Source organism: Elephas maximus, chromosome 4 (assembly GCF_024166365.1).
Source record: "Elephas maximus indicus isolate mEleMax1 chromosome 4, mEleMax1 primary haplotype, whole genome shotgun sequence".
NCBI lineage: Eukaryota > Metazoa > Chordata > Mammalia > Proboscidea > Elephantidae > Elephas > Elephas maximus.
In genome coordinates, this window is record NC_064822.1 from 181,060,020 (window position 1) to 181,124,460 (window position 64,441).

General features: G+C 50.1%; 2 protein-coding genes across 2 annotated transcripts in view; both read right to left on the minus strand.

Annotated features, from left to right (window-relative positions):
* Nucleotides 1–6,362, minus strand: part of SSTR3 (somatostatin receptor 3) — an 8,947-nt gene extending 2,585 nt beyond the window's left edge. Inside the window, exons 1-2 of the mRNA XM_049884366.1 lie at nucleotides 5,734–6,362; nucleotides 1–1,079 (exon numbers count right to left, since the gene is read on the minus strand). The exon at nucleotides 1–1,079 is cut by the window's left edge and continues 2,585 nt beyond it. Coding sequence (XP_049740323.1) covers nucleotides 1–1,043 — 1,043 coding nt within the window. The 5' untranslated portion in view covers nucleotides 1,044–1,079; nucleotides 5,734–6,362. The remainder of the gene's footprint in view (nucleotides 1,080–5,733) is intronic.
* A 9,978-nt stretch (nucleotides 6,363–16,340) lies between these two features.
* On the minus strand, nucleotides 16,341–36,615 carry RAC2 (Rac family small GTPase 2). The gene is made up of 7 exons (XM_049884367.1): nucleotides 36,444–36,615; nucleotides 33,958–34,029; nucleotides 23,911–24,028; nucleotides 22,947–23,009; nucleotides 22,268–22,427; nucleotides 17,773–17,905; nucleotides 16,341–17,118 (listed from the first exon to the last, which is right to left on the minus strand). Exons 1-6 carry the CDS (start codon nucleotides 36,476–36,478, stop codon nucleotides 17,775–17,777), a joined length of 579 nt encoding a protein of 192 aa, XP_049740324.1. The 5' UTR covers nucleotides 36,479–36,615; the 3' UTR covers nucleotides 16,341–17,118; nucleotides 17,773–17,774.
* Nucleotides 36,616–64,441: the final 27,826 nt, after the last annotated feature.

The following is a 64,441-nucleotide window of genomic DNA, read 5'->3' on the forward strand; positions in this document are numbered from 1 at the left end:
TTCTCCGGAGGCCCTGCTGCAGGCTCCTGGCTGCGCACGCGGCGGGAAGGCCGCAGCAAGACCCTGCGGAAGCCCTGCTTGAAGCGGTAGGAGAGGAAGCCATACAGGATGGGGTTGGCACAGCTGTTGGCATAGGGCAGTGCCACCACCAGGAAGTAGAGGCCGAAGAAGGCGGGCTCCTCAGGCAGTGGGCACACCACGTTGACAATGTTGAGCACGTAGAAGGGCATCCAGCAAAGGACAAAGAGCGCCACCACGGCCACCACCATGCGTGTGACCCTACGCTCAGAGCGCCGCCGCCGCTGGCACGAGGGCGCCTGCACCCGCCGCCCAGCCGAGCGCACCTTCACCACGATAAGCAGGTAGCAGAGGCAGATGACCAGCAGCGGCCCGAAGAAGCCCAGGGCGGCTGTGTAAATGATGAAGGCAGCCCGCCAGGCCGCCGCAGGCTCAGGCCACTGCATGTGGCAGGTGCTCATGCCACGGGGCACACCCGAGAAGACCACCACGGGCAGCACCACCACGGCTGAGGCCACCCAGACGGCCACGCTGACCGTGCGGGCCACTGGCGCCGTTCGCCAGCGGGCCGAGCGGGTAGGGTGCACCACCGCCAGGTAGCGGTCCACACTCATGACAGTGAGGCAGAAGATGCTGGTGAACTGGTTGATGCCATCCACGGCCATGACCAGGCGGCACATGAGGGAGCCAAAGGGCCAGTATGACAGGGCATTCTGAGCAGCCAGGAAGGGCAGCCCCAACATGAAGAGCTCATCGGCCAGCGCCAGGTTGAGGATGTAGACGTTGGTGACTGATGGGCTGGCCGTGTGCCGCAGGACTACGTAGATGACCAGCGAGTTGCCTAGCAGGCCCACCACGCACACCACCAGGTAGACCAAGGGGATCAGAATGCCGCTGACAGCCAGCCCTGCTGGGCTTGGGCCCCCCGAGCTATTTCCCAGGGTAGCATCCAGGAGCCAAGCCAAGGAGGTGTTCCCGGGTTCCAAGGTTGTGGGCACTGGTGGAGAGTAGCCAGAGGTGTCCATAGCCAAAGGGAGGGCAGTCAGCAGTCAGCTACTGGCCTGGAAGAAGGGAGACACAGCCAGTCATGGCAGCGGATGGGTTCTCTCTGCTGCCCCCTCCCCCAAGACACTGGACTCGGAGGCCTACTGTGCAGCAGATCACAGCTTGACAGGCACCATTTTATCTACTCTGCCCAGCCCAGAGAGGGAGGTAGTGCTACCCCCATTTCTCAGATGAGGAATCTAAGTCTTAGAGAGGTGAAATGACCCACCTTCTATCACACAGGCAGGCTGTGGAGTGAAACGTGGGCTTGTCTGGCTCCAAAGGGCCGGGGACAACGCTAGCCTGTCCCCCACTATGTCCCTTTTCTGTGCACATAAGTGTTCCATTGACAGTAAATAAAGGAATGAGCAATAATGAAGTCATATTGTTTCATAAAACAATACTCAGCCTTTCTACTTGGGATGCCCCAGCCAGCAGAGAGCATTAAAGTGGATGGCATTGCCCGCCAATGGGTCTCATCCTCCAGTCTGAAAACCACTGCTTCATATCACAGGTCCTTAATCTTGAACTTGGGTCTCTGAATAACTTCAGAGGCTGCGATAACCCCTGACACTGTAGGCGAAAGTTAATGCGTCCGTGTCTTTTCTGGGCAGAGCTCAGAGCTTTCATCAGATTCCTCAGATTCTGAACAGAGTTAAGAGCCACAGGCTCAGGGATGTCCCCTTTCCTGGGAGTCAGAGCCCTTGGGAACTCCCTTGCCCCAGCCCATGCCATCGTCCCCCCTTCCATGAGACACAGAGGCTCTGTCCAGGGACAGTTGACTGGGGACCTGGGAGGTGGGCAGCTGAGGCCTCTTCTCCCCAGAATCTGACTTGTGGTGGAAGGGTTAACAGTACCCTTGACAGGTACTGCTGAAGGGGTATGCAGAAGAATAGGGGATGGTTTCAGATGGGAAGAAGGCGTTTCAGATGGGTCTTGAAGCATGTATGGGGGCTTGCCCTGGGGACACAGTGGTGCCCAGTGTCCCTGTTTACTTTCTTTCCTTTCCTAGCATCTTTCTTATCACATCTCCTGTATATTGTAAGTAGCTAGGACTCTTCCTAGCTCACCCACTGAATTTCAAGCTCCTTCAGTATGGAGACTCTCTCTTATTCAGCTTCAAACCTATTCTCCCCACTCTCACCCACCAGTTGCTTTCTCGCACAGCACAAGCTCTGCATAAATGTTTGTGGCATCAGATGGATCAAAGGGGAACCCGGACTGGACTAACCTAAAGAAATGAATTGTTAATAGTGGAATTTCAAGAAAGGCCACCAGAATTTGCTCACCTCCCTTAATAAGAGTTCTGATTCGGGAGGTCCAATTAGAGGCCAAGGCTGAAAGCTAGAGCCTCCTCTGGGCCTCGACCTTTTCTCCTACCCCTTCTTTTCTCATTAACCCTACTCCCCAGTCCCTTGACACCCAGCACCTAGTGACCTTAAAAACCAAAACCAAACCAAACCCACTGCTGTCAAGTTGATTCCGACTCATAGCGACCCTATAGGGCAGAGTAGAACTGTCCCATAGAGTTTCCAAGGAGCGCCTGGAGGATTCGAACTGCTGACCTCTTGGTTAGCAGTTGTAGCACTTAACCACTATGCCACTGGGGTTTCCTGGTGACCTTATTGATCAGAAAACCCTGAGCAAGAAACTCTTTGGGAGGAGAAGTCTTCCCTCCAATATCTCCCGCTGACCCCACCCTGAGCCTGAAAGTCCACCAGCAGGAAGGGGTAGTCCTTATTGCCCTCTCAGTATGCCACTTTTAAGGTGCAGAGCTCCTGGGAAGGGGAGATGCCCCAACTCCAAGCACGCACCTGGGGTGACTGGGCTTGCCAGGCTGCTATGCCCTGGGGACCTTGGGCTGCTCAGGGCCCAGCGGGCCTGACCTGATAAGGCTGAGGGTGGCAAAGAGTGCCCTTGGCTGATTCTTTCTGGCTGGCTGGACTCAGAACACCCCCTCCCTGCCCTGAGGCTGGGAGAGAAAACAGTGCTGCAAGACTGGGGGAGCCCTCAACCCATCCTTCACCCCAGGCCTCCTCAGCAGTCCTAAGCCTGGGGCAGCGGCAATAAGAGGAGGATACCCCCAGGTGGTACAAATGGTAAATACACTCTGCTGCTAACTGAAAGGTTGGTGGTTCAAATCCACCTAAAATCATCTTGGAAGAAAGGCCTGGAGATCTACTACTGGAAAATCAACCATTGAAAACCCTAAGGAGCCCAGTTCTAGTCTGACGCACGCGGAGTCGCCATGGATCAGAGTCAACTCGCCAACAAATGCTTTTTTTTAATCTGGATAGAGGACTCATAGGATTCTAATAGTGTGTTGGCTCCAGTTCACTGTGCCCCAATTGTGCCAGGCACGAAGCTAGGCTGCTGACGTGTCCTATGGGGAGGGACTCTTGTTGTCCCCACTAAACAGATGGGAAATGCACGTGAGGCCATGTGCCCCAGCCAGGCAGCTAGGAAGGGGCAAAGCTGAAAGGACCCTTGTGACCATTTCATGATTCCCCCCCTCCCCCGCCCCAACACCACTTTCATTTCACAGGTCATCAGACTGAGGCCCGGCCAGGGAAGGCACTGGCCTAAATGTCACAGTTGGTCAGGGCAGCTCTCAGGGGCTCTTCCAATTAGCCTTATAGAATCATGAACTCAAAAACCCCTAGGCTTCTAAACCAGTTGCCATCCAGTCGACTCCAACTCATGGTGACCTCCTGTTACTGTGCTCCATAGGGTTTTCAGTGGCTGGTTTTCCGAAAGTAGATCCTTAGACCTTTCTCCCAAGGCACCTCTGGATGGACTCGAACCCAAACTTTTGGTTAGTAATGCATCACCCAGGGTCTCCCCTAGACTCCTAGAGGCCTAGAATAGAATTTTAGATTCTTGGAACAATGAAACAGCAAGCATTAGAATCCCAGAATGCTGGAATCAGACCTTCTTAAACCCAGAACTATAGAATCTGGGACCCTCATTGTCCTGGTTTCCTCAGCTGGGAGGGCCCTACATCATCCATCCACCTTGCCACCCTGTATACTGGTCCTTATACCCCAACTGTCAGCCAATCGCAACCCAGGACTGGAGGAGGGAGGGGCACACAGTCTCCCAAGAGAGGAACAGTGAGCCACACAAATCTAATTTCCAGGCTTCAGGGACAGATGCCCCCGGGGAGGCCTGGGGGTGAGCTCCGAGGACAGCCCCCGCTCTGCCTGGGACACACATGTGCACCTGCAAACACAAGCACACAGTCCAGCAGGAACACAGTGCACCCAGCAAGACCCTCTCTTTGTACTGGGACGTGAAATAGCCTCTCCCACAGCCCCTGGCCCCTCTCAAGGCTCCCTGCCTCCACCCCTATCTGGGCCAATCTTCCCTGTCAAAGTTTAGCAGGCCGGGTGCCAGAAGCAGAAAAATTATAGCTTTCCACATGTGTAAGTCAGACCTGTAATTTCGGTGCCGCCTTTTCTTGAGGAGCTGGAATCCTGTGTGTAATCTAGTTCATCCTTGGGGAGGAGGGACTTTTCCTCCCCATCTGGTTTATCTTTGGCACAAGCTTGCCTGAAAGCTGGGGGCGGACTCTCCCAGGGACAACCTGGGAGGAGACGGAGGCCCAGAGAGGATGAGCAGTGGTCCTGAGCCCCACAGCAATCAGGGCGATCCCTCAGGAAAGATGGATATCCTCAATCTATCTCCCTCTCCCCAGAGAGCACAGAATTTGGGGTACAGGGACCCTGGATGATATCTTTATTTAACCCCCAGCACACAGCACGGCACCCGGAACATCACAAACGAAACAACCAAAGGGTTCAGCAAGTGGAGTTCTGAGGTGGGTGGAGGCCAGAAACTCACCCCGAAATCCTCACGAAGCTGGTGGTTAGGGGTGAGGGGTGAGGATGGACTTTTAGAGAAGAGGAGGTTGAGGCTCAGGGAGGTTAAGTCACTTGTGCAAGGTCACCCAGCTAGTGAGTGGGAAGCCAGCATTCGAACCCAAGTCTGTCTACTCCTAAACCATCGGTACAGCCTCCCCATGCTGGTGTCTCTAACAGCCTCGGGCTGGGAGGAATCAAGGGCTGGAGAGCCCCTGGCAGTCCTGCATTCTGCTTGCCCTTCAACCCTGGACCTTCCCCAGAGGCCCAGATTGTGCTGGCCAGTGCAAACTGGCTCACTCCCACCCCAGAACACAATACACAAGCCCTGGGTTGGGGCTTGGGCTCTGCCACTGAGTGCCTGCCAAATTGCTGTGTGACCTTGGGCAAGTCACTTCCCCTCTCTGAACCTCAGTTTCCTCGTTAAAATTAAGACATGCCGTACCCACCTCCCGGGTTGCTGTAGGGTTAAATGGAGTGTGCTGAGCAGTGCCCAGCATGGAGGGGGAGCTCAGGAGAGCTGGCACATGAGGCAAGGAGGTGGGACAGCATGATGTTTCTAGTTTCCTTCCGCTTGGACACTATGCTGTTCTGTGATTCCAAGATTCTAGAATCGTGGCGAGAAATTCTGAGGTTAATGTTCTGACCCCTGCAGCCCACTGAGAGGTCACGGGGAGGCCACTTTCCTTCCTCCATGGGCCTCCCCACCCTCTCCCAGCCCTCAGTCATAGCCTCCCAAGTTCATCGTGGGCAGAGGCTGAGCTCCAGCCCCCCACTCTCCGGGACCCCATCCAGGCCCCAGTCTCCTTACCTGCCCACGGGGTGAGGGCTCCCCTCCTTGCCGCCAGGCTGATGATCGTCCTGCTGCTCCCTCTCTCTGCCCAGGCCCCAGGTGCCCCCACAGCACCCCTTGGCAGGGGTCCCCACACGGCGACCACTTCTAGACTGCTTGTATGTCCTCCTAGGCCCGCAGCGGTCACGTCTGCCCACAGAGCCTCTCCCATCTGGTCTCTGGCCCTGACTTCCCGCAGGCACCTAGTAGCACTTCACTCCCCATCTCCGGGACACATCCTGAGGGGGGCAGGGGTACAGGTGGGGTCTGCAGGCAGGGGCTGGTGGAAGGAGAAGCTTCCCAAGGTGAAGGAGAGAAAAGGGGAACAGGGCACTGTAGGAAGCCAATAGAAATATAGGAAAAGGGGGGTCGGAGGTGGAGAGAGAGAGAGAGAGAAGACAGTGAGTGGGTGGAAAGCCAGAATGAGGGGGAGTGATGAGGGATGTGTGACAGGGAGAAGAAAAGGAGGAGGAAAGAGGAGAACGAGAGAAGGAGAGCGGGAGAGGCAGAGAGAGGCAGGAACAGAGCCCAAGGAAGGAGAACGAGGGGGTGGCAGGAAGAATGACAGAGAAGGATTGTGCCACAGATGGTGACATGGAGCGCCAGCGAAGGAGGGAGCAGGAGTGGGGTGCGGGAGGGGCGGGGAGGAGGGGCTGAGGGCTGGAGAGCAGGTGCCGGTTGAGGGGTGAGGGAGGAGGGATGGCAGGTTAGGAGAGGAGGCAGAAGGAGGGGGAGGGGGCGGACCCTGTTACCGGGGAGATTCCAGCCACCCACGTTGGCCTTGGCTCCTGCGGGGAGTTGCAGAGGAGAGTGGGGCTCAGGGGAGGTGGGACTGAAAGCCAGGGGACAACTGTGTCCCAAGGCAAGGCCAGGTGTGGGTTTGGGAAAGCTTGGGAGGAGGGCCGTGAGCGTGGGAGAGAGCACTGGGCTGGGAGGCTGCAGTCCTGAGGGCCAGGCTGTCCTGTGGTCACAGGCATGGGTGAGGGGAGAAGAGAGGAGGAGTCCTGAGCCATGAGATCCCGTGGGCTGAATGTGCTGAGCCCCAGGCAGAGTGAGGAGCAGAAAGACAGGGTAAAGAAGAGATATTTTAGGCTTTGAAGGCCAAAAGGCAAAATCACGGACATCATGAGGAGAGAAAATCAATTTTCACAATTTTTTATTAACGAAATTCAAACTGTAATAATAATAATGGAGGACAATTTTTTGTAATACTGGTCTACTCACAGGTAAAATGGAGTTCTTTGGGGGGATAACATTTGGCTTAACTGGAGCTCAAAGTTGGGACTTCCTACCATCAAATCGATTGCAAGTAATCATCTGTTGACGTCATCTGTACAGAAACAGGCAGTGGGCAGGATCTGGCCCACGGACCACAGTCTGCTGCTGGCTCCCGTCTAAGATTCTCTGCCCTGGGGCCTGAACACAGGCCTGGCCACCTTGGACACAGTGCTCCAGCTCCTACTGACCAACCGTGTGACAGCGGGCCAGTCATGCCTTCTCTGGGCCTCAGTTTCCTCATTGGGCTGTGGGGAGGTTGGGCTAGATCCTCCCCAAACTCCTCCTGCAGCATGTGCATTTTAAACACCTAAGCATCCATCGGGGAGCTCTGGTGGCACAGTGGTTAAATGTTTGGCTGCTAACCAAAAGGTCGGCGGTTCGAACCCACCGGCCACTCCTCAGGAGAAAGATGTGGCAGTCTGCTTCCATAAAGATTACAGCTTTAGAAATCCTATGGGGCAGTTCTACTCTGTCCTATAGGGTCACTATAAGTCAGACTCGACTCTGTGGCAATGGGTTTGGTTTCCTTATCTCTAAGGATCCATTAAGGAGGCGTGGTGATACAACGGTTGGCTATTCCCCCATCGGCTCCATAGAAGACCTGGTGATCAGCTTTCGTAAAGATCACAGCCAAGAAAACCCTGTGGAACAATTCCACTCTGCACACATGGGGTCACTATGAGCCAAAAAATCATCTCGACAGCACCCAACAACAACAAAGATGGGCCGCTAACCTAGAGGCTGCTGGTTCGAACCCACCCAGTGGCTCCATGGAGGAAAAGCCTGACGATCTGCTTCTGTTAAGATTACAGCCAAGAAAACCCTGGGGAATAGGATAGGGTTGCCATGAGTCAGAATCGACTCAATGATAACTAACAACAACAAGGCTCCATTAGTAAAGACACCTGTTTGTCATTAGCCATCGCCATGAGTCGCTGCTTCCCATACGTTACCATTTCACAGATGAGGAAGCTGGGCTCAGAGAAGCGAAGGAGTTGACCCCATCGCACAGTCCTGGAGTGGAGAAGCTGAACAGCTTCGTGCTCTTAACTCCCAGCCTGGGTGGCCTGTTCCCTGCCTCAGGAGGGCAAGGGGAGTAATAGAGAAGGAAATCAGTCTTTGTTGAGCACCTACTATGTGCTAGGCGCCGTCTCAGCCCCTTTTCATAGTGGACCATTTCTAGGACCAGGATGGGCCTACTTGTCCCCAGGTCCCAGGGCTGGCACACGGTAGGACCTCAGAGAACTGGGAATCAAATTCTAACAGAGGTGCTACCCTGGCAGCTGCAGCACACAGTAGGACCCACGCTTTTGCCTAAAGCCCACCGACACCCTTGGTCCTCTCCCTCCACTGGCCACGTGGTCCAACAAGACCCTTCCTCCTGTCTGTCTCCTGTCTGTTGTTCAAAGACATGAGGTCAAAGTTGGCCTCAAGACAGCCTAAACACACGGGGCTCCTGGAAGCTGGTCCTCAGGGTTGGGGAGTGATCTTGTGGCAGCCCTCCACCCCCAAGATCCTCCCAGGCCTTCTCATCCCTCTTCTTGGATGGAACATGCCTCACCTTCCGGCCTACTCTGAGGGTTCTTGTGAAAGGTAAATGAAGGCAATAGCTGTCCGCTTTTTCCTTCCAGCACCAACTCTTATTGCTTCTCCTCTCTCACCTGTCCTCTGCTCTCCATCCTCGCAGCCTCCCTTCTGGACCAAGTCTCTTCTGCTCTCACCCCCTACCTAGCAGTGAGAGTTAAAGATATGTCATGCCAGTCACCTGCTTGAAACACTCCAATGGCCGACTGTTGCCCATAGAATAAAATCCACAGTCCCTACCATGACCTAGGAACCCTGGTGGTGTAGTGGTTAACAGCTTGGCTGCTAACCAAAAGGTTGGCAGTTCAAGTCCACCAGCTGCTGCTTGGAAACCCTATGGGCCAGTTCTACTCTGTCCTATAGGGTCACTATGAGTTGGGATCAACTAGATGGCAACTGCTTTGATTTTTTTTTTTTTTTGAACCATGGCCTAAGTGCCCCACATAACCTGCATTCTGCCTGCTTCTCTTCCACACACCCCCTCCCCCTTGTCCTAAATCATCATGACCTCATCCTGAACCTTACACATGCCCCAGGCCCTTTGCACAAGCTATTTCCCTTGTCCCTCTATTCACCCTTCAACAGGTCTAAACACCACGCACTGTGAGAAGCCTCCTAGTCTCTAGCACTCCCACCTCTGGGCTTCCTTTTTATCTGTAATGTAATTAATTTTAATTTGCTTTTATTTTTATCCGAGTACTGTTTGCAAGTAAATCTAAAAAGCCAATAGTACTAAAAAAAAAGGCTTGTAACAGGAAAAAAAAAAAAAAAAAAAGCTGCAGTCCCAATGGCCCTGGCCCACCTCTTGTCCCAGAGACAATTCTACCCTCCTTATATGTGTATCTCCATCTATCTAAATACCACGTTTATCCTTCTATCTTGATTCCCCAGTTTTCCCACATTTTCTATTAACTTCCTGTTATGGTAGAGGATTTTAGATTTTTTTTATACACTCTCATCCCTTCTCTCCATCCTCTCAACATAATTTTCAATTAAATGCATATTCAGTGTTTTCATCACTGATGCCATGTAAATATTATTTCCTGCTCAGCCAAGAGTTAGTAATTATCTTGTTCTTTCCTTTGCTTAGTTTTCTTTGAATATCTTAGTTTTCTTCGACTAAATGTTCTCACACGTTCCTACAGGTTGGTAAAAACCTCACGGTAGAATTTCAGAGTCCAACTGCAGGACGACTTTTTGTTGGAAACTCCTGTATTCCTTTGATCTGGACCAACTGACATTCTGGGGTGCTTTCTTCATTGTTGTATTGAATATTTCCTTTAGCTTTTTCCTGTGTTGGATCCTGTTTCTTGAACCCCATACCTTCCTCTTTGATGGTTTACTCTCTCGTTTTGGTGGAGCACATCCTCTAGTAGCTTCCCGAGAAAGCACACATGTTTTAAAATGGTTACGTAATTCTCCTCTCATACTTGATAGCCTGGCTGGGTATAGAATTCTAGCTTGAAAATGACTTTGATGGTAGAAGGTATCTGTCCATGTTTCTAACTTCCAGTACTTTTGTTGAGAGGTCCAATGCTATTTTTATTCCCAATCCATTGTGTGTAGCTTTAGGTAACTGTTTTTTCTTTATTCTGGAAACTTTTAGGATCTTTGCTCTATCCCTGTATTTCTGAAATTTCACAGCGATGTCCCTTGCCTGGGTCTTTTTTGTTCATTGTTTCGGGCATTCAGAGGATTCTTTTAATCTGGAAATTTGTGTTCTTCACTTCTGGGCAATATTTTTCTATTATTTCCTTCTGGAACTTCTATTAGTTGAATATTGGGCCTCCTGGATCAATCAATCCTTTAGTTTTCTTGTGGTCTGCCTTTACCTTTTATGTTCTACCTCCTGGAAGGTTTACATGTATTTTTTTTTTTTACTATCCTTTTATCTTCAAACACTTCTATTATTTTTTATTAACTTATTTTTAACTTTCAATACCTCTTATCTATTTTGTGATTTCTCCTTTACCTTGGCATCCCATACTTATTTGTGGATATAATATGTTTCCTTATCTCTCCGAGGATAGCAATGATTGTTTCTTTAAGGTTTTCTTCTGCTTAGTGCATTGTCTCTTTTTTGCAACTCCTTTTTGTTTGTTTGTTTGATCAGGTCACTTTCATGTTAGAACTTTCCTCATCTGTCCAATCATGCTTTGTTACCGACTCCTATTTCAGAATGAGGCATTAAAGTCTGACCGGAAGCTCCATGTTGGAGACCGGGGCTTGCACAACGGTGACATCTCTGTAGGAACAGCTGTATCTTTTGTTAAGGAAACCACATATCACCATCTATAAGCCTTTTCTCTGAGGTGGTCAGATCCTCTATTTTCCTGTCGGGGGCAAGTATATGCCTGAGTGCTAGCACTCCCGAACAGGGCCAGAACTTTTGCATAACTCCCCTCTATCAGTCACATAGAGCTGTGTAACAAACAACTACAAAAGTCTATGTAGCACACAACAGTAAGCATTGATTTCACTCACACATCTTTGGTTCAACTGGTATCTTAGTTATCTAGTGCTGCTATAACAGAAATAACCACAAATCGGTGGCTTGAACAAACAGAAACCTATTTTCTCACAGTTTAGGAGACCAGAAATCCAAATTCACAGAGCTGGCTCTAGAGCAAGACTTTCTCTCTCTGTTGGCACTGGAGGAAGGTCCTTGTCCCACCTCCTGGGCAATCTTCATGTGGCTTGGCATCTCTCTTCCTCCATCTCTGCTCACTTGCTTGTGCTTGTTGAATCTCTTTTATATCTCAAAAGCCATCTTCTTGAGGTACACCCTATATTAATCCTGCCACATTAACAAAATAAAGACAGCTCCCTCCCAAATGGGATAACTACAGGCATAGTGTTAGGATTACAACACGTATTTTGCTGGGCCATAATTCAGTCCATAACAGCTGGGATGGGTTGACAGAAGCTGGGCTGGGCCAAGCAGATCTGCTTGAAGCTGCAGGTCTGTGGGTCAGCTGGACAGCTCTGTTCAATGTGCCTCCTATTTGTGGAACTAACAAGCTTTCCAGGGCCTGTTCTTCGGGAAGCACAACACAGCAAGCACATTCAAGTGTTTCCTTGTGGTGCATATGCTAACATCCTATTGGCCAAAGCTAGTCACATGGCCAAGCCCAACATTATCCGAGTCGGGAAGTGCCCTCCTCTCGGGGAGGTGGGGTGGAGGGCATTTTTGCTAAATGTAATCAAATCTACCACATTCCCAATAATAAGTCTGGTGCCTGGCCCCACTCTACCTGGTTCCTTGCCAGAGCTCTCTGGTTCAGTTTCTCCTGCCCGGGTTAGGGAGAGGAGGTTGTCTGGCTGCATAATTCTGGGGATCTGGGTGTCTAATTGCTTCTTAAACTGGCTTCCAAACATTCTCCATTCTCAGACTCATGCCTTGCCATCTGTGGTCCCTAGATCCCCCCAATCCTGAGTTTCTCTGGGGTTCCACAAGGTCTATTGGTTTATATCTCTTCTGTCCCCCAGCCTCCCACCACGCTCCGCCACCTAACAGCAGGCAGTTAGTTTTGCCTCTCCTGGGCTCTGTTAAATCATTTACCACCTCCATCTGCTCTCGGTCCTCGTGTTTTGTGGTTTGGGGTTACAGGTGTCTCTTGATTTCTTTGAAAACAAGAGTTTGTGTTTCTGTTTCTTGTTCTCCTTATTGTCGTGGGCTGCTTTTCATCAAGAGTGAGGGAGTGGAAACATCTCTACCCAGGCACCTTGAGACTGGAAGGAAGTGTCTACTTTTCTATATTGAACATATTTCTGCGGTATGAGGGCTGGGCTGCGTGGCAGCTGTTTATTTACACATCTGTCTCTCCCACTGGCCTCTGAGGCCCTGGTGAGTGCAGAGCTCTGTCTCAGCCTTCTCTGCACTTCCAACTCCTGGTACAGCTTGGCACAGGGTACGTGGTTAATCCATGGGAACTGGACCGAATTGAGTTTTGGATTATACAGATAATTGCTAATTTCTCCCTCCTGTAGACCCTCTTCAGAAGTCTTCTAAAACCATCTTAGACCTGCCTCTACCTCTCCAGGACTTACCATGCCTTGATTCCCATGGGAATCCTTACAATTGTTGCTATGCTTGAGCCCATTGTTGCAGCCACTGTGTCAATCCATCCCGTTGAGGGTCTTCCTCTTTTTCGCTGACCCTCTACTTTACCAAGCATGATGTCTTATAAAGATTATGGGCAATTAAAACCTACAGAGCAGTTCTACTCTGTCACACCTGGGGTCGCCATAAGTCAGAATCAACTCGACAGCAATAGGTTTGGTTTTGGTTTTTGGTTTTCTTACACAGCGTCATTGTAGCAATAGCTGACTATGACAGGAGGCCAGGGCAGGAATCCAGGAAATGATACCAGCATGGACAAGGGCGGGAGTAGTGGCACTGGAGTAGGGGGACAGCTGGGGAGGTATTTGGTGATTGGTTGGAAGTGAAAAGGGAGAAGTAGAAGGTATTAAGAATGACTCCCAGGTTGTTGGTTTGAGGGGCTGGGCGCATTTACTGCGTGATTAAGCCTGGGTGGGAGTGTGAGTTTGAGAAGCTCTGGAGACATCCAAGCAGAGGGCCCTGCTCACTGGTCTCTCTGCTGACTTGGCAGCCTCCCCACTGGATTGTGAGGCTCCTGAGGGCAGGCCTTAGCGTGGCTCACCCCTCAAACCCTGCGTTTGGCACACAATCCCAGTAATTATTTGTTGAATGATTAAATGACTGAATTAATTGATGGTTGGATTTGAATGTTTGGGGCAACAGGAGTATTTTACAGGATCTGAGTGGCACAGTTATGTTTGTAAGAAAGACCCCCCCCCAGGCGGAGGATGGATGAGAGGCAGAGATAGTGGAGGCAGGGAGGCCAGCGAGGAGGCTGGACCTACTGTCCAGGGAAGAGAGCCCAAGGCTTAGCTCAGGCGGTGGCAGTGGGCTAGTTAAGGGGATGGAGTTAACAAATATTGGGAGCTGAATTGCCCAGACTTGGGGACCACTGAAATGCTGGGGGTAGGGGGAGTCGGGGGTGGGAGAGAAGAGCCTAGGGGACCCCCAGGTCTGTGGTTTGGAAGCAGGAACGAAGAGCAACCAGGCTTCAACACAGAAAGCCCCAAATGAAGTGTCTTGCTCAGCAGTACGTCCCTCAGCCACCAGGCAATGATTTCATCACAAGAACGGCCGAGTCTGGCACATCAAGCCCTGCTGCCCAGCCCAGGCCTGGCACTAGATGGGCGCCTGAGAGCAGTTGCTATCAAATGAGTGAGTATCACAGAGCTGTCAGCTCCCACCCACAACCAACAGCTCTTCCTGTTTCAAAACAGAACTTCCCTAGCGGTTTCTCTCTCCTATCTGAGGGGCCTCCAGCTCTTGGCTGATTTGCAGAGTAGAAACAAGTGACTCACCCCATGTCCAGTGATTGCTGTGCGCAGTGATATGGTATAAAGAGCACTTGGCTAGGAGTCCTGCGGCCTCGGTTATGAACGCTGTCAGCTAATAGTAACAGAAGGCCTGAGCAAATAGGTGGTTTCATTTCTGTTTCGTTCCCCTAACAAGGCAGCTGTTGTCATTAGTTTGGCTGCCAACCGATGCTGTCAGGGACCCAGACTCTTTCTATCTTTCTGCTCTTCCATTCTTAGCACGCTGGCTTGTAGCTCCAAGGTCACAAGATGTTGCTGCAGCTCCAGACATCATCCCATCAGTATTCAAGGCAGGAAGGGGGACCGGACAAAGGGCAGTGCCAGCTGGCTCCATCATTTTTTATTGGAGGGAACTAAAACGTTCACAGAGCCACCTTTCCAGCTGACGTTCGCTTACGCCTCGTTGACCTGAACTGTGCAACCTTGAAACCCTAACTGCAAAGCAGGCTGGGAAAACTAGTATTTCACCTGGGCCTGGGTATATTGCCGCCCTGAACGAAACCAAGATTCTGTTAGCAGGGAGGATGGAGGCAGTGGAAGACAGTGGGCAAGTGGAGTCTCTGCTTTAAAGGCTTCAGCTCTAATTCCTGGGCCCTCCTGGGCCTCAGTTTCCTTTTCTGCTGAATAAACTATTACTACCTACCTACCTTGGAAGACTATTGTGAGGATTAAATGAGATAGTGTGTGCTAGGTCAGACACAATGATGAATGAGAGAATTTGTTTGCTGGGGTTGTTACTGGTCTAAGAGCAAGGCTGCCCCCTGGGGTAGGCTCAGGGGACTGAACACACGGAGAAGCCCCCAGACCACCCTTGGCAAGCAAAGGAGTTCGGGGGGCAGGGGGAGCAGAAGAAAGAGCGTTTGAGAAAAGGCTTCAGCGTGTGAAAAGCCTCGGGGTGAAAGAAGTGTGGATGTGAGTTTGAGGAAATGAGAGTCCAGTCTGATGGCGGAGGTGTGAGTGGAGGAGGAGAGAGGGAGGCTGGAGTGTGGCCAGGCCTGAGGGGTGGGGGGCATCCCGGGAAAGTGTCCAGAATTTATCCTGAGACCCCAAAAGAGTAGGAGTAGAAAGGGGTTGCCCTCAGGACTCTGGCAGCCTGGAGGGGGGCCCAGCTGCTTTAAAACTCCAGGCTTAACAGAGGGTGGGGTCTGGCCCACCCATGTCTGTGTTTGTGTCATGTGTGTGGGTTTTAATGTTTTCTTTTTGTTTCAGAGGAGAAGTAACTCTAAAAACCTATCGACCTTGTCTGAGTTAAAACTAAGAAAAGCGAAGGGGTTTCCCCATGGGACCTTTCAGGAGGGTGAGGTTCTTGGGAGGTGGGTGAGCTGAGGTCCTGCCTGGGAACTTCAGGACGTATGGGGAAGCGGGGCAGTGAGGGAAGCTGGGGGCTCTGGGGAAGCAGGAAATGGAAACCCAGAGCATTTCATTGTCTGGGAATTGGGGGGCTTCTCTGTTGTCAGCAATGAGGCCATATACCTTTCCCCTCCTTTATTTTAGCTCTGTAAGCCCCTTGAGGGCAGGGACTCTTGGGTACCCCCAGATTCCTGCTCCTGGAACAGCCTGGGCACAGAGCAGGTGCTCCATAAATACATGTTGAGTGAATGCATGAAGAGTTTAGGTAGAGAAGAGACATTTTCTGGAGGAGTAGGAAGCTTGGAGTTTATCCGTAAATTAGCAAACGCTTAGGTGGGACTGGGAGCCCTGGCGGCGCAGAGGTTAAAGCACTCAGCTGCTAACTGAAAGGTCAGTGGTTCGAATCCACCAGCTCTGTTGTATCAATGTCTTTCATCCCTACAACAACCCCACTTCGCTTTTAAAGAAACTCATGTTTGCTGAGTGCCTGCAGGGACTAACATTGTTTCCTTAAGCTGCTGGGACACTTTTCTGTGACTTCCAATAATACAGGTCAGGGTTTCTGGCTGCCCAACATGCATATTCCCAAGTTCCAGCAAGACTCTCAGCTTCCATTTAGGAACCAAGCCCTCCGCCTGAGAACACATGGTTCTGATGGAGTTGCCACCACCTCTTGCTCCAGTGCGGCATGTGGTCCAGGCCTAGCCAATCAGAGCACAGAATCCCCTTGGCAAATATGATTGGTTAAAGGGTAGGCTCAAGACCTCAGCTGGTCCAATCAGGGATTCCGTCAGAATAAGCCTTAATTAGAACTTCACCTGGGGCAAAGATATTTGTTCTTTTTTCCTGAATTTGAAATTGGAAAGATGAAACCAGCCAGCAGAAGGCGGAGCCAAGAGATACAGCGAAGAGAGCCCTGATGATGCCATTCGAGCCCCTTGATCAAGCTGCACCTGAAGTTATATTTCCAAACTTGAATCAATAAATTTATTTTCTCCTTAAGCAGGTTGAATTGGGTTTTCTATTTGCAATAGCAAAAGTCCTGGCTGTCAGGGTACGAAAGTTTGAAGATCCCCACAGATAAACGCAGTTCAGCGTCCAGTGAGTACAGCAGAAACACTTGAGAGACGGCAGGGGGTCAGCTGGACCCAGCCTCCTGATTGGCTGGGCAGATACCCAGAGATTTACAGAATTTTATTTGTTTTATGTGGGTTTTTTGTCCCAAAAAGGAGAACCAAGACCAGAGGAGCAAACCTCTGAGACATTCATTTTAGCTCAGTAGAAGGAATAACGTTCAGACAAGCAGGACTGGAAACACTGCAGCAGACGGCCTCAGGACGGAGTGAGGGCCCTGTCCCTGAAGGTATGCAAGTGGTAGCTGGCAGCCATATGGCCCCAAGTTTCCAGAGGGGGTTCGGGTATTGGGTGGGACTAGAGTAAACGGGTAGATGCCGCCACACGAGGCAGCTAGCACTGACTGCAGTAACATGGGGGTGGCATATTGGGTCCTGGGGCTCCCCTTTGTTCCCCTGGGAAGGCGAGAGCATGAGGGGTTGGGACGCAGTGCCTGCAAATTCACACCAGCCTCCAGCACAAAGAAGACATCGACCAAGCTCTGCAGCCAGCTGCTCGAAAACACCACAGGGAAGGGACAGTGTGGCCAGTGGGGCACCATCATGCTTTTGGTAGGAGCCCTGGAGGGTCAGAACCATCTGGCTGGGAGGGCTGGGGTGTGACCTGGAAGGGAGACATGCGGGGGTGAGAATTTGGGGACAGGCAGAACCTAGAGCTCGCTTGTGGCTTCCTGGCTCAAGGCTCATCCCCACCTCCAGGCTTTTGTCCGAGTGTCGCCCCCCCACCCGCCAGGATCACCCTCCCTGCTCCTCCCCCCATGCCAAGTCCTCTCCATCCAAGTGCCCCACCTCTAGGAAGCATTCTCGGGCTGCCTCCAGCCCCTCTCTCCCTCCTCTGCCCCAGGAATCTCATTGCTCAGTCTGTCCCCCCACATATGTGGGTGTCCTTCTCCTGGGTCTCCTGGAGTACAGGGGCTAGGACATTTTTCCAACCCTTGTCCTCCCTGCCCTCCCCCACAGGGATGGTCAGAGTGGGTACTCAATAACACCCAATACTTTGGCTCAAGCAAGTCCACAACCTTTCCCTATGCCCTGGGCCTTCCTTGGGGGAATGGGCTCCACAGAGCAGGATTGGCTCAGGCAAGTGACCAGAAGGCTGGGAAAACTAAGGCTACCTGGACACTCCCCGCTCTGTCCTGGTCTAAACGCCACACGTAGTGAAACTGCAGGTCACTGCTCAGTGGCTGGGTGCCCCCTCCCAGCCAGAGCCTGCTGTTTGAGGGAGCAGAGCATGGAGCAGTGGGAGAGGGGTTCTTACCCCTAGAGGAGGCTGCAGGAGCGTTTCTGCTGTCGCGTGGGTTGGGGGCACAGGACGGCCCGGATAGCCTCATCGAAGACAGTTTTCAGGCCTCGCTGGGTGAGGGCCGAACACTCCAGGTATTTTACCGAGTCTGAGGTGGGGCAAAAGAGAGCAGAGGCCTTGGTCAGGGGAAAGGCCCTGGGCAAAAACCCCTCCCAAACCACACTATGGAGCACCAGGCTGTGGGGTCGCAGGCTGGGTTCCAGCCCTGACGGTGCCGCCCGAGCAGGGCATTTCCCTCTCTGCGCCTCAGCATCCTCATGTCTAAAGGAACTCGCTGATTCAATTCCTACTTGAATTCAGCCAGAGAGGTTAAGACCTAGGGGGTTTTGGAAGTGTGAGCCATTGATTTGTAGAAGGCAGGCAGGAATGCTCAGTGACCCAATCTCTCGGTACCTTACTTTCTTAGAAAACAGCCACGTACATGGCTCTGAGCTTCCCTCAGGGGTGTAAATCACCCTCAGGAGCCCTGAGACACTCATGGCACACACAACAACAACAACAAAAACTCATTGCAGTTGAGTCTATTCTGACTCATGGCGACCCTATGTGTTACAGAGTAGAACCACTCCGTAGAGTTTTCTTGGCTGTAATTTTGACAGAAGCAGATCGCCAGGCCTTTCTTCCATGTTGCCACTGGGTGGGTTTGAACCATCAACCTTTAGGTTAGTAGCTGAGAGCAAACTATTTTCACCACCCAGGAACTTAGCAGCCCACAGACCAGGACCTTCCAGATAGCGTTTCACCAAACCTCAGCCCCAGCCCCATTTTCAGATGAGGGAGCTGAGGCTCGAAAAAGCTAAGTCATTTGTCCAAGGTCACCTCCTGGACATTTTCCCTCCACCTGGGGACATGGGGGCCCTCGGTGAGGGGAATGGGAATTGGAGATAAGCCTTCTCCCCAGTGACCACCCAGGGCAGAGCCTGGGGCACAGGCAGTGAAAGGTAGGCTGAGCCCAACTCCCAGGTGCAGCACTGGTCCAGTGTTCCATGACGTTCTAGAAGGAACCTGTGTGGCTTCCCCATGTCCACTACGGCCCAAACAGTTTCCCTTAAGTGAAGGACCGCAAAATCCCTTCTGCCAAGAGGTCTGCAGGCCTGGGGGCTGATTTCAGAAATAAGAGGAAGGAGAAGGGTGAGGAGGGGAACTCTACATCCTGCCCCGAAGCTGCTATTCTGGGGCGAAGGAAGAGAGCTGACACTCGTCAGCACCTGCTCCGCGCCAGACACTGAGCTGGGTGCTCCCAACAGCCCTGTGAAGCAATACTGTGATTCCCCGTGTTACAGATGGGGAAACAGGCCCAGAGAGGGCAAGCCATGGCCCAAAGGCACACAGCTGGGAAGAGGGAGTCAGGAAGGGAGGGGAGACCCCGGAAAAGGGAAGCCCCCCGATGACCTGGGGCAGAGATATGGGAAGTAGGGAGCACGAGGCAGGGACAGAGCTCCCTGAGGCTGCTGGGTGAGTCCTCAGATGAGCCTCTGTGCTGAGGAAGGTGTCACTGGCCACTGTCTCCCTACAAGGGGCCATAAGCCAGTGCCTACCTCACTCATACCCACCCACCACACCCTCCCTGGCCTCTGCCCCTCCTCATGCCCTTCATGACTCGGGGCCTAAATTCACTTCAGCTCAGCCTCTGATCCACTCTAGGACTTTGGCCAGTCACAGTCACCCCTCTCTGGGCCTTGGTCTCCCCATCTGTCTAGGACATGTTGACACATGATGGCTGAAGCAGGGAACAGGGGTCCACAGAGAGAGTCTGGGGGCAGGCCAAGGGCAGCTGATGACCCTGATCATTTGGACGCAGGGATCCAGGTGGCCCAGGTTCAAATCCTGGCTAGATGGCCTTGAGCCAGTGATGTCTCCCTGAGCCTCAGTTTCCCCATCTATAAAGTAAGAGTTGGTTTAAAGTCAGGAAATGTGTGCATCAGGGTTATATCCTTTCACCATACTTATTCAATCTGTATGCTGAGCAAATAACCCAAGACGCTGGACTATAGGAAGAAGAACGGGGCATCAGGACTGGAAGAAGACTCATTAACAACCTGTGATATGCAGATGACACAACTTTGCTTGCTGAAAGTGAAGAGGACTTGAAGCACTTACTAATGAAGATCAAAGACTACAGCCTTCGGTATGGATTAAGCCCCAAGAAAACAAAAATCCTCACAACTCGGCCAATAAGTAACATCATGATAAGTGGAGAAAAGACCGAAGTTGTCAAGGATCTCATTTTACTTGGATCCACAATCAACACCAATGGCAGCAGCAGTCAAGAAATCAAACAGCGTATTGCATTAGGCAAATCTGCTGCAAAAAACCTCTTCAAAGTGTTAAAAAGCAAAGATGTCACCTTGCGGACTAAGGTGAACTTGACCCAAGCCATGGTATTTTCGATCACCTCATATGCATGCAAAAGCTGGACAATGAATAAGGAAGACTGGAGAAGACTTGATGCCTTTGAACTACGGGTGATGGCTAAGAATATTGAATATGCCATGGACTGCCAGAAGAAGGAACAAATCTGTCTTGGAAGAAGTACTGCCAGAATGCTCCTTAGAAGCAAGGATGGTGAGGCTTAGTCTCCTGTACTTTGGACATGCTATCAGGAAGGATCAGACCCTGGAGAAGGACATCATGCTTGGTAAAGCAGAGGGTCAGGGAAAGAGAGGAAGCCCCTCAAGGAGATGGGTTGATACAGTGGCTGCCACACTGGGCTCAAGCACAGCAGGAATTGTGAGGATGGCACAGGACTGGGCAGTGTTTCATTCTGTTGTACACAGGGTCGCTGAGTCTGAACTGACTCTCCGGCATCTAACAACTGCAACAAAGAAGGGGTGATGAGAGCCCCTCTGTTGTAGCAAGAATGGGGAGAATGCATGGAGCCTGGCACTCAGGAGGTGCTCAACCCACGTCAGCCATGGTCATCAGCTGGGGACAGGAGGTGCCCCACAACATGTCATTCCAGGTCTGGGGAAAGGCCTGCGGGGCAGAGCTGCCCTCCTTATCAGCCCTACCTGTACCCAAGGCCTCCTCCTTGGCCTGGGTTGGTTTGCACCCCAACCTGGGGTCAGTTGTGGGGTAAAAAGGAGCACTGCCTTCCCGAGGCCACATAGCTAGTTAGCTCTGGAGCCAGGACTAGAATCCAGGCTGCCAGGGCCCTTGTTATCCCAAAGCTCGTGCTTTAAAAGGGAAGGGATCAGCAACAGCAAGGACACAGCCTGGGGAGTCTCTGTCTTGGGGGAAGAAATCCACAGGAACAGACTGGCTGGAAAGGACAGAAGGCAGAGGTGCACCCCCAGGTGTTTGTGAGCAAAGACTGGGGGTTCCAGGAGCCAGAGCCCCCAGGATGGAGCAGGGAGCACGGCTAAAGCACAGCCTGAGGTCCCCTGGGGAAGATGGCTGAGCAACAGGGCTGGTCACGGGAAGAAGGGAGGTGGCAGCTGTGGTTTCTCTTCCTGTGAAGAGATATGAGTCCCCAGGGCCCTCCCATTTCCGGTAAGAGGAAGGGGGGCAGGGCAGAGGCAGGAGGTGGGTAGGCTGCCCAATTCAGGGCCAAACTCTGATCCTGCAGGACCCTACAGCGAGGCAGGGTGCCCCTGTAGCTGGGTCTCACTCACAGCAGCCACACCTGCCTGGTGGGCCCAGACTCTTGGGCAAACTCCCCCATTCTTGAGCATTGAGGCCTGTTGGAGCCCAACCAGGGGCAGAGATGGGGCCAGCAGGCTGAGGCCCATGGGAGAGCCTAGGCCCATCTGTCATCAACTCCCTGGTGCAGGCAGCCCTAAGCCACTAAAAAAAAAAAAAAAAAAGCCACTACTGCATTCAAATCCTGATTCTACCACCTACTAGCTGTGTGACCTTGAGAAGTCACTTCGCTTCTCTGGCCCAGTGATCTAGAGGCAAAGAGGAGATGGGCCTAGATGCTTCAAGGTGGGGGGTGGGGAGGGGAGCAGGGAAGGTGGTGAGGAGGAGGAGCAAGGGAACGGTCATCCTTCAAACCCAGTACAAGGGCACTTCCTCCAGAAAGCCTTCCAGAAGAATCCAAGCTTGACTTGGCTGCTTGTCCTCTGAACAACCAACCACAGCATTACCTCCTCTGCCTCCTGCTTCTGTCTGCATAAAACACACCCCTTTCATTTCAATGTCTGTTTATGGACAATAATAACAATAGTGTCTAACACAGAGCCCTTCCAATGTTTAGCCTCTACTCTAGAGCTTCAGCTGCATCAACTCACTTCACCTTCCCAACCACCTGATGCCTTAGGAACTGTGGCTATCACCATGTTTTACTGATGAGAAAACAGGCACAGAGAGGCTAAGTGACTGGCTCAGGGCCACACAGCTAGGACATGGCTCAGCCAAGGTCTGCACCACACAGCCTGCCTCCAGAGCCCACACTCATAGCCGCCATGAGGCTAAGTCGGGGTGCCCGCAGCCAGCTCCCGCCCAGTACCAATCTCCTTAGCCAGCGCCAGGCCCTGCGGATAGGTGATAGGCGACAGTTTCTTCTCCTTCAGCTTCTCGATGGTGTCCTTGTCATCCCGCAGGTCCAGTTTGGTGCCCACCAGGATGATGGGGGTGCTGGGGCAGTGATGCCGTACCTCAGGGAACCACTGAGCGGGGGGGAGCACAGGTTGTGTAGGAGCAGAGGGAACAGGAGGTTGAGTGGAGACGAGAGGGGCCACGAGGGTGCACGGGGACAAGAGGCGCCACGAGGGTGCACGGGGAGGAGAGGGCAGGAGGGTGGTGTCACAGGATTGTGTAGGGAGGAGGGGGACACGCGGTTGCAGGGAAAGAGGGGTTAAGATTGGTGGGAGATAAGAGGCAAGTATGTGGAGATAAGAGGTCGGCACGAGGTGGTGTGGGCAGGAGAGTGGGCATGAAGTTGGTCAGAGACAAGAGAGGAACACAAGGTTACGGAGGGCAGAGTGTAAAGCTAACTGCCCCAGCCCCGCTCTGGGTCCCCTCCAAGACTCCTCCCCAAGATCCCCCACAGCCCTGGTTGGCACTAGAGTCCCTCACTGCCTTCACCCCCCCACTGCCCAGGGGCAGCACTGAAGTCACTGGTCCCACCCTCAGGGACCACCGGCCCCCATCACAGGTCACTAATGCCCCCACTCTGCCCAGCTCACCTTAGCTCTGACGTTCTCATAGGAGGCTGGGCTGACGAGGGAGAAGCAGATGAGGAAGACGTCCTGGGGACAGAGTGGGCAGTGGGTGCTGTGAAGGGAGGCTGGGAGGCGTCCTGCCGCAGCCCCTCTCACACCTGGACAGACTCTGAGGGGCAGAACAGCCCAGGGGGATGCTGGGGGCATAAGGTCTGAGCAGAGCTGGGATGCCCTCTCCACCTCTGCTCCCAGGATGCTGTTTACTTTTTAATCTAACACTTTCTACAAGCCAAACCCTGATCTAAGTGCTTAATCCTCAGACAGGACTCTGTAGGAAGTACTGCTACTATCCCCATTATAAACCCAGTGCCATCGAGTCGATTCCGGCTCATAGTGACCCTATTATATATATATAAATATAAATATATACCCGCATTATAGAGATGGGGAAAATGAGGCCCACAAAGGTTAAAGAATTGCCTGAGGTGCACCCTACTAACGGGAGGAGCTGGGATTCCAGAATTCATAGTCCTAACCATTGCACCGCCCCACCATTTGGTTACTGGCCCCAGCTCTCCCTTCCCCTACACTACAGGGAGAGCCAAGGACCCTGAGGTCTATCTGCCACAAAGCCACCTGCAGGTATGCCCTCCAGCTTGCTTCCCCTCCCCCAGTACCCCTGGTTGGGGGGTCACTGTATTGGGGCCCTGTCCAGGATCTGCTTGCCCCAGCCCCTGTGAGCCAGGCGGGGCCCAAGCCTAAGAGGCACAATGGGAAGATAGGGCAGAGTGGTAACGGGGTGAAGGAGGCTGATGAAGGGCTGGGAGAGCAAGAGAGAGGAGGCGCCAAGCTTCCCAGAGGAGCCCACGTTGGAGCTGGGCCTTAAAGAGAGAGTCGGGGCTCACCAGCAGGGCTGGCCTAAAGGGCACCCCCAGCAGAGGGAATAGGGAGAGCAGAGGTCGGACAGCAAGAGGCGGGGGCAGCATACCGTCTGGGGGTAGGAGAGCGGCCGGAGGCGGTCGTAGTCCTCCTGTCCAGCTGTGTCCCACAGCCCCAAGTTCACCGGCTTGCTGTCCACCATCACATTAGCTGAGTAGTTGTCGAACCTGTGGGGAGCAGGCAAGACAGAAGGTGGGGTCAGACTCCACAGCCCAGGGGCTTCTGGTCCAGTCCTGTGATGTTGGATGGCAGAGGCTGAGCCCAGAGAGGAGCAGCCACTGGACTGAAGTCACACGGCACACTTCTTCACGACTGATTCATTACATAAAAATGTAAAATGCAGGTAAGCAAAGAGAGGAAAGCATTACCTCTTGATCATTTTTCTATCCTTAACTATTCTTTGGAAAGGTGATTTTTCAAAGCCAAGTAACATTCCCTCCGGGGCTAGATGGGAGTAAACTTGACCCATCTCCTGTGTGGACACTTAGGTTGGTCACCCAGAATTTGTTGAACAAATGTTCGTACTGTCTTGGGTTGGGTCCCCCCAAAAGCAAACCCTGAGACAAGGAGGGGGTGCAAGTGGTTTATTTGGGAAGTGATCCCAGGAAGTCACAGGAGGGAAAAGAGGAAGAGACAGGGAAGCGACAACAGCCAATTAAAAAAAAAAAAAAATTGCTGTCCAGCCAACACCGACTCACGGCGACCCCATGTGTGTCAGAGTAGAACTGTGTTCCACAGGGCTTTCAATGGCTGATTTTTCAGAAGTAGATTGCCAGGCCTTTCTTCTGAGGCACCTCTGGGGGACTTGAAACTCCAGCCCTTTGGTTAGCAGCTGATCCCATTAACCATTTGCACCACCCACGTCCTTGAGCTGTTACTGCTGTGAGCAACTGAGGCTCAGTCATGCTGGGGACCGCGGGAGACAGCATGGCCCATGTCTTAGGGTGTCCCCATAGGGGCAAGGAAGCCAGGGCATTTATCTGCCATCTCCTATGTCTCATTGGCAGAGGGCTGCTCCTGGGCATTAAATCCCTGGCCTTCCAGTAAGCCCCAGAACGCAGGCTGAAAGCCCTCAGTCACAGGTGCTTTCAGGAAACGCCACAGGCGCATGCTCGAAAGACGACTGCCAAGGGGAAACAGGTGGGCACCAACCAACACCAAACCAAAGCAGTTGCCATCAAGTCAATTCTGGCTCATGGCGACCCCATTTGTTTCAAAGCAGAACTGCATTCCATCAGGTTTTCATGGCTGTGACTGTTTGGAAGCAGATCACCAGGCCTTTTTTTTCGAGGAGCCTCTGGGTGGGTTCGAACCGCCAACCTTTTAGTTAGTAGTCAAGCACTTCATTGTTTTTGCCATTGAGGGACTCTGGGGCACGATAGCAGATGCTAAAATCTCTCTGCCAGCACCGGAAAGGCACCCAGGGCAAACATATGAGTTTATAGGCTTTTTAAAAAATCTAACTCAGTGAGCATTTATTGGGCACCTAGTATTCGTCAGACACAGTGCCAGGTGCTGGGGCTACCGAGGAGCACAAGCCTGATCCAGCCCCTCAACAGTCTGGCTGGAAAGCCAGACACTGGACAAGTAAGTCACAAGAAGCAGGACAAACTTCAGGGGAGGGGAAATCTAGGAGCTCTGGGAGGGCCACGCCCAAGCTCCAAACTCTGCAGGGGGCTTTAGAAAATAATTTCTCACTCCACACATTCCCGAGAGGAAGCTGCTGGGTCCTCACACTACAGAAGAGAAACTTGGAGTCAGAGAGGTACAGTGACTTGCCCAAGGCCACACAGTATGAGTAATCACACTGGGAGAAGCCCGTTCCATCTGGCTCTACATCCAGTGTTCACTGACCCATGCCACAGCTCTGGCTCCAAGGATGCCCCCACCCCCTGCCCCTCAGGTTAGAGACTACCCCTTTCTCTCTCCTCATTGAGATCACCCACACAGGCCCTGCTCCTCATCTCCTGACTTGGTCCACTGAGGCCTCAGGCTTCTTCACCTTCTCCTCATACTCCTTCCTGCACATACCAGCCAAGCCACTTCCCGGGCAAGGCTGCAGAAGCCCTAACGCTTTAGAGTAACTCCCAAGAAAGTCTCCCCGCTTCCCAAAAAAGTGTGCAATAAGACATTTCTAATACCCTGTGCTCATCAGCCTGGAGAGTGTTACTGTCACCTCTCAGTTCCCCAAATGGCCCTGCTCCCTCCTGCCAGGAGAGCTCCTGCAACCCCTACACACACACACACACACACACACACTGGACATCCCATTCTCCTGCCTCCCTCCTCCAGCCTAGTACCTGCTAACTCTTACGTATTCTTCCAGCCCAGCTCAATGTCACCTCCTCCAGGAAGCCATCCCTGACTCTTAGGCCAGGCCCAGGTCCCACCCCGCCCCAACCCAGCACTCCTTGATGAACTCAGCACCCCAGAGTGGCAGCCCCAGACAGCAGAGACCAAGTGTGTCCCTCGCTGCACCATGTAGCCAGCACAGGGCCTGGCTCAGATTAGGTGCTCAACGGCACTGTGGGATCACAGGCAGAAGGCGCTGTCCAGGGAGACACAGTCTGGGCCTGATGGGAAAGGGGTGCCCGTGTTATCTTTGGAATCCCTGGGTGATGCAAACAGTTAAAATACCTGGCTGTTAACCGAAAGGTTGACAGTTTGTGGCCACCCAGGGGCACCTCAGAAGACAGGCTTGATGAAAACCCTACTTCTGAAAACCCTGTGGAGCGCAGTTCTACTCTGACACACGTGGAGTCGCCATGAGTCTGAATCGATTCTGCAACAACGGGTATTTCACTGGTGTTGCCTTTGGCTTCTCTCCTACAATGTCCAGACTGAAATTCTGGCGTCTAAAAGTCTCTTAAGGTTCCTTGGGTCAAAGGTGTCTGTCTCCTCTGGGTCGGCCCTCCCCCACCCCCCCCACCCCCCAGCCTCAGGGGCGATAGCGATGGGGAAGAGCTGGGGTCCTGGTACCTGTAAGGGCACCAAGCACCTATTCTGGTGCCAGGCAGAGGGTGAGGGACCTTTGCACATTAGGCATTGAAATCCATGGAACTCTAGACAAAAGGGCCTTGTTATGGGTTAAATTATGTGCCCTCAAAAATATGCTGAAGTCCTAACCCCCAGTACCTGTGACTGTAACTTTATTTGGAATTGGGGTCTTTGCAGATGGAATCAAGTTGAAACGAGGTCATATTGCATTAAGGTGGGTCCTAACACCATGACTTGTGCCCTAACAAGAAGAGGGAAACTTGGACACAGATACACAGACGGGAAAACAGCCATGTGCAGGTGGCGGCAAAGACTGGAGTTATGTATCTGCAATGCCAGGATTTGTCAGCCAGCACCAGAAGCTAGAAGAAGCAAGGAAGGGTCGTGCCCTAGAGCGTGGCCCTGCTGACACCTCGATTTCAGACTTCTAGCTTCCAGAACTGTGAGAGAATAAATTTCTGTTTTTAGCCACCCAGTTTCGGCCATTTGTTACAGCAGCTCTAGGAGACTGATACAGACTTCAAGTTACTCCCTCCCATTAGACAGATGAGGAGACCGAGGCCCCAAGAGGTTAAGTAATGTTTCCAAGATCACCTAGCTCGGAAGCGTAAGAGCTGGGATTTGAGCAGTGCTCCTTCTGTGGCACCCATTAGTGAGCACATGAGTGGGAAAATGAACTGTAGGGTTGGTTCACCCCCAGACAGCGCCCAGGGTTGGGAGGAGGGAACAGAGTTCCTTCGGGAGCTATGTCCTGGCTGTGTGACCCTGGGTGATGGACCTAGCTTCTCTGAGCCTCACTTTCTTCACTGTAAAGAGAGCCCTACCTCTTGGGGCTGTTAGAAGGACCCAAACAGACAGAGGACATTCAAGTCACCCTGTTGGGAGATGCTGAGAAGCTGAGCAGCCTTATGTTTGATGCCCCCAAAAGCCCCCCAACAGGCATCTCCCAGAGCTCAAGGAAGAAGTCATCTCCCAGGGGTGCCCTTACATCAGAGACCCACAGGCAGCCAGGACCAGAAGACTCTTACCTACCACTGCAACCAATCCTTGCCCCCAGCCCCCAGATGAGGAAACTGAGGCTCAGACAGGAAGAGACTCGCCCAAGATCTCACAGTCAGTTGGTAGCATAGCAAGCACTAGTCCTGTCACCCAATTCAGAAAAGCCCACGTGGTAAGCATCTCTGCTATTTCATGGCTAGAGGCTCCATGGAGCTGCAGCTGGTGCATGGAGGGGTGGGGAGAAGCTGACCTCTGAGCCCTGGGAAGGGCAGGGAGCACACAGTGCTGAGGAGCGGGGCGGGGGGCGGGGGGCGGGGGCAGGGGGGCACGCATTGTTCCCGGCCCTTCACACTTAGACCACTCCAGTAGGCCCACGAAGTAGATTCTATCCTTGTCACCCTTTGCCGTTGCTGTTATTAGCGGCTGTCGAGTGGATTCCGACTCACAGTCACCCTCGTGTACAGAATAGAACTGCATTCTTCAGGGTTTTCAAGGCTGTGACCTTTTGGAAGCAAGTTGCCAGAGCTGCTTTCTGAGGCACCATTGGGTGGGTCCGAACCGCCAACCTTTCAGTCAGTAGTCCAGCGCTTAACCATTTGCGCCACTCAGGGACTCCCTGTCCCCCTTTACCTCTGGGGAAACTGAGACTCGAAGACTCTAGGTGACCTGCCCAAGGTCACATGGCACTCAGAGTCTGTGCTCCCCAGGGCTGCCAGGACTTATTCCCACTCTGACAGACATGAGCCGGGAGTGGCGTGGGGGAGGGGGACAAGGGAAGAAGTGGGGGGGAGCAGGCGAAGGGGGCTTACCTGGCCTGGGCCCCAGCCCGTCTCTTAGGAGGGAGGATAGTGCAGCCCTGTGGCTGGGGCCCAGAGACCACAGCGTGTGTGTGGCTGGTGACATGGGGCGAGGGAGAACTGACCAGGTCAGGCAGGTCAGGGACCACAGCAAGGATTTGATCTTAGCCCTCAGGGCAATGGGAACCACGGAGGGGTTTAGCAGGCAGGGGTGCTATGATCGGATTTGCATTTAGAAAAGGCCCCTCTTGGCTTTGAGGGCAGCGGTGATTCAGTGGTAGAGTTCTACCCTTCCACGCAGGAGACCTGGGTTCGATTCCCAGCCAAGGCACCTCAGGCACAGCTACCACCCGCCTGTCAGTGGAGGTTTGTGTGTTGCTGTGATGCTGAATAGGTTTCAGCCGAGCTTTCAGACGAAGGTGGACAAGGAAGAAAGGCCTGGTGATCTACGTCTGATAATCGGCCAGTGAAAACCGTGTGGTCTGATCCTGCTGTGCAGGGGGTCCCCATGAGTCCAGGGCCAACTCAACGGCACCTAACAACTCTTGACAGCTGGGTGGAGGAGTCTCAGGAGAAGGGGCAGGGGAGCAGCCCGAAGGCTGGTAGGGTGGCTCTTACATGTGACAGTAAGGGTGACAGTGAGGGCGGCTGGGGTTGTCACAGGTGGGGTGGGAGGCAACCGAGCACTGAACAGAAGGGGTGCGCAAGCAAAGGCAGGCAGGCTTGGAACGGCTCCTCGCCAGAGCCAGGGCATAGCGCGTGTATGGTGGCCAGGGCTCGGCTGCAGGGCAGCTGAGAGCTGGGCAGGAGAGCTTGGCAGCACCCCCGGAACGGCCGGCCAGGGAGCCTGAATTTCATCCCCCTGCAGAAGCTCAGGCTGGATTTGCCCGTTCAGTGAAGACAGGATCACACATGAAGGTGAAAATCAAGGGCAGGACAATCCCACCTAAACAAACAGCATGAGCTGTTCCTTCCCAGCAGACCACAGAGCAGAGCGTGTCCAGTACCTTCTCAGGGCAGGCCAGAGCGGGCCCTGCCTACGTGCCAGGGTGCAGCCAGAGTGACCTGGACAAGTGCCCTGTCCTCATGGAGGTTCCACTGCAGCAGGAGAGCCCAGTGGCCAAGCAGAAGATGAGTCAGCTCAGGACAGGCCACGGAGAAACCCTAGCGCTGCGGTGGGTGGAGAAGGACTGGCTGAGGAGGGCCCTGCTTTAGCCAGGGGGTCAGGGAAGAGGGCACCTGAGCAGAGAACAGAATGATGGGAAGGAGTCCTCCCCAGGAAGACTTGGGGGGAAAGGGCTACAGGCTGTGTGAGTGGAAGTGCAGAGACTGGGGGGAAGCGTGTCTGGAGTAAAGTAGGCAGTGGGCAGTGGGTAAGGGGTGAGGCTGGGAGGAGGGTGCAGCCTGTCATTCAGGGCCTTGAACGCCAGGAGAGGAGGTAAGTTTTAAAACAGAAGGGGAACCACTGGAGAATTTAGGCCAGAGTGTGGCTCAGTTTTATTTTCACTTTTAAAAGCTCACCAGGGCTTCCGTCTGATAATGGGTTATAAGGATGGGAGGTGGGTGGAGGAGAGCCCCTGTGTCTCAGACACCCTGAGGGTAGGGTCTTGCCTGCCTTGTCTTTGTATTTCCACACCCATTACGGGACCAGCCACAGAGCAGCCCTCAGTGTCCCCATCTGTGAAATGGGGCTTTGACTAAAAGCTCTCACAGGGCCCTACCGGCTCCAACACTGGGTCTAGGATATAAATTACCAGGCTATAAGTGCCATGGTGGCCGGGTGGCGTGAGTAAATCCCACCACCTCTCCAGGCCTTAGTGTCCCCAGGTGTACAACTGGGCAAGGCTGAACTGTCTCTAATGTGATGAGGGGAGAGAGAGCCAATCAGCGGGCAGTTCGCCCGGCGCCTGATTGGCTGCCTCAGCGCGGCCCGCCCAGCTAGGGAGGTGTCCCCCGGACTCCACCTCCTAGGCAGCAAGTTCAAGCCCGCCCCTGAGCTGTTAACCCCCAACCGGTGGCAGCCCGCCCAGCTCCGCTCCTGCTTGGCTTATCTGATCCTGGCCTCCCGCACGTGCCCCCCTCCCCGCCCCAGCAAACCTCACCACCCTGCCCCCAAGCTCTCTCACCCTTCATCTCCAGCCGCCGAGATCTTGCTCGCCTGTTTCTCCATGCCCCCTCTCCCCCGCCTCCCCCTACCCTCTACTCCCTCCAAAGCCAAGGGCTCAGTGTGACCTATTTGACCTTTCCTGTCACAGGGGCAGGAGGAGCTCTGGTGGCATAGTGGTTAAGAACCACTGCTAACCAGAAAAAAAAAAAAAGAAAAAAATTCCTTCCTTGGAAACCCTATGGGGCAGTTCTACTTTGTCTGATAAAATCACTAAAAGTCAGAATCAACTCAACAGCCAGGCGGGTGGTTATTTTCTTATGCGTCACAGGGGCACAGGCACCGGCAGCAGCAGGAGCCCCTCTGGGGGCTTATCCAGAGCTGAGCCTCGCAGGGCTGGAAGGCAAAGCAGGGTGGGGAGCAGGACCAGCTACATGCGGGGCCCAGTGCAAAATGAAGGCGCAGGGGCCCCTGTTCAAACATCATTAAGAAAGTCAAGATGAAGACAGCAGAGCATTGCACCCAGGCTTGGGCCCTTACAAAGGAGGGCCCTGTGCTCCGTGTGGTGCACTGTGTGGTGCACCCGTGAAGGTGGCCTGGGCAGAGAATCCTAGGGAGGCAGGCCCTGTCTGGTGCATCCTGTCAGCTTCCGAGAGGTTGTCCAGGACAATCGAGTCCAGTCAGGGCCACCAGGCCCCAGCATGGTCTCAGCAGGCTCAGTAGCCCCACCTGCATGGGGAGCACCTGGGGAATGACTCCAGCCCAGCCCCCTCCTCTCATAGACAGGGAAACTGAGGTTCAGGGAAAGGAAGTGATTAGTCCAGAGTCCTCCAGCAAGTGGATCCTCCAGCCAGTGGATCCTCCAGCCCAGCCTGACAGGTAAGACAGGACAGGGTCACCAGCCGGCATCCTGAGACCAGGAACACAGGAGTAACAACACACTCCTCTTGGGGACAGTGGCCTTCTACGGGAGTTGCCATCCCCGACTCCACACCTGCTTCGCTGCCAGGTTGACAGCCAGCCCTCTCCAAACCCTGATGGTTCCTGACGGCTGAGCATGAGGAAGTCCCTGGTCAGCGTGTGATGACTGGTGGTGAAGGGGCAGAGACCCTCATCCCTATTTTGCAGATAAAGGCAGGTGCAGAGAGGCTATTTGGGGAATTGGGGACTGAGCTGGGATGGGAGTCAGTTTTCCAGGCACCCTGACACAACTTTCTGCCCTCCCTTGGCTGCCTACCTCCTCCTGCTCAGGCCAGGGTGCCTGAGGCAGCTAGGGCCTGGGGCAGTGTCCCAGGGAGGGCTGTCTGTAGAGGGAGCCCAGTCCAGGGGCCAGAGGGTCAGGGCTGTTGGGCTGGGGGTAGAGTCTGTGAGCAGTACTAGGGGCAGAGCCCCTGGTAATGGGGATTCCTCTAATGCCATGGGCTGGGGCAGAGGCAAATTGGCCTGTCTCTCCCGCTCCTTCCCAGGACAGCCTGACCCCCTCCCTGCTCCTGAAAGGGAGCCCCTTTAAGATCAAGACCACCACCCATCTGTCAGTTTGTTGTACTGTGGTGGCTGGCATGTTGCTATGATGCTGGAAGCTATGCCACCAGTATTTCAAACACCAGCAGTGTCATCCATGGTGACAGGTTTCAGTAGAGCTTCCGGACTAAGAAAGACTAGGCAGAAAGACCTGGCAATCTGTTTCCCAAAATTAGCCAATGAAAACCCTATGGATCATCACAGAATATTGTTCAGTATAATGCTGGAAGATGAGCCCCCTAGGTTGGAAGGCATTCAAAATACAGAGTGGCTGCAAAAACAGACTTGAGCATACCAACAATCATGAAGATGGCACAGGACAGGGCAACATTTCATTCTGTTGTACTTGAGGTTGCCATGAGTTGGAGGTGACATGACAGCAGCAACTAACATAACACAGCATTAAGATCAAGAAATGAAGGCCCCAGCAAGGCCCTGCAGTAGCCAGACAGGCCTGGGTGGCTCTGGGGAGCAAGCCTTTTAGCCTCTGTGTGCCTCAGCTTCGTCGTGGGTGTCCTGGGGGTAATGATACCCACAAAGAGATCACACATGGGCAGTATCTCGTGCAGGGCCTGGCACACGGTAGGCTGGCAACAGGTGATAGCTCTAATCAATCCTCCTGGGGCCTCTCCCATGAAGTTCAAGGCGGGTCAACGCAAAGCACATATATTGAGTGCCTGTTGTGTGTCAGTCCTTGTGCCAAGGCAATGCGGGGGGGACTCAAAATGGACTGAATGTGGAGGGCATCTCCACAGGTTTGCAGTCACAGGAGAGATCAGATAAATTCTGCAGGACTCTGGGGAGTGAGAGACCCCTTCAGACTAGATTGGAAAGGCTTCCTGGAGGAGGAATATTTGAGCTGGGCTTGGAGGCCCTCAACACGTTGACATGGGAAAGAAAAGCACTCCAGGCAGAGGGAATAGCTTGAGAAAAGGCCCTGAGGTAGAAATGCCCAGGAAGTGTTTGGTAAACAGGAGGGTTCGGAAGCAGAAGGTGCAGCAAAATAATGGGCGAGGAAGCTAGAAGGGAAGGTTGAGAGAAGGCCAGAAAGGACCTTGAATGCCACGCGATGGAATTGGGAAGTTGTCCTGTGAGTGACAGGTGCCACTGAGGGCTTGTGAGTGAGAAGCTGGTGCTTCCTGGCTCATCCCTCCCCTCCACGTCTGACTCCTACACCTGGGTAAAATGGAAGCCCCGCCTCTGCATCCCCCAGAGGGCAGGGCCCAGGCTGGCCTCTGGACAGCACAGTGCTGCCCCCATTGGGGTCTTAGCATCTTGATTTCAAGGCTTTCTTGGCTACCTCCTCCTCCCTCCACCCCTTCTTACATTTCTCCAACTCAGACCAGCTTTCCCCTCCTTGCCCTTGCAAGGCCAGTGCTCTCCTCCCAGGTCTATGGTCTCTGAGGCCCCACTGAAAGGCCACCTCCTGCCTTTCCCCACCACCCCCTTCACCCCACCCTTAGGAAGTCTCTCTTGGCCCTGCGCAGGAGCTCACGGCACTCAGCCCGCCCAGCTCACAGCCCTCCTCCACCACGGGAGCAGGGACTAGGGCTCGCTCGGCATCACTGAATTCTCCCATCCCCAAGTGCCCAGATGGAGCATGGCGCACAGGAAGTTGCCTGGAAAGGGGCCGCCCATGCGCCCTCCCAGCTGGCCCCTCCGGCCCCAGGGCACTCACACAGTGGGGATGTACTCTCCCGGGAAGGCGTTGGTGGTGTAGCTGATGAGAAGGCAGGTCTTGCCCACGGCTCTGAAAGACAGGAAGCACAGGAGACAGCAGTCATGGGCCCCAGATACGGGGAGATTTCTGAGGCTGCTGGGTCACCCATCCCACCCCTGAGGGAAGACCTCAGTGTCTAACCAGGCCCAACCCTGGGGGTGGGGAGCAAATCGCTGTCCAGTCTAGCCCACAGTCTCCCCATCTGAAACTCCCTTTGTCTCTCAAACCCAAGAGCCCATGAGAGGCATCTGGGGTGTTTCTTAAAGTGCAGACTGAGGTCCTACCCCAGAGATTCTAACCCATAGGCGTGGGGCAGGACTGAGAATCTGCATTTTTAACCAGCTTTCTCAGGTAGTGGTGTGGGACTGAGGGTTAAGGGCAGGGGGTGCCAGGAAACCTGCCCTGTCATCACACTTCTGGGGTCCAAGCGCCCACCAGCTCCACCACTTGCCAGTGGCATGGCCTTGGGCAAATCACATAACCTGATGCCTCAGTTTCCCCATCTAGAAAATAACGCAAGTCCATCCTCTTAGGAGTGTGCCGTGAATTAAATTAGATGATGCATGTTAAAGCACTTAGCGTGCCGTGGAGCAGTCCTACTCTGAGGACATGGGGTGGCCGTGAGCTGGCAGTGGCCCGATGGCAGCAGGTCTGGTTTTTTGGTACCTGGCACTCCCTTCCCTCCTCTTTTCCTCCCACCTCTCCATGAAGCATAGCAGTTAAGAGCACCGGGTTTTGGAGTCATAGAGACCTGGGTTCAAATCCCATGAGGTCTGGGGCAAATTACTTAGCTTCCTGGAGCTTCAGTTTTCCCACCTGTAAAATGGGCCTGATTCTAGGGTCGGTGGGAGGAAAAACAGAGGAGGCGTGTCCAGCTCAATGCTTGGTACACAGCAAGTGCTAAATAAACAGTGATGGCCATTGTTCATGCCGTCTCCACCCTCGGGCTGCTGGTGTGGGAGTGGGGCCCAGGCAGCGCTGCGGGAAGCCAAGAGGCCAAAGGGGCAGCCTCGGGCCTTCCCCACTCTGCTTCGTCACTTCCTGTTCTGAGGAGTCTGCATGCCCTCTTTCCCCACTGCCGCCCTCCTTGGCCCTGCCACCAAGGTAACTTTGAATGACTGGGACGTTGCCCTTGACTTCCGCCCTCCAGTGCTCAGATTAGATACAAAGCAGAAGTGATCAGGGGTGGGCAGTGGGCAGATGATGACCACGTATCAGAATCAGCTGAGGGCTGCCTGATAACCTGCCCGCCCCCACCAGGATGTGTCCAGCCAAAGTCAGCGCCACCGGACCCAGGCTAGGAAACAGCGCGTCTCTCCAAGCCTCGAGTTGTCCCTCTGTAGGATGGGAGAGTTGGACAAGAGGGCCCTGCCCACCTAGAACATACCAGATGGACTTATGGAAAACCCCAGAATGTACCTGTGGGCTGGACCCTAAGGCGTTGTGGTAGCTGGCATGAGAGATGGATTTACAGATGAGGAAACTGAAGACCAGAAAGGGGGCCTGAAAACCTGAGGTCACTGAGAGTTTGACAGCTGTGAAGGACCTCAGCCCAGCCCCCCCGCCCCATGTCCCTCCCCTCAATCGCCTTCTATCTCATCTTCACTCCTTCTTGCCTAGTTTCATCTCTCAGGGTGCAATGTCCCCCTCCCCCTTCTCATCCTCACCCACGTACCCTACACAACCTTCCTGACCAGGCAGGTTGAAAGGGCGGCTGCCAGCCTCTCCAAGCGGGGGAGGGAGGAGGAGGTGGGGCAGGAAGGGTTTGGAGGCCAACATTTTTGAGCAGACTCTAAGATCAAGGCCCAGCCCAGTGCCGTCGAGTCATTCCAACTCATAACGACCCTATAGGACAGAGTAGAACTGCCCCATGGAGTTTCCAAGGAACGCCTGGCAGTTAGCAGCCATAGCACTTAACCACTATGCCACCAGGGTTTCCAAGAGCAAGGCAGCCACTCAAAATATCCCAAGAGATTCTAAATCAGCCCCGGGGGGCATGAACTATTATGGCTTCTTCCCAGTAGCTAAACTGAGGTTCAGAGAGGCTCTGTGACTTGCCCAAAGCCACACAGCAGGACCAAGCCAGTGATTAGAGCCCAAATTTTTGGTTCCCCACCACCACCTGCACCCACAAAGTTGAAAGCCAAGACACCCCCATGGAGGACCTGCCACCAGCACTCAGGATGCGGGTCAGGAGTCCCAGGCCCGTCATCCACCGTCCCATACCCTCAACCCAGGCAGCTTCCGGGGTGGAATGGACCAGAGAATGAAGCTTTCTGCAGCCCACCCCAGTTGCTCCCTCTGGAACCTGGACGAAGAAGCTCCTCCCAGCTGCCTCCCAGGGGCTCCTACACCTGCGGGCAGGGGGCTTCCCAAGGGACATCAGCAGGAGGGTCTCAGGGTATCCTGGTAGGGGCAGTGAGGAAGTTCTGACAGGTACCTACCCGTCTCCCACCACCACACACTTGATGGCTTGCATGGTGTCAGGGGCCTGGGGGGCAGCAGTGGTGACAGCTCAAGGCGCGGACCGTCTCTGTGGGCACCAGGGGTGTGGAGAGCCTGCGAGGCACCGGCCGGGGACAGCAGCAGCGGGAACGAGGTAGAGGAAGCGGAAGGGGAACTTACCCAATCTGCTCCCCCATGGCCGTTTGCAGAAGGCGGAGCATGTGGTCTGGCAGAACAGCTCACGCCTCTTAGGTGCTGGGCCGGGCCGGGTGCCCCATGGCCACCCCTGCACTGGGCACCAGCGGGGACATAGGACTCTCGGCTGGGAGACATGCGTCCTGTCATGGAGCAGAGCCAGAGATTGCTCTACAAGAACTTGAGGCTTCCAAGAACTCAGTCCATCTCAACTCTAAACAATAAGCATTTATTGAGCACCTACTGTGTGCCAGGCACAGTGCCGGGTGATTCCGGGGTGCAAAAGACATAGCTGGTTCCTGGAGTTCACATTCTTTATAAAGGGGAACATAAGACCTCCTCGGGGGTGGCTGTAAAGCAAGGCAGGAAGTGATGGGGCCCCAGGGGATCCACAGAGAGGGGATCTCAGAGGCACAGGAAAAGACAGCTGGAGGCTGGCAGGTGGCATTGGAGCTGGCACTTGGAAGGTGGTGTTGGAGAGGCTCTGGGGGGTGCGGTGCATGATCAGAGGCGCAGAGCTAACCCCCGGCCCCCCGCAAAGCATGGGCCTGTGTGGGAACACCTGAGTGTGGAAGGATGGGCAGTATGGGGTGCAGGTGATGAGGCAGGAAGGGGTAATGCAAGGGCAGTGCCAAGCAGTGCCCCCCACGAGTCAGGCCCTGTCCTGGGAGGCTGCAATCGCTGCTTTCAGCCTCACAGCCAGACACCCGGGAACCAAGCACCGTGGCCCCATTTTACAGGTGCAGAAACTGAGAGTTCCAGAAGTCAGGAGACTCACCAGAATCAGCCAGCCTGAAATCAAACCCAGGGCCAGGTGACTCTGAGCTCTTCTGGCACCCAGCTGCTATTTGTGAAGACACGGCCTGAGTTCTGCAGCTCTGGGGAGGGTCTCTGGGTAGCCGCAGGAGCAACACTGGTCTCTCCAGTCGGATCCAAATTCATCTAGCTGTCACTGTTTACTGCCATCTCTCTCCACCCCCAGTGCCTTCCCAGCTCCAGGGGGAAAGGACAGGAGAGGGGCTGAGCAGAGCCACTGGTCCCCTACCCTGGACTGGTCACTCAGGACAAGTGGCCAGCCAGGTACCCCTCTCGCTTCCTGCACTGGGAGAGGGTAGAGCTGGGATCCCCACAGCCACCTCCTTTCACACAGGCACCTGGAGACTCACCTGGGCCTCCTGGGAAAGGGTCAGTGTCAGGTCAATTCTGCCTTCATGCCCAGCCTTTCCAAGACTGTGCCCAGGGGCTACAGCAGGCCCAGCCTTTCCAGGGCTATGCACGCAAACTACAGGGTTTGCCAAAATGACTTTTGCAGGAAGGGAAATACAACTTCCCCAAGGGCCTGCTCCAGTACTTGACCAGTCGATCATTTGACCAGTCGATCATTAAACCAGCCAACAAACTTTGATATCTTTCCTTCTGTGCTTTGCATAAACTGAGATGAGACGGGGGAAGCATTTCATGGGGCCCAGCTTGGGATGAGGAAGGCCAGGCATCCCCCACACCACATTGGGAGTGAGTTTGGATCTCCTTGTCCAATGCCCTTGTTGCAGAGGTGCCTCCGCTCTTGCCCCACCAGCAACAAATGCTTCAGTTTTTGACCCTAATACCTCGCAACATGTTTTCTCCTTTTCAAAATGGGCGATAGAGGGCTTGGCGTAACTAACGCCATAGCGATACTCTAAGTAACCCACAAATTTTTTTTTGCTGGCATTTTGTACACTCTCAATGTTCTTTTTTATTATACCAGCTAAGCTGGTCTCTTTCCAATGGGCTGCGGGGCCTTCTCAGCTCTTGAAGCCTTGATCTCCCTCCTTTTCTTTGTTCTCTTTGGAGATGGCCTTCAGCCTGCAAGGTGACAGCTAGGAAGGCTGCCTGGTACTTTTGGTCTGCAGCTTTCTTGCTTGCTCTTTATCTCGGTCAGAGTAAACTTGGCAGGCCAGCTCTACTAGCCGAGAGATTTTTATATAAGTTTTTTTTTTTTTTTTTTTGCCTGTTACAAACATAAAGATTAGAGTCCAGATGGCCAGCATGCATATCTTTAGTTTAAAACTTTCTTGTAGTTGTTATGGGATATATACTCATCCGACCATCTGCAGGCATATGTGAAGACGCAGTAATCCTTGCAAAAATGATATATAAGCTCTGATGTAGAAATTGCTTTTCAAGACTCCATGAAAACAGCCAGCGCCGCTGGTGGACTGCCTGTTGGCGTCACCTCCTAATAAACTTTCTCTCTCTTTCTGATTTGGAGTACTTTTCATTGGCTCAACTGCTCCAGGGCACGGACCCCAATCAGATAACAAGTTCGTGCACTGGAAGCTGCTGTCTAGCCTCTGTTCACATACCTCCTATGATGGGGAGCTCATTCCCTTAGGGGGCAACCCCTTCCACCCTTGGCCAGCCTAGCCTGTCAGAAAGCCCTTCCTCATTTTCAGCCCAAGCCCACCTCCCTGGACAGGGCTTCTCAGGGCCGGTCTGCTCCCTCCTCCCCACCACAGGCCTTTGGATTTCGGAGCCACAATCTCCACCCCGCAATGAGGTGCTGGCAAATGCTTAACGATCCACTCTCTGAAAAAAAAAAAAAAGGTATTGTCATATATACATGCAGAAGTACAATATAAATTTTACTGATATAAAGGATATATAATAGTCAATTACCAACAATAAAATACACAGTGCTCCTCACTGTAAATTCCACATACAGGGAACTGATTCTCACGGAATGCTTTCATTGATTCTTGCTGAACTCTTGTGTGCAACCTAAAGTTGCAATTGACAAATGAGTTGTCATTACAACAGGAATATTGGCTGGTATTTTGGCTTATGCTAACACGTAAGAAGAAAGTGAAACAAGGAAGGCTTACATAAAAACTTCACTTGTTTGTTGATAATGGGAGTGACTGCTGTGCTGAATTAAGGGATAGTTTTTGAACGCAGGAGAAATATTTCCTCAATATTTTGTGCTCGGCACAATATTGAAAGGAGCCCTGGTGGCCCAGCGGTTTAAGCAATTTGCTGCTAAGCAAAAGGTCAGTGGTTGAAATCCACCAGCTGCTCCACGGGAGAAAGATGTGGAAGTCTCCTTCTGTAAAGATTACAGCCTTGGAAATCCTATGGGGTCATTCTACCCTGTCCTATAGGGTCATATGAGTCACAATCAACTTGATGGTAGCGGGTTTGTTTTTTTTTGTAGTTGTTTGTTTATAGACATGACATACCTTTAAGTTTAATATGTATTATTAACATTTTCTCCATCACATTAAGACTAGACAATTAAGAAAATAGTACATTAAGTCCCGATTCATGCCATTTGTCCATTTCTGACATGTAAATGCTCCCAACCAGAAATGGCTGATGTCAAGCTGCCAACGTGAGGTCCCCGGTTGCGGAGTAGGAAAGGAGCCACAGTAGCGCCCTAGATATGGTATTTCTACCGTATAGATGCAATAGATGTAAATAACCTCAAAAGTACAGATAATACTAAAATGTAGTGGAATAAGTAAATTTTGAGTATTTTTTTTTGCCTTTGTTTTTAATATACAGGTAGCCCTCAGCTTACTACGTGGTTCCATTCCCACGATTCTGCTGTAAGTCGGTTCTGATGAAAGTCAAAAGGCTCTTTTTTTTTCTTTTCATTATTATTGCCTTTTATGATCAGTATCTTTATAAATTCGATCTTGATTTGTCTTTGGGGGCTGGAAACATTCCATATAAACTTACAGATATATTTTAATACATCCAAAAATTTTTTAATTTAATTTAATAAATAGATACATAAAAATACACAAATCATAAAAATATATATAAAATCATAAAAACATATAAAATCATAAAATGTAATTTAATACATAGATACATAAAAAAATACACAAATCATAAAAATTTACTCCAACGATGAAGAGTTGGACAACGTTGGCATTTTGTCAGTTGTGGTAATAACTCCGCCTGTGGAAGGTTCCGGATCATCTGGGTTATCCCTGGGAATGGGATGGAGTTTCTACTCAGAAAATTAGTGAAAGTTATCTGTATGATCCTTTTCTTTTTTAATTCGTATATTTCGTGGTAACATCTCACTGCTTCCCAAATCTGCCTGTCAACTTCAGCGATGCAATCAGTGTCTGGGTCCATGTTTTCAAGCAACTGAAGCTCCTGATTTAGTTTAGAAAAGACTCCAGCTGGTCCTTTCCCTGTGGAATTTTTTGACAACTTCTCTCCCTCTTCTTCTTCGTTTCTTTCTTCTGCAGCATTTCCTTCCTCTTCAAAATCCATTAAGTCCTGGTCTGTCAGTTCCCCTTCTTCCTGATCTATGAGCTGTTCCACATTGATGATATCAAGTTCTAAATTCAGCGTTCTCGCCATAGGGACGATTTTTCCACTCATCTCCTCCATCATATTATCCTAATCGAATGCTTGAGGTGTGTTTGCCTAACTTGGCAATTTTTCCAAACCCCTGAATGCATGTTCCCATAACTTCCTCCCAGGAAGCTGCAGTGTTCCAGACACACTGATGTCATAATTCGAATATGCCGTAAGTCGCAGACGACCCATAATGTATTTAATTGTAAGTTTAGAATTTGGTTTTTAATAATGATTACATTTAACAACCAGCTCATGAAATTCCTGATAATTTAGCAATAGACTCTCATGAGCCGATGGAAGGTCTTCAGCATACCACTGCCTGCTTCCATGTGCCCATCTGCTGGGTACTGATCCCCAGCCCCGGCCAGCTTGTCCCATCTGTGTGTGTCCCAGCTCCCACTCAGCAAGCTAGCAGGTCCTCAGCCTCCTTGTTGTCCCTGAGAGGGGGCTGGGCAGGAGGACTCATGGACCCAAAGGTGGCAAGGTGGGAATACACAGGACAGGTGAACCAGGCAGGGGTTTCTCTCCTTCACATCATGTCCCTCTTGCTTTGGGCTGGAAGCCCCACCGTCAGTCTTTGCCCTTGGGTTGCAGCTTCTTCCAGAAGCCCTCCCCCTTCGCCTAACATCTTCACCTTCCTCCTCCTGAAGCTCCTCCGTTATCCTCATCCCTTGCCCTACAGACTTCCAATAACTCACGTTTCTCAAATGCTCCATGTTCTCCCTCATATTTTGCCCACAATGCCCATTGAAAATGCCTTTCCTCTCTCTCCCACCCATCCCTTCCTGAGACTGATAAACTCTTGCTTGCTCTTCAAGTCTTAGATCAGATGTCACCTCCTCCAGGAAGGCCTCCCAGAATCCCAGGCTGGAGTAGATGCCTTTTTTAAGCTCCCACAGTCCCTGAACTTCTCCATCACAGCAGGGATAACACTGTGTTGTGTCACCTATGTCCTTAAAAAAAAAGTGTTATTTAGTATTTAAAATGTCCCAACAGGTATAAAAGATAATACACCGAACACCAGGGTACTCACCACCCAGACAAAAATATGAACATTGCTACATAGTTAGTCCTCCTCAGACCCACTGGAAGCTCTACTGAACCCTATTCAGCATCACAGCAACAGGAAAGCCTCCACTGACAGATGGTTGGTGGCCGCCCATGAGGTGCACTGGCTGGGAATTGAACCTAGGTCTCTCACATGGAAGGCAGGAATGCCACTGCTGAACCATCACTGTCCCCTTCGCCTCAATACCAAACCAAAGTGATTGCATCTCACAGGGACATATTATCCAATCGGCAAGGTAAGCACTGTGCTTACCTTGCTTACCAGATCATCTGTAGTGAACAATTTCACATTTTTTCACCGCACCAAAGATTCTGCTTCTACGTATAGCTGGTGTCTGTCTGTCTCCCAAGCCCACACCACCTTCCTACAGAATCAAAGCCTCTTTTCAAATTTACAGTCTCTGACAGGGATGAATTACCGTGTGAGCAAGGTAAGCACGGGCTTACTTGTGCTTGCTTACTGATCAAAAAAACCTATGTGAAATTGTTCACTACAGATTAGGAAGTAAGCTTAAGTAAGCCTGTGCTTACCTTGCTTATTGGGCAATCTGAACCTGCATCTCCAGCACGATTAGGAGTCCCTGCTACTCCACACCTTGGCCCACACTTGGCCTTGTGAGGTTTTATAATTTTTGCTAATCTTATGGCTGTGAATTGGCATCTCATTGTGGTTTTAATTGACACGAATTGATTTCTAGTAATGTCAAGCATTCTTGCAAGTGTTTGCTGTAGATTTGTGTTTCCTCTTCCATAAATTGTTATTCATATCTTTTGTCCATTTCTCTGCTGGGGTATTTGTCTTTCTCTTATAATTCTTTTTTGACGTTATCTGTCTATTCTGCATTCCAAACTTTGTTATTTATGTTGCAAATATTACTTTCAGTCAGTGGGATGTCTTTTAATGATTTGTGACTTTTAATAAACAGAGTTTTTATCTGGATGTCATCAAATTTAAATCTCCTTCCCTAATGACTTCTGCTTTTTAAGTTTTGCTTAAGAAGTTCTTCCCTATTCCCAAAAAGATTATATTCTCCCGCGTCTTCTTCCAAGACTTTTAATGTTTTGCTTTGCATATTTAGGTCTTTACACGTATGGAAAAGAGAAAATAACTGGCCCACATTCAACCATTTCAAGAGGTAGCATTCTTGATCATATCAAGAACCGATGGTACTGAAGGAAGAAGTCCAAGCTGCACTGAAGGCATTGGCGAAGAACAAGGCTCCAGGAATTGACAGGCTACCAACTGAGGTGTTTCAACAAATGGGTGCCACGCTGGAGGTGCTTACTCATCTATGCCAAGAAATTTGGAAGACAGCTTCCTGGCCAACTGACTGGAAGAGATCCATATTTATGTCCATTCCAAAGAAAGGTGATCCAACAGAAAGTGAAAATTACAGAACAATATCATTAATATCACTCACAAGTAAAATTTGGTAATATCACACACAAGTAAAATCATTGAAAAGCAGTTGCAGCAGTATATCAACAGGGAACTGCCAGAAATTCAAGGCGGATTCAGAAGAGGACATGGAACCAGGGATATCACTGCTGATGTAAGGTGGATCCTGGCTGAATGCAGAGAATACCAGAAGGATGTTTACCTGTGTTTCATTGACAATGCAAAGGCATTCGACTGTGTGGATCATAACACATTATGGATAACATTGTGAAGAATGGGAATTCCAGAACACTGAATTACGTTCACGAGGAACCTGTGCATAGACCAAGAGTTAGTCATTTGAACAGAACAAGGGGACACTGCATGGTTTAAAGTCAAGAAAGGTGTGCATCGGGGGTGTATTCTTTCACCATAGCTATTCAGTCTGTATACTGACCAAATAATCCGAGAAGCTGGACTATATGAAGAAGAACAGGGGCATCAGGATTGGAGGAAGACTCATTAACAACTCGCGATGTGCAGATGACACAACCTTGCTTGCTGAAAGCAGAGAGGAGTTGAAGCACTTACAGATCAAGATCAAAGACCACAGCCTTCAGCATGGCTTACACCTCAACATAAAGAAAACAAAAGTCATCACAACTGGACATGATAAATGGGAAGAAGATTGAAGTTGTTGAAGGATTTCATTTTATTTGGATCCACAATTAATGTCCATGGAAGCAGTGGTCAAGAAATCAAACCATGCATTGCATTGGGCAAATCCGCTGCAAAAGACTTCTTTAAAGTGTTAAAAAGCAAAGATGTTACTTTAAGGACAAAGGTGCTTTTGACCCAAGACATGGCATTTTCAATCACATCATATCCATATGAAAGCTGGACAATGAATAAGGGAGGCTGAAGAAGAAATGACACCTTTGAATTTGGGTGTTGGCAAAGAACACTGAATATACCATGGACTGCCAGAAAAATAACCAAATCTGCCTTGGAAGAAGGACAGCCAGAATGCTCCTTAGAAGTGAGGGTGGCGAGACTTTGTATCACATACTTTGGACATGTTGTCAGGAGGGACCAGTCTCTAGAGAAGGACATCATGCTTGGTAAAAAAGCGTGGTCATTGAAAAAGAGAAAGGTCCTCAACGAGATGGATTGACACAGTGGCTGCAACAATGGGCTGAAGCATAACAGCGATTGTGAGGATGGCACAGGACTGGGCAGCGTTTCATTCTGTCATGCATAGGGTTGCTATGAGTTGGAACCGAATCGATGGCACTGTCTTAGTCACCTGGTGCTGCCCTAACAGAAATACCCCAAGTGGATGGCTTTAACTAAGAGAAATTTATTTTCTCACAGTCTAGGAGGTTACAAGGCCAAATTCAGGGCATCGGCTCCAGGGCAAGGCTTTCTCTCTTTGTCAGCTCTGGAGGAAGGTCTTTGTCCTCAATCTTCCCCTGGTCGAGGAGCTTCTCAGGCGCGGGGACCCTGTGTCCAAGGGATGTGCTCTGCTCCTGGTGCTGCCTTCTTGGTGGTACGAGGTCCCCAACTCTGCTTGCTTCCCTTTCCTTTTATCTCTTGAGAGATAAAAGGTGGTGCATGTCACACCCCACAGAAACTCCCTTTACACTGGAACAGGGAAGTGACTTGAGTATAAAGGGGGGCACAATTCAGTCCCTGATAGGCACCTAATGATAATAACAACCACACACTTGGAATGGATTTTAGAATGTGGTGAGATACCGATTTTTTTTCAAATTGTTTTGAGATCCAGATTTACTTTCATTTTCTCTCTGACCAATGGCCCCAGCACCATTTATTGAGGAGACTGGATGCCTGCCTTTCCCACTGAGCTGCGGTTCCAGCTGCCTTACATGCCCAGTGTCTACGTATGTGGGTCTCTTCCTAGACCCGCTGTCTAGTGGTTTATTTGTCCCCCCTTGACCAGTACCACTTGCTGTCAAGCCAATTCCAGCTCATGGTGACCCCAAGTGTGTGAGTGTAGAACTGTACTCCATATGGTTTTCAGTGGCTGATTTTTCGGAAGTAGATCTCCAGGCCTTTTTCCAAGACGCCTCTGGGTGGACTCAAACCTCAAACTTTCAGTTAGCAGCTGATCACATTAACTGTACCACCCAGGGACTCCTGAGCCGGTACAATATTGCCTCAATTAACTGCATTTCTCTATCAGGCCAGACAAATTCTCCTATCCTGTACTTTTTCAAAATTGTCATGCTTATTACTGACCTTTTGCTCATCTATGAAAATTTCAGAATCAGCTTGTCAAGTTCCAAGAAAAACTATGTCAGGATTCTGGTTAGAATTGCATTCAATTTATAAAGGAATTTGGGGAGAATTGACGTCTTTATAATATTGAGTCTTCCTAGCTATTAACATGACATATTTCTTCTTAATATCTTTCAATAAAGTTTTATCATTTTCCCCAGAAAGGCCATGCACATTTTTTGTGAGATTTATTCCTTGATACTTTATTACTTTCAATGCCATTGTAATATCTTTTAATTGCATTTTTTATTTGTTGCTTATATGTAGGAAAAAATGTCAAATTTTGCATATTGGACTTCTACAGTGAAACCTTGATGAGACCGCCTTGGTTTTCCAGGTCTCACAAGTTTTCTGCCTTTGCCAAGGTGCAGTCTTACCACTTTTCTCTCTCTCCTTTTCATGGAAGATACTTGAGTGCTCCTTCTCTGACAGGTTCCCACCTTATACAGGTTTCAGTTTTCACAGGTTTTTTACTATATATGGCAACCTGAATGGAAATCCTTATTATGATTTGCCTATAAATCATATTTTATGTCTATATTAATATCCATAAATGGAGTCCTTGGGTGGGGCAGAAGGTCAACGCACTCAGCTACTAACTGAAAGGTTAGAGGTTTGAATCCACCCAGAGGAACCTTGGAAGAAAGACCTGGCGATCTACTTCTGAAAACCCTTTGGATCACGGCTCTATTCTGACATACATGGGGTTGCCATGAGTCAGTGTTGGCTAGATGGCAACCAATTTGGATTTTTGATAGCTTTTTACTACTAGCAATTCTAAGACTGTCTTATCATTTGTGGAAAATGACAGCTTTCTTTCTTCCTTCCTGATTCTTACAACGTACATTCCTTGGTTTGCCTAGAACGCTTAGTGCAGTGTTAAACAGAATCAGTGGTGGCAGGCATCCTTGCCTCATTTCTGATTTTAAAAAGAATGCTTCCCGTGTTTCCCCACGGAATACGATGTTTACTGTAGGCCTTTGGCAGAAATTGTTATCCCTTACAGAATTTTCCTTGCTATTCTTGGTATGAGCAGCTTTTTGTTTTGTTTTTATTTTGAGTGTTTAATTTTGAATGCTTTTTCTGTATCTGTGGAGATGTGGTGAACTACATTCATACATTTTCTCATGTGACAGTAGCCTTGCCTCCCCGGATAAACCTACTAGTCGCTCTAGGGGATGCTGCAGGCTGTCCCCACCACCCATCCTCTGCTTCTCCTTTTTAATAATAGAGCTTCGAGGGTTGTAGCCAACCACGTGACCACCCAGCTGAAGACCACAGTTCTCAGCCTCCCTCACAGTAAGGTGTGGCCCTATGAGTATGTTTGGGAAAAGAGTGGAAGTGGAATTGATGTGTGCAACTTCTGAGTCACCACCTTCGAGACTAAACCACTTGTCCCATACATTTCTCTCCATCTTCCCACTGGCTAGGAAACAGAAATGCTGGGGCAATCCTATAAGCCATGAGTTGAATATGGCAGAACTGGACCACTCACCTCCAGACATGAGAGAGAAACACTCATTTGTCTTCTTTAAGCCACTGTGTTTTGGGGTCTTTTTGTTACAGCAGCCAAACCTATACCCTAACTAATACCAAGCCAAACCCTTTGCCACTGAGTCAATTCCGACTCATAACAATGACCCTATAGGAGGACAGAGTAGAACTGCCACATCTTTCTCCTGCGGAGCAGCTAGGGGGTTCTAACCACCAACCTTTTGGTTAGCAGCTGGGCACTTAACCACTGTGCCACCAGGGCTCCTTTTCTAAGTAATGCAGTCATGACGTATTATCTTTTTATATATTGCTGTCTTCAAATTGCCCATTTCTTTTTTTTTCAGATTTCCTCTTCATGTTTATTCATGAATTTGTCCAGTAATTTTCCTTTCTCATATTCTTATATTTTCCTAGGTTTTTTTTTTTTTTTTGGCCTCAAGGTTATACTGGTTCATTCGATGAGTCCGGGATACACTCCCTTTTGCTATTTTTGGAAGAGTTTGGGTAACATTGGATGCTCTCTTCTTTGGATATTTTGTAAAGTCATTTGGACCTGGTTTTGGGATGTGGAGAAGTGGTAGATTCTAAATTACTAATTCAATTTATTTGATAGATATAGGACTATTCGAAATTCCTGTTACTTCTGGGGGTCCTTTTTTATCTACTTTTCTAGGAAGTTTCCTATTTTGCTTAGGTTTTCAAATTCATTGATATAAAACTATTCATTGTTGTTGTTAGCTGCCTTCAAGTTGACCGCAGACTCAAGGTGGCCCCATGCACAACAGGATGGTACTTTTTTTAATATCTTTTTAATCCTTCCTTTTTAATTTCTTTTACATTCCTCCTTTTCGTCCTATATTGTTTATTTGTGCCTTCAACTTTTATTCTTGATCGATTGCTCCAGGAGTTTGTTTATTTTATGAATCCTTTCAAAGAACCAACTTTTGACCTTATTAATCCTCTTTCTACATCGTGCTTGGTAAAGTAGAGGGTCAGCAAAAATGAAGGCTCTCGAGACGAACCGACACAGTGGCTGCAACGATGGACTCAAACATGGCAACGATTGTGAGCATGGTGCAGGACCAGGCAGTGTGTCTTCCTGTGGTACACGGGGTCACTACGAGTCCGAACCAACTCAGTGGCACCTAACAACTCAACGATCCTCTCTAATACATATTTGCTTTCCATTTAATTCATTTCTGTTCTTATCTTTATTGTTTCTTTTCTTTTTCCTTTTTTGGGTTTATTCTATTATCCTTATTTTACTTCTTAGTTGGTTTTGAATGCTGTTTTGTTCCTAATACAAGCTCTTAAGGTTATAACTTTTCTTCAAATACTGCTTCACTGTAACCGAATAAACCTATTTGAAATAAGCAAACCTATCCTGTTATGTTTGAGTTCTAAGCATTTTTCAACTTTAATTATGATTTTTCTTTTTGATCAATGAGTTATTCGGAAGTGTTATTGATTTCCAAATGTTGGAGGGAGGGGTTGTTACCTTTTTGTTATAGTTTTCTTGTTTAATGGTACTGTGATTAAAGAACATGGAATGTATCACACTGAGTCTTTTACATTTCTTGAAACTTTGCCTTATGACCTAGTACGTGTTTTGTTTTGTTTTCTCATAAATGTGTATATGTTCAAACACATTGCCAACGAGTTGATCCAGACTCATAGCGACCCTATAGGACGGAGTAGAACTGTCCCATAGGATTTCCGAGGCTGTAAAGCTTTACAGAGGCAGACTGCCACATCTTTCTGCTGTGGAGGGGCTGGTGGGTTCAAAACGCTGACCTTTCGGTTAACATTTGAGCAGTGCACCACCAGGGCTCCTCGTATATGTTCGGTATTCCGTAAGTCCAATAAATCATAGACGTTAACTGTGCTGTTCAAATCTTTTAAGTCATTACAAATTGTTTGATTTGCCTTGTTTGATACACCAGCCACTGGAGGGGGTATGTTAAAGGCTAAATGATGCTGAATTTGTCAATTCTCCTTGCAATGCTGTCACTTTTTATTTTTGCTTTATAAATCTTTAGGCTATATCATCAAATGCATACAAGCTTAGAATTATCGTATTGTCATGTATGTATCAACTTGGTTAGGCCATGTGTGGTTGTCCTCCATTTTGTGACTGTTGTTTTGTGTTGAAAGGATTAGGGTGGGGTTGTAACACCATCCTTACTCAGGTCACCTCCCTGATCCAAGGTAAAGGGAGTTTCCCTGGGGTGTGGCCTGCACCCCCTTTTATCTCTCAAGAGATAAAAGGAAAGGGAAGCAAGCAGGAAGTTGGGGACTTCATACGACCTGAAAGCAGCGCCAGGAGCGGAGCGCGTCCTTTGGGCCAGGGTCCCTGCACCTTAGAAGCTCCTCAACCAGGGGAAGATTGAGGACAAGGACCTTCCTCCAGAGCCGAGAGAAAGAAAACGCCTTCCCCTGGAGCTGATGCCCTGAATTTGGACTTGTAACCTACTAGACTGTGAGAAAATTGATTTCTCTTTGTTAAAGCCATCCACTTGGGGTATTTCTGTTAGGGCAGCACTAGATGACCAAGACACATATCTTCTTAAAATATTTAACCTTTCATTAAAATAGCAACCAACAGTTTTTTAAACAACTTATTTTATTTTGTTGTTGTTGCTAAGAATATACACAGTAAAACATATACCAATTGAACAGTTTCTACATGTACAACTCAGTGACTTTGACTCCATTCTTCAAGTAGGGCAACCATTCTCACTCTCCCTTTTCCAAAATGTCCCTCCCTCATTAACATAAACTCACTGCCCCCTAAGTTTCCTATCTGACCCCTTGAGTTGCTGCTGTCAAGTTTGTTCCCATATAGTTCTGAGAAGAATACCATGCTCAAGGAGAACATTCTGTACTAGTTAAACTAAACTATTGTTTGGTTTTAAGAAGGCTTGAGGGGATATTTTTGGTTTAAGGTTTAAAGATCAGGGCAATAGTTTCCGGAGTTCATTCAGCCTCCATGACTCCAGAAAGTCTGGAGTCCATGAGAATTTGACATTCTGTTCTGCGTTTTCTCCCTTTTGATCAGGATTCTTCTATAGAATCTTTGATCAAAATGGTCAGTAATGGTAGCCGGGCACCATCCAGTTCTTCTGGTCTCATGGCAAAGGAGGCAGCAGTTCATGCAGCCAGCAGTTCATAAGTCATTACTTTCTATGTTCCAGGACCTGGCGCAGAGCGGGCACCTAGTAAATTGTTGTAGAAACAGGAGCTGTCATTTTTGAAAAGGAAAACATCAGGGTGAGAGTGCTCCCAGCAGCTCTGGCGGGCACCCTGGAGGCAAGGCTGGGAGTCCATGTGGATCCTGGGTAGAGTCCAGCCCTGCCTTGGATCAGCCCCTGCTCAGTGTCACAGCCAAGAGAGGTGTCAGAAGAGGAACAGTGGCCAGTCTCAGCCTGGCAGGGCCCACCCTAGAGTAACTGAACTCTGGGGCCAGACTCCTACAAGACTGACTCAGACGGGAGCTAATCATCCCCTTCCACCAGCCTCCGACCCAGCTCCCTGCTGACTACTTCATGCCATTTGTCAGTTCCCAGTCATCTCCCCAGCTCCTGCCAGGAGAGCCCCATCAGTGCCCAAAGCCAAGCCCAGAAGGTTCTACAGGGGCAAACTCAGTGCTCGGGGAGGGACTTTCTCCTAGGAGGTCCCCATGAGGCCATGGATGCAGAGTACGGGTCCCTCTTTTCATCAGGGACTTTCCTGTCCAGAAGACCAGCATTGTCCCTGCCTCCTACCTGGCCAAACCAAGTTCTGAGCCCCAGACACAGCCAGAGAGAGCACAGCCAGGTTCCTGGACACCCCATCTCAGACCTCGGAGGCCCTTCCTGTGGCCCCCTGGTTGAGGGACTGATGGAGGCTGTTCCTCCCAGGGCCCAGGTAGGTACCTCCCCTATCCACCCCCTGATCCCTTCATATACCTGCTCCTCAGGGCTCTGCTTGGCCTTTTCTCTTTACACCTGCAGGGCCGTCTACCTGTGCCCTGGCTCCCATCATAGCCCCCATGGAATGGTTCCTAGGTGTCTCCAGCACCTGCTAGAGATGCCCCCCAACATCCCACTGACCCCTCAAACTCAACAAGTCAGCCATCTCCCCTCCCTATATGGCAAGACCATCCCAGCCCCCAAACCAGGACCCAGGTAGCACATGCTTCAAAAAATTTTCAAAGTTCCTTGTTACATCGCATATTTTTACATGTATTTGGAATGGGTAATACATTCAGATGGTCCAAAATTCAAAAGATAAAAGAAGAGTTTACTACGAAAAGTCCGTCACGCACCCCATCTCCCAACTCCCTGTTCCCCTTCTCAGAGGCCGCCTCTGTTACCAACTTCTTGTGTGTGCTTCCAGGGATGTTCCAGCAGAAAAAAGCCTCCTTCGTTGCCTTTCTTTAACCTCAAAAGGTAGCACACAGTACACAGTGTTCTGCCTGCTGCTGGTCACCATGAACTACTTACCTTGAAGGGCGTAATGTATTCATTCATAAAGCCCTTCCTTATTCGTTTTTACAGCTGAATAGTATTCCGTTATACAGATGTGCTGTAGTGAATCGGATTAGCTCCTGCTAAAGGGTTGTTAGGATTTCCCCATCTTTTGCCACGACAACAATGCTGCTACTTGTTAGCAGTGTGCACACCTTTTTGCCTGGGTATCTGAAGACTGTCTTCCTGGAACGAAGGGCTGTAGGGTCATAGGGTGTGTGCATTTGTGTCCAATCACCACCGGCCCCTTCATGAGGTAGAACCAATTCTTTCTCCCACCAGCACTGTACCAGAGGCCTCCTTTTCCCACTTTCTCACCAGTGCGGTGCTTTAGGCCACCTTTTTATAGTTGATAATCCAGTAGGGGGAAACCAATATGCAGTGGAGTTCTAATTTGCATTTCTTTTCGTATGGGCGAGCATTTTTCCCTAGGGTTGAAGAGCCAACCATTTGTAGTTCCTTTTTCTGTGAACTGTCTTTTCATGCCCTTTGCCCATTTTCTTATTTTTTTAATTGATTTCCATATTAGGGAAATTAGCTCTTTATCTGTCACTCAAGCTGCAGCCACGTGTTCCCAGATTGCCATTGGCTTTATGGATGGTGGCTTGAGCCAGAAGGACATCTTCATATTTTTGTAGTCTGGTTCATCAGTCTTCCTTTTATGACCTCTAGGTTCTTTGTGATTCCTAGAAAGGCCTTTGCCATTCTGACATCATATTTTCTTTTAAGTCTACTTGATGGTGGAATAATTTGAAAAAGGATAGTGATAACAGTCCCACATATGAAGAATGTAACCAATGTCACTGAATCATACGTGTAGAAAGTGTTGAACTGACAAATGTTTTGGTGTGTGTCATGGATTGAATTATGTCCCCCCCCAAAAGGTGTGCATCAATTTGGCTGGGCCATAGTTTCCAGTATTGTGTGATTGTCCTCTATTTTGTGATTGTAATTTTATGTTAAAGAGGATTCGGGTGGGATTGTAACACCCTTACCCAGGTCACATTCCTGATCGAAAATGTAAAGGGAGTTTCCCCCGGGTGTGGCCTGCACCACCTTTTATCTCTCAAGAGATAAAAAGGCAAGGGAAGCAAGCAAAGAGGAGGGAACTTCATATCACTAAAGAAGCAGTACCGGGAGCATAGTCCAACCTCTGGACCCAGAGACCCTGCACGGAGAAGCTCCTAGTCCGGGGGAAGTCTGTTGAGAAGACCAACAGAGAGAGAGTCTTCCCCTGGAGCAGACGCTCTAAATTTGGACTTTTAGCCTACTTTACTGTGAAGAAACAAAGTTCTCTTTGTTAAAGCCATCACTGTGGTATTTCTGTTATAGCAACACTAGAGGACTAAGATAGAGTGTATATTTTCACCATACTAAAAAAATAAAATAAGAAAATTCTTCTTCAGTTTCTTGTCATTTTATGGTTTAACTTTTTCCATTTAAATACTTGGTATCTCATATTATCCCATTGGACCACATGAGGTACAGATTCAACTTTATTTTAGATGGCTACCCATTGCCGAATACTGTTTACCCTAATAACGTATTTTCTCCCCACTGGATGAAAAGCTACCTTTTTCTCGTGCTAAACCCGCAAGTATATTTAAGGTTATTTCTGGACCAGACAGTGTTCTTGGCACATACCCTTGTCTTGGTCCCAGCATCCTTCTGGGTCCTGCTGTTTCTCCCTTAAATATTTCTTGAATCTGCCTCCTTCTTTCCCCCTCCATCTCGCTCAGCTTTAGTTAGAACTCAGCATTCATCCCAGGAATGTAAAGACTTGGACCTGTTTGTGCTGATAGGAGGCTGGGAGCTCTCCCAAATAATTGCCTGGCCCGGTTGTCCCATTGCTCTCAGATAAACCCATTCTCATTCCTTTAGGACAGGAGGGCCCCCATGCTGAACCCTGCCCACCTGCCCCACTCGACCTCCTGCTCCCCTCTGCCACCCGCAGGCCAGGCTCCTAAAGTTCTCCAAATGTCCTTGCATGTGCCCTTCCCTTGGCCCAAAAGGCCCTGTCCTCCCCTTCCTTCCGACCAGATCCTATTTCTTCCCTGAGACTTGGCATTGGGTGCCCCCACACTCCCAGCACCCACTGTTCACCACCCCCTAGTCCAGCCCCACCCCTTATCGTGGAAGGGAGGGAGGCAGAGACACAACCCCTGCCTGCATGTCAGCGTTGGGCATACACGGGAACACACGGGAAACATATGGGGCACCCCCAGCTTTGGGGAGACTCCTCTACTCCGTCTGATGTGTTTCCAGCTTCTCCAACAGGTCGGTCTTGGTTTCCAATCCTCAAATCCCCACCCTCCCCCAGTGGTCCCCCAGGCCTTTTAAGCCCTCTGCTCCTGCCTTGATTCCAGTGCTCCGGCTACGAGCGTCGGCGCTATAGTCGGCCTGCTCTGCTGCTGGGTGAGCTGGGGGCTTCTGATGCTGAGTGGGCTGGCAGAGGGAGAAGACTCCTCCACTGGGGTCTGGCACGGGGTTGGGGAGAATGGGCCCGCTGCCAGCATGTCCCCTGGGCGATATTAGGTTAACATTCAATATTCATCATTCAGCATATATTTAGCAAGCTCATACTGGGTACCAGGCCCTGGGGAAACGGCAGTAGACAAAGCAGTCCCTGCCCCCGGAGAGCTCATAAGCAAGGTAGCAGTAAATATGATGATAATGTCAGGGTGAAAAAAAACACATGATAATGTCAGGGTGAAAAAAAAGGCCTGTGCCATCAGGGTGAAGGTGCCCTGGAAATAACCAAGGAGGCTGAGGAGGGAATGATGGAGACGGAAGAGCACTGCAGCTGAGAGACCTGCCTGGCAAAGGCCCCGAATGTGTTCAAGGCAGCACGAGGGCTGTGGGGCTTGGATGACATGACAAGCTGGAGAGTGTCAGGTGGACCTGAGAGCCGTGGGTTTGTTTAATCTAAGTGTGAGCCGGGAAACCGGGTGTTTGGACTCTAGAAGGCGCCCTCTGGCGGCCACGTGAGGAATAGACCGGAGTGGGACAAGGGCGGAAATCATGAGAAGGGCCACTGGGCGTCCAGGCAAGAGGCGAGGGTGGCTTGGACCAGGGAGGTGGTGGTGGAGGACGTGAGAAATGCCAGGCCGTGGTTGTGTTTTGTAGAGTGGGCCTATTTGCTGATGGATTCACTGAGGAGTCAGAATGTTGCCAAGGTTTTGTTCATAGCAACTTGGCAAACAAAGGGGTCATTGAGTTAAGATGGGGTGGCCATGGGAGGAGTGGGTTTGCAGGGTTAGGAATCCAGGCTTTTGGTCTGGACATTTCAGGCAAGATGCCTGTTGGATGTGGAGATGTCCAGTGCCTGGCAGGACAGATGCATTGGGAGCCAAAGGGAAGGGTCCAGGCTAGAGACATAAATGTGGCGTTGTCCAAATGCAGCCAGTTGCAATCAAGTTGATTCCAACTCATGGCAACCCCCCGCTCCCCGGTGTCAGAGTAGAACTGTGCTCCATAGGGTTTTCCTAGCTGTGATTGTTCACAAATAGATCACCAAGCCTTTCTTCCAAGGTACCTCTAGGCGGACTTGAACTGTCAATCTCTTGGTTAACAGTTGAGAGCTTAACCATATGCACCACCCAAGGATTCCTTGTACAAATGCAAAAATGGTATTCAAGGCAGTGGGTGGTCACCAAGGGAAGGAATACAGCCCAAGACGAGGCTGGGACCAAGCCTGGGGTCCCTCTAACCTACAGCAGAGCTGCCTCTGCCTCTGCCCTGAGCTTTGTGACCTTCCATTATTGCCTCCACATACCAGACGCAGGACCTGGGGGAGGCGAGAGGCAGGAAGACGCCATCCTGCCACACACCTGTTACCCTCCAGACCTTCCCAGCCCTGCCTCACCCCTGCCGTGCCCAGCTTTGTTGTTCTTGCTTTGATCACATGCTCAGGCCCTCCTTCCCCTCTCTGCCCCCACACCCCCAGCCAGCAGCCCGTTCTCAGACTTCCTGCACAAGCAGCCAAAGCACCCTCGACTTCTTCTTTGTCGTTTTAACCACAGGCCTGCCGGTCCCCACCCTGCCATCAAGACCTGCAGACCCACCCTGTCCGCCCCTAGGCTGCAAAGACAGTGGGAGACGGCCCTCTGGGCAAACTCCACCTTCAGCCTCAGCAAGGGCCCAGACCCCTCAGTCATCCCCTCACTGACCCCTAGTTGGCGCCCTTTCGCTCCCAAACCAGCACCATTCTCCGCAAACCACCAGTCCTGCCTGGTTCCGATGACCTCAGCTTCGAATCCGTCTAAAGTTGGCCATGTCCCCTGCCAGAGTCCTTCCTCTCCTGTTCTCCGGCTCTGGGTCAGGCTGTGTGTCCACATGGCGCCGCCTCCACTAACTGGCTGTGTGGCCACAGCAAGCAGCTTCCCCGCTCTGTGAACTGGTCTCCCCTGTTGCTGATGGCAGCACCTTCCTCACTGGTAGTCACAAGGACCAGGTGAGATGAGACGTGTACAATCCCTGGGACAGTGGCCAGCAAGTCATCAGCACTCAGAGAAGGTCAGTGTGATAGTGGCAGGGGTCTGTCTGTCCTCTTCTTACCCCATTGTCCCTCTTCCCTTCCCCAGGACTTTGTTCCATGTGTCATCTGTTCTTTCTCCAGTGGCAGCAACTTCTTTCTCCTTTTCACCTGGAATCCCCCATCTTACAAAGAAAGGACCACTGGACCTTGTGTCTATTCTCTTCCCCCCACCCCTTTCTCAGCCCACGCTGTCTCTTCTCCCTCACCTACCAGAAAACTCCTCAACCATGGCAATCTGGTTTCCTTTATGGTCCGGCTGGAGCGAGACTGGACCCAGATGTTAATGGACAAGATGGCAGACCAGGACTTGAGCCAAGTAGGGCTGGGGACCAGAAGGCCCAGTGAACCAAGGACACATTTGGGAGTTAAGTCTACATACTTGGGACACTTCCACTGTAGTATCCTCCTGGGGCTTGGCCCACTTCTCTGGATTAGGGCATGTTTTTATAGGCAGATAATGTCTTTAGTTGCCATCAAGTTGGCTCTGACTCATGGCACCCCGTGTACAACAGAATGAAACGTTTCCCGATCCTGCACCATCTTCGTAATCGTTGGTATGCTCAAGTTGATTGTTGTGATCACTGTGCATTTTAGTGCCTCCCAGCCTAGGGGGCTTATCTTCCAGCACTATGTCAGACAATATTCTGTTGTGATCCATAGGGTTTTCATTGCCTAAGAAGTGGATCACCAAGCCTCTCCTCCTAGTCTGTCCAGTCTGGAAGCTCCGCTGAAACCTGTCCACCATGGGTGACCCTGCTGGTATTTGAAATACTGGTGATGTAACTTCCAGCATCACAACAACACACAAGCCCCACAGTATGACACACTGACAGGTGGGTGGTCATAGGAGCTCATCAAAGTCTACTGCCTTCCCACTGTCACTGCACTGAAGCTGCTCTCTCAAAGGCCATCCATGACTTCTAGATTTCTAAATCCAACAGTCACTTTTGATCCCTGTATTAGCATGTTTCTATCAAATGTGTTGCTGTTGTCATTAGGTGAGTCGGTTCTGACTCATAGTGACCCTATGTACAACATAACGAAATACTGCCCTGTCCTGCACCATCCTCACAATCATTGTTATGCTTGAGCGCATTCTTGCAGCCACTGTGTCAGTCCATCTCATCGAGGGTCTTCCTCTTTTTTACTGACCATGTTCTTTACCAAGCATGATGTCCTTCTCCAGGGACTGATCCCTCCTGACAACACGTCCAAAGTATGTGAGAAGTAGTCTCGCCATCCTTGCTTCTAAGGGGCATTCTGGCTGTACTTATTCCAAGACAGATTTGTTCGTTCTTTTAGCAGTCCATGGTATAGTCAATATTCTTCTCCAACACCACAATTCAAAAGCATCAATTCTTCTTCCATCTTCCTTATTCATTGTCCAGCTTTCACATGTGTATAAGGTGATTAAAAACACCATGGCTTGAGTCAGGCACACCTTAGTCCTCAAGGTGACATTTTGGCTTTGCAACACTTTAAAGAGGTCTTTTGCAGCAGATTTGCCCCAATGCAATGCATCTTTTGGTTTCTCGACTGCTGCTTCCATAGGTATTGATTATGGATCCAGGTAAAATGAAATCCTTGACAACTTCGATCTTTTCTCCATTTATCATGATGTTGCTTATTGGTCCAGTTGTGAGGATTTTTGTTCTCTTTCAAATATATCTCTATCGAATGTAGGCACCAGAAACCGCTCTAGGTAACTTAAGCAGACAGGGACTTAACACAGGTATCTTAGTAATCCAGTGCTGCTATAACAGAAATACCACAAGTGGATGGCTTTATCAAACAGAAGTTTACTCTTTCACAGTTTAGGAGTTCAGGAGTCCGAATTCATCGCACCAGCTCAAGAGGAAGGCTTTTCCTCTGTCAGTTCTGAGCGAAGGTCGTTGTCATCAATCTTCCCACGGTCTAGGAGCTTCACAATGCAGTGACCCTGCGTTCAAAGGACGCAATCTGCTCCTGGCACTACCCTTTTGGTGGTATGAGGTCTCCCCATCTTTCTGCTCACTTCTTTCTTTTCTATCTCAAAGAAGACTGACTCAAGATACAACCCAATCTTGTAGATAGAGTCCTGCCTAATTAACATAACTGCCTCTAATTCTGCCTTAACATCCTAGAGGCAGGATTTACAACACGTAGGAAAATCACATCAGATGACAAAATGGTGGACAATCACACAACGCTGGGAATCATGGCCCAGCCAAGTTGACATACATTTTGGTTGGGGGTGGGGGGCACAATTCAATCCATAACAATAGGGAATTAGGTGCTTCCTAAATAACTGGAAATGCCAGGGAGTGTGCTCTGGGAGGGGTCTCCAGGAATAACCCCCAGAACCACAGAACTGGTCAACAGGAGCGGCTACCAAGGCCACGACCAGGCAGAGAGATATCTGACCAGTTGTCATTGAGTGGACTCTGACTCCTGGCAACCCCACGTGTGTCAGAGTAGAACTGTGCTCCACAGGGTGTTCCATGGTGAGTTTTTGGAAGTAGATAGTGACCCTGGATGAGAAACTACTTTCTGGACCTCAGTTCCTCATCTGTAAGGTGGGAATAATCATATGTATTTCACTGAACACTTGTGAACATTAGAAATCAGATCAATAGATACTTTCTTTTCTAACAATTTAAGTATTACGTAAAAAATTTTTAAAGGTGAAAATATATCAAATGGGAGGTGTGGGTGTTGAAGGGATGGTGGAGGCCACACACTTAGGAAATGGGCAACTAGGATGTGAACTCAGGCCATGAGAATGCAGGATGCAGGCTCTGAACCACTATTGGACATGGACAGACGGATGGACGGCGAAGGGAGGGAGGGGTGGAAAGATGGATGACAGAGAGGGAGGAACGTGAGGTGTAGACAGATGAACAGCCACCGGGTCCACAGTCAGGAGGACGCCAGGCCAAGCTTGCTCTGCACTCAGGCACTCCCATCTCTACCCCCTGCCTTCCCACTGCTAGGGCTGGGACTAGGGTCGGGCTACTGAAGCACTTACCTCGGGAGCTGCATTTAGGGAGGAGCTGAAGATCTCAGTAGTCAAGAGAAATAATATTTTAATGTCATATTTTAAAAAAATCAAAATTAATGCAAAAAAAATCATGATGAACAAAATCCATTGCCATCAAGTCGATTCCAACTCCTAGCAGCTCTCTTGGACAGAGCGGAAGTGCCCCAAAAGATTTCCGAGGCCGTAAATCTTTACGGAAACAGACTGCCACGTCTTTCTCCTGCCGAGTGGCTGGTGGGTGTAAACCGCCATCCTTTCCCTTAGCAGCCAAGTGCTTTAACCGCTGCGCCACCAGGGCTCCTTAGGATGAGCAAGATATCAAAATTTTAAACAAAGACAGGATCCAAGCGTGCAATGGTATGACCCGACCTCACTCTCGGCCCCCAATCCCAGCCCTGTCAGATCCCGTCTTTATTTTAAATTTTGTTCATGGCTGATTTTTTTTTCACATTAATTTTGATTTTTTTAAAATATTACTTAAAAATATTATTTGACTACTAAGTTTATTGGATCCGCCTTAAGTTTTACTCCCAAGGCGAGTGCCTCACCACCTCACCTAGTCCAGGCCTTACCTAGCAACCCAAGCAGCCCTCTAACCCTCATTACCGCTTGCCCCCAACCCAGCACCATCATCGCCCATCTGCTCCCTGAGGCCAACAATGGAGAGTCAGGGAGGGATGTGGTGAGAAACGCAAAGCAGGAAGGGGAAGTGGACCTGCCACATTCTTTCCAGCCCCCAGCAGGCCTTGGCCCTTGGCACTTAGCCCTCAGGGGACGCAGAACCCCCGTACAAAGGAGCAGTACCAGGCCGCGAATACTTTGAGCAGCATCCCGCGGCTACCACGGGGGGGTGCCCGTGAGCTGATTTTGATCTCTGAGGAAGCCATGAAGCAGGCCTGGAAGGAGCAGCCAGACTCCTCCACCTGTCTCCCTGTCTGACAGCTCCTTGCCACCCAGGCTAGAAGAGCTGAAGAGCCCCTGACTGAGCCCTCCTGCTCAGGAGAGAGGTGGGTACGAGCACTGGCTGTCGCCACGCTAACCACATTACATGGATTCTTTCACTTAACCCCTCCTACACCTTGTGGGAGGAACTGTCATTATCTCCATTTTACAGATGGGGAAACTCAGGCACTGCAGTAGAGACAGCTGGTAGTGAGAGAGAAGAATCCACAATGACCACGGAGCTCCAGGGCCTGAACTAACTGTTGGGTGGAGGCCCTGCCCCGCAGCCTCAGCCCCTTCTATGTCTGTCTCCATAACCCCCATGCCTCACATGGGGTCTGGTCTGGAGTGGCAAGAGCATTCTAGGGACGTCTAAGGAATAAATGAGCCAACTGTCCCATTTTATAGAAGAGGAAACCAAGGCTTAGCATGGCTGATAGCACACACCTGTGTGTGTGGTAAAGATACATGCAACAAAACATTTGCCATGTCATCCATTTTTATGTGTGCAGTTCAGTGACGTTAATTCCATTCGTCACGTTGTACAACCTTCATCTCTACTCATTTACAGATGTTTTCATCACACTTAACAGGAAGTCAATGTCCCTTAAGCAATACCGCCCCAGGTGTGGGTGTTGAAGGGGCGGTGGAGGCCACACACCCTTCTACCCATCCCAGGAAACCACTAATAAACTTTGGCCTCTATGTATTTGCCTATTCTAGATAGTTCATATAAGTGAGAGGCTACAACACTTGGCCTTTTGTGTCTGAGTTATTTCACTCAGCATGATGTTTTCAAGGTCCATCCGTGTCATACCGTAGATCGGAGCTTTATTCCTCTTCATAAATTTTTTTTTTTTTTTTTTTTAGCTGAGTGATACTTCATTGCATGTATATACCACATGTTGTTTAGCCATTCACCTGTTGATGACATCTGGGTTGTTTCCACCTTTTGTCTACTGCAAATAATGCCACAGTGGACACGGGTGTGCCAGTATCTGTTTGGATCCCTGCTTTCAAGTCTTTGGAGTATGTACGTAATTCTGTGTTGAACTTTTTGAGGCACTGCCAAGCTGTTTTCCACAGAAGCTGCACCATTTTACAATCTCACCAACAATGGATGGAGGTTCCAGGACTTCCACACCCTCACCAACACTTCTTGTTTCTGTTTTTCTGATAATAGTCATCGTAGCCGGGGTAAAGTGGCACCTCATTGTGGTTTTGATTTCCATTTCCCTAATGACTAATGCCCCACATGTCTGTTTGTTGTGCTGTGGTGGCTTGCACGTAGCTGTGATGCTAGAAGCTATGCCATAGGTATTCAAATACCAGCAAGGTCACCCATGGTGGGCGGGTTTCAGCTGAGCTTCCAGACTAAGACAGACTAGAAAGAAGGACCTCTTGGTCTACTTCTGAAAAAAAATTAGCCAGTGAAAACCTCATGGATAGCAGTGGAAGGTTGCCTGATATAATGCCGGAAAACGAACCCCTCAAGTTGGAACCAAAACCAAACCAAACCCATTGCCATCGAGTTGATTCCGACTCATAGCAACCCTATCAGACAGAGGAGCAATGTCCCGTAGGGTTTCCAAGGAGGAGCTGGTGGATTCAAACTGCAGATCTTTTGGTTAGCAGCTATAGCTCCTAGCCACAAGGCCACCAGGGTTTCCTCAGATTGGAGGGCACTCAAAATGCTTTTGGGGAAGAACTGCCTACTCAAAGTAGAGTCGACCTTAATGGTGTGGATGGAGTCAAGCTTTCTGGACCTTCATTTGCTGATGTGGCACAACTCAAGATGAGAAAAAAAAGCTGCAAACATCCATTAATAATCAAAACATGGAATGTATGAAGTATGAATCTAGGAAAATTGGAAATCATCAAGAATGAAATGGAACACATAAAGATTGATACCCTAGGCATTAGTATGCTGAAATGGCCTGGTACTGGCCATTAAGAATTGGAAAATTATATAGTGTACTATGCCAGGAATGACAACTTGAAGAGGAATGACATTACATTTACCATCAAAAAGAACATTTCAAGATCTGTTCTGAAGTACAACTCTTGTCAGTGATAGGATAATATCCATATGCCTACAAGGACGACCAGTTAATAAACTATTATTCAAATTTATACACTGACCACTAAGGCCCAAGATGAAGAAATTGAAGATTTTTACCAACTTTGCAGTCTGAAAATGATCAAACCTGCAATCAAGATGCATTGATGATTACTGGTGATAGGAATTCAAAAGTTAGAAACGAAGAAGAATCGGTAGTTGGCAAATATGGCCTTGGTGGCAGAAATGATGCGGGAGATCACATGATAGAATTTTGCAAGACCAACGACTTCTTCATTGTTGTTGTTGTTGTTAGGTGCCATTGAGTCAGTTCTGACTCATAGTGACCCTGTGTTCCACAGAACAAAACACTGCTTGGTCCTACACCATCCTCATAATTCTTGTTATGCTTGAGCCCATTGTTGCAGCCACCGTGTCAATCCCTCTCATTGAGGGTCTTCCTCTTTTCTACTGACTCTGTATTTTACCAACCATGATGTTCTTCTCCAGGAAATGATCCCGTCTGACAACATGTCCAAAGTATGTAAGAGGCAGTCTTGCCATCCTTGCTTCTAAGGAGCATTCTGGTTGTACTTCAATATTCATGGTATATTCAATATTCTTCGCCAATGACTTCTTCATTGCAGATATCTTTTTTCAACAACATAAACTGCAACTGTACATGTGGACCTCGCCAGATGGAATACACGGGAATCAAATCAACTACACCTGTGGAAAGAGATGATGGAAAAGCTCAATATCATCAGTCAGAACAAGGCAAGGGGCTGACTGCGGTACAGACCATCAACTGCTCATATGCAAGTTCAAGTTGAAGCTGAAGAAAATTAGAGTTAAGTCCACGAGAGCCAAAGCACAACCCTGAGTATATCCCACCTTAATTTAGAGACCATCTCAAGAATAGATTTGATGCTCTGAACACTAGTGACCAAAGGCCAAACAACTTGTGGAATGACATCAAGGACATCATACATGAAGAAAGCAACAGGTCATTAAAAAGACAGGAAAAAAAGAAAAGACCAAAATGGATGTCAGAAGAGACTCTGAAACTTGCTCTTGAACATCGAGTAGCTAAAGCAAAATGAAGAAATGATGAAGTAAAAGAGCCGAACAGAAGATTTTAAAGGGTGGCTTGAGAAGACAAATTATTATAATGACATGTGCAAAGAGCTGGAGTTAGAAAACCAAAAGGGAGAGACACACTCAGCATTTCTTAAGCTGAAAGAACTGAAGAAAAAATTCAAGCCTCAAGTGGTAATATTGAAGGATTCTATGGGCAAAATACTGAACGATGCAGAAAGTATCCAAAGAAAATGGAAGGAATACAGAGTCACTCTACCAAAAAAAAAAATTTGGGTCGATGTTCAGTCATTTCAGGAGGTAGCATATGACCAAGATCTGATGGTACTGAGGGGAGAAGTCCAAGCTGCACTGCAGACATTGGTGAAAAACAAGGCTCCAGGAATTGTCGGAATACCGATTGAGATGTTTCAACAAATGGATGCAGCACTGGAAGTGCTCACTCGTCTCTGCCAAGAAATTTTGAAGACAGCTACCTGGCCAACTGACTGGAAGAGACCCATAGTTATGCCTGTTCTAAAGAAAGGTGATCCAACCGAATGCAAAAATTATCGAACAATAGCCTTAATATCACACACAAGTAAAATTTTGCTGAAGGTCATTCAAGAGCAGCTGCAGCAATACATCAGCAGGGAGCGGCCAGAAAGTCAAGCCGGATTCAGGAGAGGACGTGGAACAAGGGGTTTAATACCTGATGTCAGATGGATCCTGGCTGAGAGCAGAGAATACCAGAAAGAGGTTTACCTGTGTTTTATTGACTATGCAAAGGCATTCAACTGTGTGGATCATAGCAAATTATGGATAACATTGAGAAGAATGGGAATTCCAGAACACTTAATTGTGCTCATGAGGAACCTGTACATAGTCCAAGAGATAGTCATTCGAACATAACAAGAGGATACTGCGTGGTTTAAAGTCAGGAAAGGTGTGAGTCAGGGTTGTATCTTTTCACCATACCTATTCAATCTGTCTGCTGAGCAAATACCCTGAGAAGCTGGACTATATGAAGGAGAATAGGGCATCGGGTTTGGAGGAAGAC

Coding starts and splice junctions, on each gene's coding strand:
- RAC2 (XM_049884367.1), bottom strand. CDS start 36,478: ATGCAAGCCATCAAGTGTGTGGTGGTGGGAGACGG. Junction 23,010..23,910: donor CGCTCTCCTACCCCCAGACG/GTATGCTGCCCC, acceptor CTCTGTCCCCAG/GACGTCTTCCTCATCTGCTT. Junction 22,428..22,946: donor ATGAGAACGTCAGAGCTAAG/GTGAGCTGGGCA, acceptor CCCCCCGCTCAG/TGGTTCCCTGAGGTACGGCA.